This window comes from Rattus rattus, chromosome 2, assembly GCF_011064425.1.
Source record: "Rattus rattus isolate New Zealand chromosome 2, Rrattus_CSIRO_v1, whole genome shotgun sequence".
Classification (NCBI taxonomy): Eukaryota; Metazoa; Chordata; class Mammalia; order Rodentia; family Muridae; genus Rattus; species Rattus rattus.
Genome location: NC_046155.1, coordinates 59,290,168 through 59,361,045, shown reverse-complemented (window position 1 = coordinate 59,361,045; position 70,878 = coordinate 59,290,168). Strand labels below are relative to the sequence as shown.

General features: G+C 45.4%; 2 protein-coding genes across 2 annotated transcripts in view; one reads left to right on the top strand and one right to left on the bottom strand.

Annotated features, from left to right (window-relative positions):
• The window catches only part of Ccdc186 (coiled-coil domain containing 186), a 30,410-nt gene extending 11,530 nt beyond the window's left edge, over nt 1-18,880 (bottom strand). Inside the window, exons 1-8 of the mRNA XM_032892259.1 lie at nt 18,772-18,880; nt 11,504-12,213; nt 8,659-8,785; nt 7,604-7,732; nt 6,453-6,665; nt 5,457-5,576; nt 901-1,005; nt 18-116 (exon numbers count right to left, since the gene is read on the bottom strand). Coding sequence (XP_032748150.1) covers nt 18-116; nt 901-1,005; nt 5,457-5,576; nt 6,453-6,665; nt 7,604-7,732; nt 8,659-8,785; nt 11,504-12,207 — 1,497 coding nt within the window. The 5' untranslated portion in view covers nt 12,208-12,213; nt 18,772-18,880. The remainder of the gene's footprint in view (nt 1-17; nt 117-900; nt 1,006-5,456; nt 5,577-6,452; nt 6,666-7,603; nt 7,733-8,658; nt 8,786-11,503; nt 12,214-18,771) is intronic.
• A 13,236-nt stretch (nt 18,881-32,116) lies between these two features.
• Nucleotides 32,117-66,293, top strand: Tdrd1 (tudor domain containing 1). Its single transcript, XM_032895561.1, has 24 exons — nt 32,117-32,169; nt 35,522-35,666; nt 36,964-37,069; nt 39,419-39,482; nt 40,353-40,457; nt 40,675-40,857; nt 41,292-41,435; nt 41,854-42,025; nt 42,955-43,041; nt 45,886-46,053; nt 46,168-46,275; nt 47,052-47,222; nt 48,429-48,671; nt 48,991-49,128; nt 51,833-51,943; nt 52,521-52,691; nt 55,509-55,781; nt 57,463-57,582; nt 58,850-58,966; nt 61,443-61,610; nt 62,825-63,052; nt 63,565-63,611; nt 63,688-63,780; nt 65,905-66,293. The coding sequence occupies exons 5-23, from the start codon at nt 40,383-40,385 to the stop codon at nt 63,778-63,780; spliced, it is 2,817 nt and encodes a 938-aa protein (XP_032751452.1). The 5' UTR covers nt 32,117-32,169; nt 35,522-35,666; nt 36,964-37,069; nt 39,419-39,482; nt 40,353-40,382; the 3' UTR covers nt 65,905-66,293.
• The last annotated feature ends 4,585 nt before the right edge of the window (nt 66,294-70,878 follow it).

Sequence of the window (70,878 nt, the reverse complement as noted above, 5' to 3'; positions counted from 1 at the left end):
GGAACTAAAGGCCTCACCTCCAGCTGGTCGGATTTCTCTTGCATTTGTTTTTCAAGTTCTCCTTTTGTGACTCTGAGCTTTGCATCAAGCTCATTGGACTTAATTTCTTCGGATTCCTAATGGAAAACAATGAAAAGTTTACTTTGAAACCAAACAAAGCTTTGCCCTCAAGTTTACTAAAAACTGAAACTGGGGAAAGCACTGAAGGACTTTAACTGTTAACTGGTCAGAAACAGAACAGTGAACTCTGAGCGTACAACGTAGTCCAGTGTTTTCTACTGCTTTTTGATGGGAAAGTCTCTGATACGTGTGCATACGTGTGTATGTGTGATGCGTGCTGCTGACCATCAGGCTTTATTGTCAGGACTAAGAGTGGTATAGGTCCCGGGCCAGGGTTATATTATCTTGGTGTTTAGAGGTAAATACTCAGTTTTGGTATCTGATATTTGAAAATGTACAAAATATAAAGGTCCATGTCTCTTAAAAAACAACAACAAAAAAGTCATGTGGTGTGCATGATGTGCACACCTGTGTGCCATGGAGGCCAGAGGTAACACCAAGCCTCTTCGCTCTCCACTTTATTTTTGAGACAGGAGATCATATAACCTGAACTGATTGACGCTGGCCAGTGAGCTGCATGGAGCCCCTGCCACACCTCTCTTCACCCTGACAATGCTGAGGTTAGGGTTCACATGGCCACACTCAGCTTTGTCTGAGGTGCTCAGGTCCTCAAGCTTGCTCCGCCACCTCCCCACCTTGAATTGCCAGTGCTTTAACCCAGGAACTAACCTGCATTTTAACTAACTGCTTAAGAAATGCATGTTCACTTCCAACTTGGCAGATCTGGAAGGCGTATGGAAACAGAGTTCTGATAGCTGATCTATGTCACAGGATGCATACCTGATATGTCTTTATCATATCCTGACAGTTCTGCCGGATCTGCTCAGCTTCTTCCTTTGCCTGGGTTAGTTTTGTTGTAGTTTCTTTGAGTTTATCCTTGGTCTCCTGCAGTGACGGGACAGACACAACATCGGCCACAGTAAGATGGAGGACAGTGAGAACAAAGAAGTTCCTCGCTTGTGGGGGCTCAGTAACACTCATGGGGAGGTGAATCCTTGTGGGCAGGCTTTGAGGTTTCAAAGCTCACCCTTCCTGATACCCAAGGACACAAGTGTACTCTCAGTCCTTTCCAGCACATGTCTGTCTGCACTCTGCCAGGCTTCCCACCATGACAACTGTGGACTAAACCTCTGATGCAGTCCCCGATTAAACGTTCTCCTTTGTGAGAACTGCTGTGGTCGTAGTGTCTCTTCACAGCAATGGAGACCTAACTAAGATACTGCTGTAGCACTAGACTGGGGACTGAGCAGAAGCCTAACAGTCTGCTTGTTTCTGACAGGGAAAATGGCTAACAGTGAGACTGACCAACTTTAAGTTAATCAACAGTCTTCCCCAGAGTCCTCTAAATGACTACAGCGATAAGAAAAGCAGAGTCTTCCAATGGTTCTTTGCACACCCCAGAGAATCTCTGGTAGTGGCTGATATCCATTTGTAGCTCCCTTCTGATTGAACGATGCTATTAACATGACCTCTGTTTGGAGACTGCTGAAATGGCAATTCTTCATACAGGACTTTTAGGAATTACCCTCATCGAAACCCGCTGCTTTTTTCTTTCATTCTAATTTTTTCTCACCTGTTCTAGTCCTGACTGCCCAGCTCTTCAAATGTCCCTTGGCCCCGAATCCCACTGAAAACATCCACACTTTCTTTTGTATATTCTATCTTCCTTACTCCTTGCTTGCTTCCTGCTCTCCCCCAGATCTCTCCCCCCAGCTTCTTGACTGCAGATACAATATGATCAAGGCCCTCAAACTGGTGGTCCTGCCTTTCCTGCTATAATGCAGGGCCATGGGTCAAAAAGACCCTCCTTCCTTTTTGGCACAGCAATGCGAAAAGTAATGACTGACTCCTGCTGCCACGTGGAGACCCAGGCGCCAGCCTCTGCTCTGCTGCCCGGTAGAGGTCTCTGCTCTGGGTAGCTCAGTGTCCCACTCCCTCTACGTCTCTCTTTGTTCTTAGACTTGCACAGCTTAGCCTTTCTCTCTTCAACACCTGCCCTGCACTAGGCTTCACACACTACTTCATATGCCATTTTAACAATGAACATCACATAATTAAGCACCTATCTACCTTGAGGTACTGGTCTTTGATAGTCAGTGGCCAGTATCACTTAAAATATAATAACGCAATAACCTGAATCTTCGACTAGGTAATCTTAGACAACTGTGGTTCTGCATCCTCACGACTGTAGCTAAGACACAAATGACATGGTTCTAGTCTGCTCCAACGCCCTAAATCCAGCAAGCGAGATTCCTGTGTGCCAGATAACACTGAACTCTGAATAAATGAAAACACAATCCCACTGTGTCAGGTTAAGGATGCTTACTGCATAGCTTCTGCCTACCAGCTGAGCACTTGCAGACACTGCTCCTTTCTATGAAGTCTTGAATGCCAGTGTGCACATGTGCTGAGCTCACAGGGTGACCTCAGCCGTCAGTCCACACCTTCTACCTTGTTGCAGATGCAAGCACCAGACTGGCCAGCCTACAAGCTTCTGGAGATTCTCCTGTATAAGCCCCCATCTCAACACACACACATAACACACACGCACACATGCACGTACGTAAGACACACACAAGTGCCCCTGTTTGGACATGGATTTTGGAAGTTTGCCCTCAGGTTCTCATTTGCACAACAAGCACCCTGACCCACTGAAGCATCTCTGCAGCCTTTCTAGGCACTGTTCTACCCTCGAAGGAAAGAGCGGTGGAAGCAAACACAAATCTCTACTCTCGAGAAGCTGACAGCGCTGCTCGAGGTAAACAAACAAACCAAGCACACAAGTAAAGGCATGGACGCGTATGACGTTAGGGACAGATGCTGAGGAACAGAAATGAAGCGACAACCAAGCATGGGAGAGCAGGCAGAAAGGGCTAAGCAGCTTCAGTGTGCACAGGCTTGAAAAGTGCAAGATGAGAGAGAGCTGGATATGCTGAGCGAGAGACAAGGTTGAACCCAAGCCTTTTGTCCTGAAAGTAAGACTGGGTTGTCATTTATCCAGATAGGGAGGTGGTGGAGGAAGAACACTTTATTAGCTTATCTTAAGCTGCTGTAAATTATTGAAGACGTCAGGTATAGAGTTGAACACAGGCGTCTCATGTTACACTAGGTGTCAGGTATAAAGGACATCAGTATCTCATGGTCTACTAAGTTATCTATTTGGGAATTACTTGCATGAAGTTTGTTACTGCTAATTTGTTGTTGTTTGTTTTGAGAAAGAGCTTTATGCAGCCTAGGCTAGCCTCAAACTTGCTATGAGGCTCAGGTAACCTTGAACACTATCTAAGTGCTGGGGTCATATGGAAATCGAATCCAGGCTTCATGCATTCTCAACTCTTATCAACTGAGATATAATTCCAGTCTGTCTCCAACTATTTAACTCAATAATTTTGTCTTCTGCAGTATTTCATCTTCTGTTAATTCTGCACAATACCTTTTGCAATAAGAACACTGTATCCTTATTAATTTTAGATACATTCCATGTCTCCTCTATCTGAGTCAAACCTGTCTTTATGTCTGTAGAGATTCTATACTGAGTCACTCCTTTGTTTTATAAACTGCATTTTCCTACTTCTTTGCACACTGGTAATTTTTCATTGGATGCTAAACACGATGAAATGCATTCTTAAGCAAAGTTTTCAAAATCATTTAAATATTTATATAATTCATTTAGCACATAATTTACTGCACTCTGGCCGGTATTAACAGTGAGTCCTGTGTGAGCTCCAGAGGTTGGGCTCTATTCCTTTTGTACTTCTGGAATGCTGCCCTCCTCTTCTCCGTACTTTGAACTGTACATCCTCAATCCAGGAAGACTGCTAGGTTTAGTGTTGTTCCTCATCGAGTGCTGCAGCCAGAACCCAGCACTGATCTGTTTTGTTTCGCTTCACTTAGAGATCACTATTCTACACTGTCTTTGTCTCAAGTCTGAAAACCTTCACGTATTTTTACTGTTTTTCCCCTTTGTGTGTACATGCGGTTTTGTTTTATTTTCAATTTCTGTATTTTTGAGGGGGTGCTAGTCTAGGGTGGAAGGATATGACTGGATCAGACAGACAGCAGCTTACTAAGTGGCTGAAGTGGCAGCGCTGCCATCAGGTCGGCTCTAAATCCTAGCTAAGGAAGCTGACGAGCCATGTGTGACCGAGGGCTGCAAACTGCGGGTGGCACTAGCAGGAGCCACCGTGACTGTAGGACGCACAGGCCCAGGCTTCAGGCAACTGAGCAGAACAACACATGCAACACGGATCACACTCAGGCTCTAGTGCTCTAGTGTGTGCCAGGCAGCAGAAACGACTGAGTGCTCTGCTCCGAATTTAAAGCAATTCAGGCCGTTAGAAATTATTCTTTATGGGTTTCAATTTTTATTTCCTCACTGTGTAACTCTGAGTATAGAGAACTCTGAGAAGCTGAGGTGGGATGCCCCACTGCTTTCTGGGAGTTCTTTGTAGTTCCTCACCCAGTGATGGATCTTGAGTACCGGAAGCAGACCATGCTGCTGACCTACCTTTGACCACTCAACACAGACTACCTACAGTTCCCTGACACCAACATACAAACATCCAAAGGCAACTGACAACAACCTAACTGACTCGGGAACCACTCTCTCAGAAGGCATCCTGGAACTATGTTTCACACTGTATCATTAAGCCCATTTTAGAAACCCTAGAAAGTGACACACTAGTCCATAGCACCACCCTTCTATTTGGGTCACATTCAAGTTGATTTTTACCATCCATCTCTCATCTGCTAACTTATTTCTCCAAAACCAGCTCTATCCCGGTTTAAATTATGCTATCTGTTATCAAACGTCATCATTTTTGGTGGTGACTAGCATTTAAAGGCTGAGCCGTCTCCCCAGCCTTGGACATCGCAAGTGCACTTCATGATATTAATTAAGAGAAGACGGCATCTGCAGCAAGCAGTCCAGCAGGTGATTGCGGTGACTGACCAGCATGCCAGAGAGCCCTGGTTCAACATCTAACACGGGTATCATGTACATACACAATTTTTGTTAGCATAGTAGCAAGTTTATAAAAACAGATAAGTTATTAATATTAATTACATTTAAATATGAACAAGCATTTTCTAATTATGGGAATCAACATAATTGACACTTTAATTTTTTCACTTTAATTCCAATAGCACATATTAAATATTTTTCCTTCCCTTGAATTTTAAGTATTCCACAATAAGCTGTGGATTATAAACTTAACATTCTAAGCCGCACCAGAAGTCTTTCTGATGCTGATGCAGACTACGCTGCAGGAGCCCGCCTCACTGGCAGCCGACTTGCTCTTATCCTCACCGCTACCCGACAGCACAGCCACACTCACCTTGTGTGAGTCCACTTCAGCTTTTAACTTGTTTTGCGCCCACTTTACTTTAATGATGTGAGAGTTCATCTCCTCCTTTAATTTCTCAGTTTCTCTGGCGAGTCTGGTTGTTTCGCCTTCCTAAAAAGATATCGTCATTTTTCACTTAAATAATCAACTGTGCACCTTGTCTGTCCCCTGTGCAGTAACACAACCATTCCAGAGCAGGTCTACAACGTCCCAGAGACCATAAAGCTGACTTAAGGCTCAAGTAATAAGAGAGTAATAAAGTCCCAAATCAAATCAATAGGCAGGAAGATAATTATTACTTAGACTAGCCAGTGGGTACAGTGCAAGACAAACACACCCTGATTCTGCATAACTGAGGGCAGTAAGGTGCTGAACTGGTCTGCTACAATCCCTGAGGACAGTAACAGCATTTCTACACAGGTAACAGCAAGTGCTCTCAAGAGCTCCCGCTTCAGTCAGCCAGCCTTCCAGGGCCACTCTAGAAGAAATGTTTTTCATAAGACAAATACCAACTGTACTTTCTGGTGAACTGTGCTGCACTATGGCCTGGAATCCCGCTCAGGAGAGGAGACGCTACCCAGCCTGTACAAAGCCCTACATCCAATCTCTCATATTGCAGGGGGAATATGTATTACATAAAAAACCAAAATAGGCTCTAGCCAAATTATACTTCTGATGTAAAGCTACTCACAACTGACACCGATGAGGATCTATCTTAGCAAAACATAATTTTTACACACACAAACTAATTTTTCCAGTAGACTCTAAAAGAAAGTTTTAAAAAAGGATTAAGACAATGTAACTAATAACACTTGCCAATACTTCCCTTTCCCCCAGCAAACCTCTCTAGCCGCAGGGAGGACTGACACACCCAAAGCCACCTGAGTAAGCTAGTGAGAGCTCATCCTGTCTGAATGCTTAAGTTCTACACCACTGTGGGACTAAGGAAAAGCAAAGGCGTGACCTTCAAATCAGGCACAGTTATACCTTCGATTCATAGAGTTGCTGCAGCCGCCCTTTCTCCTGAGACAGCTGCTTAATTTTGTTAGTGTTTTTCTCCAATTCCTTACTTGCATCTCTAAGTTTCCTCTCAAGGGTTTCTTTTTCCTTTCGAAGGTCTAGAGCCTCCTTCTCGCCTCTCACATACTTCATTACCATCGCCTCCTTTTCCTGGCGGGCCTCGTCACATTTCTTATTGGCCTTGGAAAGAAAACATTACCTAGCATTAATGAAAACATATTTTCAAATGCAAACACAAACAAACGAATACTACTCCCTGGGTGTTAGGATTTATCTTGTGCTGTACTCCAGCCCTTCCTTACTCTTTACTTCGCTTGCTGTGGTTTCTATGAAACACCCTCCCTTCTCTATATCTGCTTTCTTGCAGGTTTCTGTGCCATTCTAGGCCCCAGGAAGAGGATCATGGTCCATGTTGACAAACTCCTTTAACCTCACACTTGTAAGGGTCAGCTGTCAGAATCAGTAGGCAGAAGCTTGGAAGAGTGAATCCTGGCTTCCGGGTCACCAGGGGTCTCTCTCTAGCAGAGAGTCCTACTCTTGGACTTCTAGAACTATCATAGATGTTTCTTTTTTGTAACAGTATCTAGACTCAAGTATTTTGTTGTAGCAACACAAAAGGGGCTGGTAAAAACTCGTACACATTCATGAGTCACTAGTACATGTATATGTGATGTCACAAAATGTCAGCTATGAAATAAGATATAAAGAAACTGGAGACACAGGTGAAGAGATGACTCATTTCTTAATTATTCCTTAATTTAACTTTTTTTTTTTTTTGTAGAATTAGGATATACTTAAACTTATGTACTGCTGCCTTAGCATTGTTTTTATAGAGATTTCTTTTTAGTTTATGTGTATGTGTCTGTCGGGAGCACATGCAATGCCAATGCTCTTAAAGCCACAAGAGGGCATCAGAGCCCTGGCACTGGAGTGACAGGTGGTTGGGAGTCTTGTGAACTTCTGGGAGATCAATGAGCATCTTCACAGTTGAGTCATTCTTCCAGCCCTCAACTTCCTTTAAAAGCTTTTATATAAATGCCAGCGATGCCATCACCCAACTGTTAGAGTCTAATAAACAAGAAGCACCAAGTTATCAAATTAATAGTGACAGGAAATACCTGGTCCATCCGCTGGGCCATCTCTTTATGGATTTGCTGAATGGCATTTTTAGCTGTGACATCCTGTGCTACCAGCTGATCTTTGGAAGCTTTAACTTCTTTATTCAGCTCCTCTATTCTTAATTCTAACTGTAAAAAGAATGATTCCCAGGTTATATTTTATAGCTGCCCCAGAAAGACCAATGATACTTTGATTAATACACACAATGCAAGACTGTAAGATACAGACAATTCTCCTCAGGTTCCTCACAAGCTTTTTACCCTTTTAAGTTTCGCTTACGTGTGCTAGACCTAAAGCACACAAAAATCACAGTCATCTACTGCATATGACAGCTCGGTCTTTTTCCAAATATGTAAAAGAGCAATAAATACATAGGGAAACACAAGAAAATGAAAACTTGGTTTAACCTATTCTCCTCCACAGCTGTTTGATGTTTTCATTAGCAGCTTTCTAGATGGGCTGCCGGCCCAAGACTGCGTCCCTACTGTCTCACAGCACACAAAGGAGGAAAGGCCCAAGATACACTTCTCAGAACACATCAGTGCTGAGCTCTGCCACATAAGGACAGGACACGTATGCCCTGTCCACAGAAGGAAAGCAGCTCAGAAAAAGCAAGAGCAGTTTTTGCTTTGTTACCAACCTAAGCACTTACCTGTGCCTCCATGCAGAAAAGACACCATTAGAAAGTAAGTGCAGATGCCCTGACATGACCTTCACAGTGAACTCACCAAACCCTGGGAAGAAGCCATGCTAAAACCACAAGTGAGAAAGTGTCCCAAAGCCAGACAGAAAGTTGAGGTGTTTCTATTAACTACTTCTTCCCTTAATTAGTTAAAAACTTAAATCAAGCCTTTTCATTATTTGGGCAGAAAATGTGCTATATTTGGGACAGTTAAGCAGATCATAATTTATATGACATAATTTAGAATCATTCCAACAATTTAAACATGAAGCGGAGTCCTGCAGTTGAAATCTTTTCTTTACTACATGCTTTGGGTTTTTCAGGAGTTTATAAATTTAAGTATGGTTTTGGAAGCCTTTTGTAATTTTTTACCTGTTTAATTGTGTTCATATGCTGCTTCTCTGTTTCTGTCCTTTTTTTCAGTTCTTCTCTTAAATTGTCTTTTTCTGAACAAATGTTTAAGATAAGTTCCTGATGATTCTTATTTTCTTTAATTAACCTAAATATAAAAGGGAAATAAGATACGAAATATTATCTATCTACAGATTAGATGTAGACACCTGTGATCAATACTCTCAAGTAATCTTAGAATAAAGTACCAGACTGGATAAGAACCTCCCACACCTAACGATGCCTTCTCTGAGCATGTCCTCACCCTCGAGTAACTGAGTGTGTTTGAGGGTAAACTGCCTCTAAGCCTGTCGGTCACTAGAACAGAAGCAAGTAGATGAGAGGGAGGGTAAGAGTAGCCAGATTCGTTACAAGCCTAGGTACTTACACTCTGTTGATTTATACACCAGATTAAAAATTCTCTGGTCAATTAGTCGCATTAGGCAGGTACCTTATCACTGTGCCACACCTATAGCTTTAACTTGTTTCTTTGGTATTCTTTGGTATTGTTATTCTCAGAAGGTTTGTACACATTCCACACAGACAACTGTTCTTAAGAGTTTAGTGTAAGTTGGGCCACTAAACGATACTTCTGATATATGAGATAACAGAATAAAGAGTGGAGTGATCCAGAAAGTAGACAGAGGAGATTGGATCAAAAGGATACAAACTTCTAAGTTTGGACAAATTTGGGGGAATTTAATGCACAGCACAGTGGTGATCGGGCTATGAACAGGCTGGGGTGTAGCAGCGTACATACCTAGCATGTTTAAGCTCCTCTAGACAAAACAAGGATAAAAGAAAGGAAGAGGATAAAAAAAAAGAAGAAAGGGGGGGTGAGGCAAAGAATGAAGGAAAGGGAAGAAGGGGAGAGCGGGGTATAGAGCAAAACAGACGCAGAGGAGGGAGGGGAGAGATGGTATTTTGAACAGGAAACTTGCAGGGCGTATCTTAAGGGTTATGACTAACTATATGAGAGGATAAATACTGGCTTGATTGTAGAATCATTTCACAATGACAATATATACAACTGTGCCAGGAAAAAAGCAAACAAAACTCAGCAAATGGGAATGAATATAAAACCAGACATCTGGGAAAAGATGCATTTATAAAATTTTCAATAAAAGGAACTGAAACTTAGTGTTCTTCAGAAAAAATTAAATGGAAGTAAAAGTTAAGAAAAACATCTAGTTGCTTACCTGAATCAACAAGTGTTTTATTTGAAATTAAAAGTACTATATATAAAACAAAAGATCAATGCAGGTTACAATAAACACTTATATGACACCTTCATATCCACAAGAGTAGTGCCAAGCATTGAGTCAATGACAGCACTGACTCAGAGCTGACTCCGCAAGTTCCAGGCTGCTGCTGACTCCCTCCTACTCTACGGCCTGCTGCTCCCTCTGCCGAGTGGACAAAGAGCTGGCTTGTTTTCACTCCGAATACTTTTTAGTTAAATCCAACAACTTGCAGCCAGATGATTTCCGGTAACAACTGATAAAACTTTTGAAGTCAAAGTCAGAAGCTCAGCTTTGTAGCTATTTGCATCTGACCTGGAACAAGTTTCTTAGTGTGCCTCAGGTACCTCACATACTTCAGGATCAGTGAGAGAAGTAAATGTTGCAATAAGATCCCATGAGTTAACATGTGCCAGTCACATAATTAATAGCATATGGGATTATTAAATGCATGCATCTTAAAGTGCTGTATAAACTGTTAGGATCTAAGGAAAGTAGATAAGGGCTTCAGAAATAATCACTGTGTGTGGGTGGGTGGGGGTGATCAGAGTAAGTCCGGACTGCAGGGGAGTGAAGAAGTCACCCCAAGCCTAGAAGGGCCGGAAGCACAGACGTCTGAGAGCTGAAGGCAGTGTACTAGGGAGTCAGCAGGATTCATTCCCAGTTAGGATCGAAGGGAGCAGAGGTGCTCTTGAGAAGGCACTGGACTTTCACAGGCGTGTGATCCCCAGAACCCATACAAAGGTAGACAGGGGAACTGTCTCTCCAAAGCTCCCTCTGACTTGTACATGTGCATACCCCCTCATATCATAGCAGTCTTTTTTTTTTCCTAGAAAATTTAAATTTAAAAAAGCTTAAATTTAAAGTAAAAAATAGAAAATGAATACCAACAGACTGAAGTTCACTGGGGAAAGCAACAAAGACTGAGCCACTTTGGGGCATCCGTGCAGTTAACAGACTAGGGAGGAGAACAAGTGAGGAAAGGCGGCTGCCTATCACACAGCACGTGGAGGTGGTCTGATCCTATCACCCTCTCCTGGCCCTGGGCCTCCCTTTTCTACTCTCACACTTCATTAATTAAAATGAAAAGAGAAGGAACAACATAGTTTAAAAGTGTGTAACTTAGTGAGAGATACTGTGTATTATCTTAACAGATTGTAACAGGGGACCCAAACTTATGTATCACTTTACAATAAAAATATTAGAACCAATCCTATTAGAAACAGGTGGAAGGAACTCAAACTCATCGGAACACTCTACAAATAGATGTTTAAAAGCAGAATGTGCTCTACTAACCCCTCTGTTCTCTAAATTGTAAGCTGTTGAACTTAAATTTCATGACTTCTAATTTTCCTTTGAATTTACTTTGACATACCTTGTTTCAAAAATGAAAAACATGAATGGCTCCCTAATGAACCTACACTAGTTACTACTGTTTTACGATGGTAAGCCACAGCACGGAAGCTGCTCAGTTATCTGGAGAAGCAGACCAACTCTGAATGGCTGCATTCTGAAACCATGGCAGACAGCAGAGTCCTCCTGGGAGCTGGCCCGCAGAGGGGGACGGCGCCCACAGCTGTACTTACTGTTGAATAGTGAGTTCCTGCTGCAGGTACCTGCTGTGCACGCACTTCTCGAACAGGGCTAAGGCGTGCTCGCCCTTGTTCACTCCATTGGGTACTTGGTGCTCCTCTGCCAACTCAGCAGATAAGAGCTCAGATTCTATTTCTCCCAACAAATCGTCCGATGCTGAAACAGTCTTTATCTTTGAAATGAGTTTCCTGGTGCAGTCTGTATCATAGAGGCTTGCTGAGGAGGTCTTTGGATTACCAGCTTCTGTGGGTGTGGATGACTTTAGCTCTGCCAGTCTCTGTGTTACCATGTGTCCTGGCTCACTGGTGTGGGACACTGGTTTTGCAAAGTTTCCGCCAGGACAGTCATCCATTTGTTCAGAATGTTCTGGGCATGTGTCTGTTTCAGCACAAGAATTCTCACCACTACCACCGTCTGGAATATGGCCTTCCTGCACATCATCTTCCTGTACTTCATTCTGACTACACTGTTCATTAGTCTGACATAAAATTCTGTCAGGGTTCAATGACAGTAGTTCAGATCCCGTTTCTAATCTGCTGCTTTCATCACCAGAAACTGAGATGCATGAGTCGTCCTTCAACTCGGATGTTGTCCCAGTGGTTGCATCAGAAGAAATGGAGGCTATGTGTTCTGTCTCTGACATGCTGACTGCTACCAATTCACTTTGCATTTCTTCAAATCTGCTCCTGACCTTCATTTACATCTAAGAAATCAAATTTAAAAAAAATTACACTACGACCCTTCACACTTTTGCACACACTCTATGACATGCCCATGAAGCGTCCCATGCATAATTCCTCTACTAAGGGCCTCCCGTACAGAAGATAGAGAACAGCCTACCCAGAGTAGACACAACCAGTGGGGCCACCACAGTCTCCCTCTTTGCTGTCAGGGCCAGCTGGCCTCACAGTTAAGGGCAGAACATGTGATGGGAAATCAGAAAGGAGAATGGCCCCTGTTCTGAGGGTGCGCTCTACTGAAGCCCTTTAAGGAGATGGGCAAAAGGACAGCAGAGAAAGCATAAGGTAGCAGTCTCAGAGCAAGAGGACACGTCAGTGAGTGATGACAAAGCCCACCGAGAAATAAACTTAGAAAAGAGACCTGCTTGAGCGTAGACCGAGTTGGGGCTGACCTGTGACAGGAGCAGCTTTCCCCTGACAGGGACCTGGGAAGTTCCCCAACGTATTTCTAAGTAAGCATTCTCTTCAGTGTAATCAAACAGAGCCTTAGCTACTGTCGAGGTCAGTAAGAACAACATTTTATGTGACTAGGTAAGAATACCTTTTTATATTAATTACAAAGGTTCTTCCTCTATCTTCTTTATGGAAAATTAGTCAACTTCAAATTATTCCCTGACATACAGAATACAAAATCTCCTACCAGGAGCTGGAGAGATGGTACAGCAGTTAAGAGTACATACTGTTCTAATGAAAGACTCAAGTTCAGCTCCCAGCACCCTTGTTGGGTGGTTCACAGTAGCCTGTGCTTATAGTTCCAGAGGAACCAATGCCCTCTTTTGGCCTCCTCTGGAACTGGTCTCATACGCACAACCCTAACTCTGACATACACACAGAATTAAAAATAAAATTTAATAAAAAAAAAAAAAATTCTAGTCAGGCAGTGGTAGTCCACACCTTTGATGGCAATACTCAGGAGGCAGAGGCAGAGGCAGGTGGATCTCTGAGTTCAAGGCCAGCTTGATCTACAGAGAGAGTTCCAGGATGGTCAGAGCTGCACAGAGAAACCCTGTCTTGAAAACAAAAAGCAGAGTGGTTTCATGAAAGAGCACCTGTGGCTCTGGCCAAGCTTCAGGGGTGCAGGCAGATGAGTTCTCAGAGATGGGGTGAGACTGCAACTGGGCAGATGAGCGGCATCAATGAAAGAATTGTTATGACGTATATGCACGGGAAAAAAGATTACATTTTACAACTGGAAAACACAAGCTCACTTCAAGCTTTGAGGAAGGTGACGGTCAGGGTATACTGAAACAGAAGAGACGACTGGCTGCATGGAAGAGACGACTAGCTGCATGGACCCCTCAGCACTGAGGAGGAGGGAGTTTGTCAAGGTGAATTACAGTAAGTCTAGGGCTTGTAAAACATTTTACAGTATGAATCCCAGTGCCTACTGAGTTCTCAAATACTTGCTGACCTAAAATCTGCATAAGATAAATAAGGCTAGTGCTTAAAGAACGTTATTATAGGACGGTAGAAAGGAGTCAACTTTAAGGAAAAAAAAGGTCATCTTGTCTGTCATACATGCTGTTCCTTTGGACCACCTGTGGAGACAATGGTTACTACAGACACAGAACTCAGGCTCCAATCACTTAATTATGTATTACCTACCTCCAAGTGACACAAATCAACACCACCATGCTGTATATGCTTCATAAGCAAGCTGGTATTGATATTAAAGACTTTAGACCAGACAAATAAATGCATCAAACACTTGAAAATCTGAGTAATTTATTCCAAAATCTTGGAATAAAAAGATGAATCTCAGACAGGTACACTAGCCTCAAAGCAACCTACAAACTAGCTCAAAGTAATTTTCTTTAAAAATATAACATGTGATATGATATACAAAAAACAGCTCACTCAAACTGACTCTTTTTAAAGATACCACACGTAATATGATATACAGTAAACACAGATATACTATGCTGCTGTTAAGGTTAAAATCTTACAAGTGGAAACCTGCAGTGGCTTTAAACATCATGGCTAGCTGATGCTCTACCAAATGAAGCTGAACTCACAGCAGACGAATACACACTGGTACAGATAAGGAATGCCTTCAGAAGAGAACAGAAGACAAAGGCATTGTGACTCTCCAGCATTCCGTTAAGTAAAAAGAAATTTAATCAACAACTTTAAGAGTCTTATTTGTGTGCCATGACTTGTCAACAGAAAAACACGTCCTTTCACTCAGCTTCCTCGGACCCCAGGGCTCACTCTCACCTCTTTCTCCCTTCACAGCAGTTGCCCAGTTAGCTGAGCTGAGCAGTAACTCAGAGCTGATGCCTGGATGAGAGTTTCCAGCCCTGCACCCTGAGTTACAGACATGGAACTATAATACACCTGTGCTATATTGTGGTCTGCCTGAAAATAGCTGATCTCAGTGGAGCTTTCTCCAAAGTCTTCAACTCATGCTGGCTAACCCTCAACCCTGCCTCTAATGATGTGCCTGAGTGCCCCATTCACAGCTTAGTCCCTTTGCTTTCGTAACCTCTTAAACAACTGTTCTCTTGCTTTCCGACACTATCCCTCCCTGTCACCCAGCCTTGGCCTCATCTCACACCTGGAATAAATACTTAGCTTCTTGATCTCACGCAATTCTCTTTTGGTAATCTCAAATCAAAGGGCAAAGTAGTTAACAGAAGGGCAGATTGTTTGTTACAGTCCTAGGGGTGGGGACAGGGTTGTAAGGCAAGTGACAAATCACTGGATTCAGAAGTGATGAAGTATATAGGACCAGGAACTCCCTGTAAAGTAAGCCTTCCACCGTAAGAGGGCAAGTGTGCAGGGTAGGACGCTTCGACACTGTTGCTATGCATTCCACACACTTAGCTCCCCTTCAGTCATCAAACGGCCAGCTGAAGTCCTGCACCCAGACTGGCCTCTCCCTTCTTTAAAGTTTCAGGTAATGAAATCCTGTCTTCACGCTACAGAGGCTAGCCAGAGAAAAAGAGACAAGGCTGTCTCTCTTGGGAGGAAGAGTAGGCAGACACTGTTACATCAAGCAGCTAAGGGCTAAGAGCTTCAAGTTTTCTTCAGGGAGATCTAGGCTCTCCCTCCCTCCTACACACGCACACAGAGAGAGAGAGGATTTTTGCTGTTATTTAATGAAATCCCTGGGATTCCTGAGTGAGACAGTTATGTAAGTCTCCACATTCATAGAACACTGCTGCTCTCCTGCAATGTCTTGCTCCACCAAGTACACTCACTGTACAGGGGCCAAGTGCACAGACTTAACCCTGTTTTTCCAGTCTACTGGAAGGAAAGGAAGAGTATGGGTGAGGACTTCATTTTACTGCCACACTTTCTCCAAACCATCCCTATTACAAGCATGAGGGCAGTCTGTCACTGGAAAGCACTCCTAACCTCACTGAGCAGACCCAGCCTTTCCCCACCCTTCTGAGGAGGCAAGTCACCTGTTCTTAACAAGGAAATTTACTCAGAACTGAAACTTCTTTAACATCAGACAATAACGGCAATAACCAGATAGACCTAACTATGAAATGATCTGGGGTGGACAGCATTTAGTGGGCAGGCTGTAAGGAGACAGTTAGTGTACAGACAGCACAGAACAGCAAATGTATTGTACATTCTACAGCACCTTCAGCAAGGTAACAAAGAAACCAAACAAAACAAGCTCTTTACCCAAGCTTAGAGTTTGTTTTGTGTATCTAATCAATTAAAGAAGATACTTAAAAGCCAAATAATTTACAGAGTGTCTCTCGCTATGCCCTGACCTGTGGAAAGGTCAGTGTACAAACTGGCATCTGAGAACCAGTAAGGCTGCACAGTTGTTTGTTGGTGCCCCAGTGAATACTGACTGGAGACCAGAGGAAGAATGTCACGGAGGAACTGTGCTGCATATGTAGCAAGGGCAACACCCAGGAGTATGTAAGAACTGCAGACAGAAACCAACCGACCTCATGAGAAGCTCATCCGTTCACCATTAACTAGGGACGAGAGTCAGCTGAGTCCCCTCCAGGCATCCCCGGTTAGCGGCGCTGATGCACAGCAATTTGGATACTGTCCAAGTATTGGGTTTTTTTTAAAGAAGGAATGCTATTATGAAATTTATGGAGGATTAGACAGCCTACTACAAGTAGGCTACAAAAGGGGAAAACAGTAACCTAGGGAAGGGCTGCAAGTCCGTTTTGAGTGCTGGTACAGGCCAACTTCACAGTCACAGAGACACACTGAAGTATGCTTATTGATTACTACATGCACTGCTACTCTGATTTTGCAATAACTTATTTATGAGGAAAAGATTTACTAACACGGAATTCCTCTCAATCACTTTCTGTCCCTGTATAGCAAGCCCTTCCTTCTGTCTCTAACACAGTAGCACAGGCCTGACTCACACACACATCAGGCCTGCAGCACAACAGCTATAGGTAATCAGCAAAAAGGCGTCATGCCAACATTATTCCAATGCCTCTTTCATTCCGTAGTGAACGCTCCTATTGCTACAAAGTTATTCCACACAGAACTACTTAACTGAAAACACAACAGCTTTCAGTACTATTTCCAGTTTCCCATAATTAGACTATAAGAACAAAACCCATAATTAGACTATAAGAACAACACTATAAATAGAAATAAATTCAATCTACAGACAATTGGTGACAGGTCATCAAATAAGCAGCATGCAAAGGAACCAGCTCAAAAGTAAAGTCCAAAGTGTTCACTGCCAGATATCCATGGGGCAGCTCTTCCGCACCGACACTGTTGTAGGTGTTGGGAACATGGTGCGAAATAAAACAGGCACCCTTAGGGGCAGACCTAGTAATACTGAGCCTGTTAAATCTTTGCTGCTGTGAAATGCTGAGACTACAAGTGAGAATCCTTCCCAATGCAGCATTAGAAAGCAACAGCATTTCAAGATAACAGCTTGCTTTAAATCCAGTTGAATAATCTTAGTTCCGATACTTTTTATAATTTTTAAATTATGCAACACTCCATCCCCCGATAATTCTAGCTGTATACTTACTTCTCAAGTTAATATGCATTAACATACGCAACCTAGACCTGGGAGATCATTTCTTCAATAAAATGGCTTCCTGTCCTTTGTAAGAAAATATAAATACTTTAAGACAGTTTTGCATATTTCCCCAAAACAGTTTGAAAGTTAACACAACTAAAATAACTTACTTTTCCTATTAGTCTAGCAAAATTCTGGTATGGCATTTCAAGTCAAAAGTAAAAAATTAAAAAGCATCTAATCATCTTCTCATAATCCCTAAATAGTAAATTTTGACACACTTTGCTAGACTAAGCTTTTAAATTAAAATAACGAAGTAGTGAAAGCCAAGAGCACCTGTGTAAGGTGCATCAGTCCTGTTTCCCTGATGCAAAGAACTGACCCTGCAGTTTCCTAGAAGGTGAATTTACGTGGATCAATTTTACTTTTAGGAAATGGTTGTTTCAAAGATTTCTAGAATTCGTTCTCCAAGAAGGAAGACTGGAGCTTCAGCAGGCAAACACCTGAGTTTCCTCAGCTCTCTATTCCTTACACAGAGCCAACAACAGGCTGGCTTCTGTCTTCTGGGGCCTTTCCTACTTAACTTCAACGAGGTGCTGGACAGCTGACGCATCTTGCAGCAGTAACACTCTCACCTTTGTAAAGGGCAAACAGGCAACCATAGTTTGGGTACTTTGACTCTAAAATGGTCTTTAAAATATTAAGGCATAAAATTAATATAGAAATCTAACTTGAAGCTACTTGTACATTAGCTGCAATGAAGTCTAAGAAAGTGTAAGTATTTTTAACTGTTCTTAAGGGAAAAAAAAAAATCTGAAAACTGGGGTGGAGAGATGGCTCAGCGGTTAAGAACACTGACTGATCTTCCACAAGTCCTGAGTTCAATTCCCATATGTAATGGGATCTGATGCCCTCTTCTGATGAGTCTGAAGAGAGTGACAGTCTATTGACATATAAAATAAATCTTAAAACAAAAATCTGAAAACCAAATATAAGAAAAATGGTCTCAATTAAATAGAATTTCTTTATTTACTTAAAGATTTAGACTTCTGCCTGAATTTGGTTAATTTGGTAAGATTTGGTGTATTAAAAACAACAATTATTTAGCACTTACTACCTTACCCTACAATGGATCAGCTTAAGCTTTGAGAAGTACACTCATGATTGTAGCATTAGCCTAGGGCTTGTTTGGGCTCTTGGTGTCCACTGCCCCTTTACCCAATAGTTTACTCTTAGGGCAAACAAACTCTCTGTTAAGCAAGATCAAATAAGTTTGAAATGGTGTAAGATTACAGTAGCATCTAAACTGTAGGTCTAAATTATCTATCCTATTGCTGCTTCTAAAATAAATAATAAAAACTGAATATTATAAGTGAAGTGAAATTCATGAGCAAAATCAAAATTTGACCTTAGATGTTTAAAGACAAAAATTATAAGAAAAACCTTAGTTTTATTAATGAAAAAAACCAACCAATCAGAATTTGAAGTTAACTATTCTTTCTTTACCTGAGTTGAACAACTTTTGTATGCCAGAGTAGAATGCTAATACCTTTCAAATGGAGAAGAGCTTTCTCAGTAGGGCTGCTTGTGCTTCCAACCATCACTGGTTGAGTGTTCTGTTTATTACAGTCACCACATAGCTATAAACGGGCTTTCAGGGTTGGGGATTTAGCTCAGTGGTAGAGCGCTTGCCTAGGAAGCGCAAGGCCCTGGGTTCGGTCCCCAGCTCCGAAAAAAAAAAAAAAAACGGGCTTTCAGAACTGAACGTGCTAAGCCAGCAGCATGCCGCACTGCACAGCATCAATGGAGAACTCTTTGGATCCCATGTGAAGGAACTAAAGGTTTATGAGTGGTTCCTCTTCTACCACACAGCCTTTCAGTCTGCAAAAAAATCAGACTCAGAAATGTCAACCCTACCCCATGGAACCTGTTCTTAAAACAAACAAACACCTTAAGTTTTTATTATTTTGAATTAGAAAAAGCCTTTAAAAAATTAAACACAGTCCATGCATCTTCCAGTAGTCTTCCAAAATTGTATTTACTTATATGTTACGAAGGAGAAGGCATGGGTGTAACAGAACAAGATTACGGCCTTCCCAAAATCTTCCCTGAACAAGTAAAGACCAAAAAGGAACAATAAAAGAAGTAGGCCAACCATTTCTGTTGTTTCATTTGTGTAACCATTAATTAACAAAAGGCTGAAAAGTGTCTGTACTCGGTGTACTTCATACATACGATAGCAGTTTCAATATCACTTGTTTCCGGGTCCTTAATCTCCCTCACAATATCTACACCACAAATACAAAGGTGTAGTTATAGTTGGAAAGACCACATCCACACTAATAAACCTGACACTTAACAGACTGATTTTCCTTTGGGTAGCTACACGTGCACCTCTGAAACGCTGCCATACTGATTTGTTTCACATTTTCCTCAGACAAGCATCCTGTGTATCACTTCAGAAGAAAAGTCTGAGCATCAAAGGAATATGACACAGGGTCTGATAAATCTGGTTCGATGTCATATTTTTACTATACTCTTTTTCTGACTCTAACAAACGGAAGCCACAGGACTCAAGCTCAGGTGTTTTGGGAACAAACCCGAGTCTCTTCTCTAAATAAAAATCAAGATGTGGATATTTAACAAGTTACAAATTGTTAGCAGCTGAGCCATCCGTACCTCGGCTGTTTCCCTGGGATTGCTACTTTGAGAATACGTAGAAGGGGAGAAATAAATCCGAATTGACTGCCCTACCAAGATTCAAGAAATACATTGGTATCTTTGGAAAAGCCAGACGCTGCTAACCGCATCCCCGGAGATCCCGCGCAGGTGCAGCGGGGGAGCGGCCGCGCTCCAGGCACAGCCCCCGAGGGCTCCGCCAGCACCGTCACGTCCACGCGTGGAGTCGCATACCTCTCGGAGCTAGCACCCCGTCACGTCCACGCGCGCAGACCGGCGCCCGCCGAGCCCCCGGCGCCCGTCCCGGACGCCCCTCGGCTACTCACCGTCCGTCGCTCCGTCCCGGGCCGCACCCTAGCGAGGCCGATGGGGCTCCGGCTCCGGAGCCGGCGAATCCATGGCGGCGTCTAGCCGACGCGGAGTGGGTGAGGAAGTCACTCGCGGAGACCACAGCCGATTCCTGGCTCTCAGCCGAGGTTTACCCCTAAAACCCCCGCGGAGCTGACACATCAACAAAGATGGCGGCGACGCCGAAGCCGGCGCGGCTACAGCTGAGAGGGCGGGGCTCCTTGAGGGAGCCAATCAGTGCGACGCAGACCGCGTGACGCTAAGTACCTGGAGGTGGGCTTGGTTTCGAGGCACCGCCTCCGGCCCGGGCGGTTTCTAGAGGCCCCGCCCAGGATCTCGGCGCCACCTCTACTCCCAAGGAGGCTGTAGCAGGCTGACTTACTGGCCCTTGTCCAGTTGGGTCGCTCTTTCCCTTTCCCGCCCCAAGCCTGTGCTTTCTGTCGGTAGGAAGTTGCTATATCTTTCTTCCTCACCCTTTGGCCGGTCATCTAATGAGTCAGTCAGTGGCATAAAGTAATAAAAGAAAACTTGAGATTATGGCTTCCCCGTTCTGATGGTGCAAACTTTGCACTGGCCATGGGGTGAGCCAAGTCCAGAGGAGCGGCTGATGTGAGCATTCAAGCATTCATCCCTGGTAGAGCTCTGCAGGGTTTCCGTAATATCCTTGCCCTGAAGTCTGCAAGTGGCACCCGTTTACTAGTAAGCTGTTGATGCGCTCATGAAGAGGTTCTAAGCCCCACCCCTCCCTCCCCGGGGGCTGAGTATCCCATCTGGTTGTAAGAAGGGTGTATATTATAGTGACTAAACCCACTTAGGGGAGGTAGGGAAGGTGAGCAGTTTTAGTTTGGAGATTTTGCAAACCACTTCTGTTCAGAAAAAAAAAAAAGATGTTTTGACGTTTTGAACGGTATAGACATAAAGGGATAAAAGACTCATCTTTAATGGCAAGTTTGTAAATCAAAAAATATATTACTGTTAAAACTACTTTCATAATCACTGAGGAGGAAAAACTTCAACGTGGTATATTACTTACCCTCCGTCTTTTTTTAAATCAGAAAACATGGCCTCCCTCGTCAAATTATGGTAATGTAATTACAGCACATTTTACAATTAAGGTGCCGTGGTGCTTTGAATAGGCTCCTGTGTTTGAATGCTTGGCCCATAGGAAGTGGCACTATTAGGAGGTGTGGCCTTATTGGATGAGATATGTCATTGTGCAGGCAGGCTTTGAGGGCTCATAGAAAAGCTTTAGCCACGCCCACTGTGAAACAGGCGGTCTCCTCCTTGCTGCCTTGGAATCAAGGTGTAGAACTCTCTGCTCTTTCTCTCAACCCCATGTCTGCCTGCACACTGCTGTGCTCCCCAGCATGATGGTAATGACTAAACCTCTGAACCTGTAAACCAGGCTCGACTAAATGTTTGCTTTATAAGAGTTGCCTTAGTCACAGGCTCTGAGGCCCTAATTATGGGTTGAGCCAGGAGTAGTGGCTTACACACCTGTTATCCAGACATTTGGGAGGTGCAAATAGGAACCACTTAGAGCTTAACCTCCAGGAGACCCTTTTTATAAATGCATGCATACATACATACATACATACATACATACATGGGCTTTCTTGTTTTGGGGAAAAGAATGGTTTGACTTTAATTAAACATTACCAGTAAGATATGTTGTTACAAAAGGACTGGAAGGACAGAAACACTGAGTCGTTTATAGGCTCCTATTGTTAGAAGTAACCCTAGCATTATTCCTGAATAGTCTTTCAGAACTTATAACTGGTAATAAAATGTATTAAGTATGTCTGGGAAACTAATTTTTTAATCATAAGAGAGAAGAAATACTGGTCTAAAACCAAAGAGATGAGATTGAAATGTTGCAATCTAAAGTGGAAACTCTAAGGGTTCTTTGGAAAGTCAGTTTTGTCGGATGATGTTTTGCTGGGGTGAACACGTGAAGGAGTGTTTCTTTAAAGTAGACACAGACGTGAAAGGCTAAGGCAGACTCATGAAGGGATGTTTCACTGAAGCAGACACAGGAGAGAGGATGTTCTGCTTGAAGCCAAGGCTGAGTGAGGCCTGGCTATCTCTGCTAGGTAGCGCCCCTGCTGCTGATTCCTGTTTGCTATCCCAACTACAGAACTGGATTGCTGGTGTATCCATGAAGTGTTTGCGGGTAGATCTAGCTGCCGCTGCTGACCTGTGAACTGAACTTTGGATTTCCATACAACCTAGTTGGGATTCGCTCCAAAGAGCCTTTTTAAACAGGTCCAATTCCCCATATCTTTTCTCTTCCATTCCTCTGGTGGGTGGTGGGCTACAAAGAAGGTTAGTGTTTAAGAACCATCATTAAAAATAGGTTTTGAAAAATTAAAGTTAGAGCAATCTTACATTTGGATTTAGAAATATCAAAATAAATTGGAGATTTTTTTTTTTCTGAAGAAGTCAGTGAGGCAACGTTTGCCTTAGCATGGGCAGGGCCAGGAATTCAGTCCTTGGGTTGAGGGGGAAACTTTACAGGGCAGAAATGTAATCAACGTCAGTCACGTGATGAAACCTGTTATTCGTTATCCTAAATCATGTCTGTAAAACGTATCAGACCATAGCATGCAATAAAAATGTGACTTTGCCTCTGTAGTCTTCGGAACAACTCATACTCCATTCTTATCAGGAGAAGTGCATCAGACAAACTTCACGATCACCGGGTACGCTCCCAATGACCTACCAGTGCTCCTGGAAGCTGCCAATCAGGATAAACTGCCACAGCCATGGAGAGACAACCAAACGCAAGGCTGGATTGAGGCTCAGAAAATGCATAGAAGCAGGGCAGGAGTTCGAATAAATCGTGGGCTTCAGTTAATAATAGTGGTCTTGGACATGTTCGTTAAGGAGAAACTGATTATGACTTCATCATGAGAGCTCTCTTTATTCTATAAAGGTAAAAAGTATTCTAAAAGTTGTTAAGAATGTAAAAGGCAATGCCAGGCATGGTAGCTGAATGAAAAAAAGAAAAAAAGGAAGTACATGACTGTTCCTAGGCATGGTGTCGTAGAAGGTTTATTACAGATACGAGAGCAGAGACAGAGACATGTAGGAGAGTCCAGAGTGAACATAACCCTGACTGGGCCATCTGAGGAGACCAGGAGGGGGAGAGCTGGGAGACAAAAGGGTAGACAAAAGACTGAATAACCAACGTGGCGGGATTACAAAGGGAAAGGCAGCTGGGGGGAAGGGCAGCTCAGCTCTTGGGCCGGAGTTTAGGAATTGGGGGCGGGGCATGCCAGCCATACCCTGTAACAGGTAGGGACCGGGGGATACAAGGAAAAGCTCAGGTCTGCTTTGATCCATCAGTGAGCACCTCAGTAAGCCATTTGTCCCAGGTTTGAGACATAACAGTAGGCCATGGCTTTAACCCCGGCATCCCAGAGAAGACGACAGGTGGTAGGTTATCACAGCCAGCCTGGTCAACAAAGCAAATGACAGAGGTATCTCAGGTGTGTTCAGGGATATCCGGGTCAACATCCAAATAACAGGCCTGCCAGGGATTACATAACGAGATGCAATCTCAAAACAAGGGAACTGATTCCCAAAAGTTGTCCCCTGACTTCCACATATGTGCCATGGCACGAAATAAGTGAAAATGTAAAAAGAATAAAGACACGAATCTGGACATTGCTTCTAAACATTCAAGAAGTGACTGGTGGGGCCCTGGCTCTGGTGCGCTTAGTTTCCATAGGAGGAGGCGCAGAGGAGTACACTGGAAAACCAGAAGTCCCTCCCATAGCTAACTAAAATAGCAACTCCAGTGACTCTCAGCTTGGCCTTTCCTCTGGGAATCTGCCCCCGGGTACTCCCGGAACACTTTTCTAGAGAAAGCTAGAAAGTCTGTAAAGCGTTGATGAGCCTGGGCCACCACCGGCCCCAATCGGCTCAGCGCCACTGCACCTGCCCGCACTGGGCGCGTGGGCGGAGCTGAGCGCACGTGGGAGCAGACTGCGCAGGCGCGGGATCAGCAGCACGCGGCAGCCTTGAGCGTCCGAGGCGAGGTGAGCACGGGTTTAGCTCTTGGACTTCGGGGCTGCGGGGTATGGCAAACACCAGTGTGAGTGATCAGCCTTAGAGACCGGTCAAGGCCATAGCCCTTTCGCCTTTTTCTGGGTCAGGCGGCCTGGTCGCCAAGGCGCGGGAGCTCCGTGTCAAGATCGCCTCGGGCGTGGATCGTTGGGAGCCGGAAGTCCAGAGCTGGACGTTGAGGTCGGGCGTTAAGTCGGGCGTTGGGCGGTCACAGGAGTTGCACGTGGGGACAGGCTGAAAGGACAGAGACCCTGGGACCGTCCTAGATCCGTGGGTGTGGGTGTGGGTGGATTGTGCCTGGGAGCTGAGCCCTGGAACTGGGGCGTGAGCAAGCAGAGGCCCTGTGCACGGTTTGGAAACAGCACTTTTAAAGTGTCAAAGTATATGTGTGAATTAAGTGCTTTGGTTGAAGTCACAGATGGAGTGACAACTGTTACTGGCCACTAGATCCTTTCCATAAACTCTCTTGCCTCCTTTAGAATCGGGGGGTCACCAGGTTTATAAAGTGAGGTGCCTTACATCTGCTGGGTCACTCACTCTTGGCCCTTGGCTTTCCTAGGCCCCAGGTGTAAGTAAGTATAGGCCTCCGGAGTTAGGCAGGCTGGGAATAGACTAATTAAGTACCTCAAGTGGGTGCTGGCACCGAGTCGGGTATGGTGGATGGAAGGTGGCAAGTTTTCCTATTAACTGGTCACAACATTTAAAAATGAAGATATGTACGTTAACCATGGGACCACATCTGTCTTAAAAATGCAACCCCTCCTGGGCCTGGTGGTTTACCACCAAGCAGCATCAGGGTCGAGGTGCAAGGGTGACAGATTCACGGCCAGCAAATAAAATCTTGCAAACTTGTTCCTCATGACACAAAGGTTGGGAGGTTGGGGAGTGTGTATTGTGATAGAGTGATTTTTTTCCGTGTGTGTGTGTGTGTGTGTGTGTGTGTGTCCGTCCGTCCGTCCCTGTCCCTGTCTGTGTTCCCAACCGTCTGTCCATCCTTGTCCCCCCAAATGAGTTGTTTTGCAGGGAGGAGGATGATAGAAAGTGGCTTCCATTTCCCTGGGTGGTTTAAATCCTATCCCTTGTCTAATCCTCATAGTAGTATCAAGGAGGAAGTTACTGCTTCTGCATTTTATAGTCAGTGAATCCTAGAAAAAAATGAAGCAGTTTTAAGGAAAATGTAGCTAAGTGAGGAAGGTGGGGCTTGGGCTTGATTTCTGGCCAGGCTTGTGGCCTACTGAACCATTCATTGACTTGTACAGCTCTAAGACGCCCTTTCCTTTTGGGTAAAATGGCCCTCCTGGAGTGCACAAAGTCACCAGAAAGAAAGGCATTGCCCCTGCCTTGAGTTTCTGAGTAAACACTAATCCTTACCAGGAAAACCTCTCTATGAGGCCTAGGCTCTGAACTCCTGGAGGGAAAAGACCTCCAGCCTGGTAAAAAGGCACAAAGATGGAAATATTCCCTGTGTGAATAAAAAGTCAGGGTCTACTTTGGGAAGCTTTACTTCTCACTGCACTCAAAGCACAAGAGGAATACACGCAAAATGAAAGTGTCTCTCTCTTTCTCTCTTTGGGTCAAAAAAACTATTTCATTAAATTCACCTTTTTCTTTTGACTGACAGTTCTATACATTTCAACACAAGCCACTGTACATTGATTCTCAATTCTGTTTAAGAAATTTGAGGGCCTTCAGATCTCCTCTGTTAGCTAAACCAGCAGATAATTTCTATGAATTCTGGGATTGTTACATTTTAATTCATCACCAGTGTCTGATAAGAATAGTGTGTTCTGGGCTGGAGAAACAGCCCAGAGATGAAGAGCCCTTCACTGGCAGCTCTTCCAGCACCCTCACAGCACACACCTGTCTGTGATTCCCATTCCAGGACTTCTGACACCCTCACACAGATGTGCATGCGTGCACGGAAAACACCTGTGTGCATAAAAATAAATGATAGCTTTTAAAATAGGTGCCACGGGAGGTCATTGATGTGGTTAGACCAGGAGATGCCATGACCTTCAGAACTGTTTGTCTACTCTCCGTACTCATGTATGCAGGCGTCTATAAGCTGTAAGTCACAGAACTACACTACACAAACCCACTGAGTTGGTGGCCGACATGAGATAAATGTAAGTGGCATAAATTGTCTTGCAGCTGCTGTTCGTTTTCCTGTGTGCCCATGCCAGCCCTGTGACATGTGGAGGCCAGAAGACAGCTTGCACGACTTAGTTCTCTCCTACCATAAAGGTCCTGGGGATCAAACCAGGCCATCGGGTTTGGCAGCAAGTTCTTCTAACCTGCTGAGCCATTTCCAGCACCTATGGTGTCTTTCTGTTCACTGGTGGCCTTTAATGTTAGATACAGCTTTAAAAGGCGATGGTGTCCTGATAGTATAAGTGCATGTATGTGTTAATATGTATAGAAACAAAGTGTAATGACTCAGGAGCTACGCCTCATAGAAAGTCGCATGGGTGGCCGTTTCCTTTGAACTCTCATGGCTGCCCTGGCGTAAACACTTAAGCATACATGTCGCTGCAGTGACCTAGTCAGGGAGTCCTGGCTCCCGCTTACGTCGGAATGTATCTGCAGTCATATTCGGTTGTAGGTCACGATGTATGTGGCTCTCTGATAATAAAAGGTGGAGTCACGAGGAACTGGGCATTTCACCTGCAGGTGAAGGCAGCACTGGATGTCTGAGCGTTTGCAGGTCAACACATGAGTAAGAGTTGCAAAAAGGACAGTTTTATTTTTTAAATACAGTCCCCAAATAAAAGTATGAAATTATATAAATCCACATTTGTATTGCAGTGGGAATTTCTGAGTGGGATGGAGTAGTGGAGTGAGTCAAACTGAAGTAGGCTACCTTGGACGGAGGACCTTCCTCTAAGCTTAAATCTTCTCTGTCTGTTGCTTAAACTTTATAGTGATTAAATATTAAAGGAAATTCGCATGCTAATAAGATGGATTTGCTTGTGTAATTTACTTAAGGAGCTAAGTCATACCTAAATACTTAGACTTCACACAGACTATCCTGACTTTCAGGAGGTGATTGATACTTTGGCTTTATGGTAGCCAATGCTAATTAAGCCACACATAAGAAAAAGGCAAAAGCATATTTAGAACCATTCAGAAACTGCTGAGAAATCCCTAAAACTCCAGCCAAAATTTAAGATATTTTATGAAATTCAAGTTTGTAGCTTAAAAAGCAATTTTCAAAATCAAGTATTCTAACACAGTATAGCTCAAAGATTTACCAGTGTCATCTAGAGACATAAAGATAGGAAAAGACTAGAAATCTGTTTTAACTAAGTCATTTATGAATCTGTAAAGGCAGAAAAGATCAGAAATTCTGAAAGGTACCAACAGCCTTGGGTCTGGGCTGAGGTGTCCCGGGCAGTGTTTGTGGCATTGCCAGGCCGAGGTGTTGACAGTATGGACCATGTGCCTTCAGGATGGAGACTGCTTCATCCTAATGGTGCCGGGCACCTGGAAATGCTTCACATCTGCATGTCTGAACCTGAATTAGTGTCTTGGATGCTTTGTGTTCAGAAAACATTCTGTTGACAGATTTTTTTTTAATCCAAATTCATTAATGTCAGGGTTGTACTGTAGCATTATCTAATTTAAAACAAGTAATAAAATAGGTGTTTTAGATACAAAAGGGGAGCATTTTTCTGCTGTTTGTTCAAAACCATCTTAAGTGACATTTAGTTTTCGGCTTCTCCCTTGGAAGGTTTTGAGGGCATAGGTGGTCTCAGCTGCGTGTTACACGTCACTCTGCTAAAAGGCGTTGTTGCTGGCGCCTCCCCAGGGGCTTTGGACAGTGAGAGCACTCTTGCAGAGTGACAGGTAAACCTCAAGCCAGCAGCATCCTGACGAGTGTGCCTCCCCGGGACTGCAGCTGCTGTAACACGGAAGGCTTGCTGAAGTCAGATTCCCTTTCAGAGGAAGCTACGTGCATAGGGCCTCGCAAGAAATATGTTTTTCCAGTTTATGAAGTTCAGCTGGAGACTGTCAGAGCAGAATGCTTGAGCAGACCAGACAGAATCGGCGTCAGCTGAGAGGATTGAGCAGGGTGGTTTGGACATCAGGCAAGGGAGGAGCCAGGGCCTCTGGGCAAGCGGGTAGTTCTGATGGGGGAAGAGTTGCCATGGCGTAAGATAGAAGGCAGAATGACATTCTGATGTAAGCAGTAGACTGTGTCATACCCACCAGGAAGAGGCTGGCTACCTGAGAAGCCGCGCTTTGAGTTGTGAGAGGTCTTTTCTCCCAGCACCTCAAGAACGCATGCTCCTGAGTTGCTGTAGATGAAGCTGCCAAACTTGGGATTTACGCTTATGAGTAAAGAAATATTTGTATATTGTAGGCCAGGTTTTGATAGCAGGGTTAAGTCTGCGTGGAATCGTTGCTAGGAATGATCTGATATGTAATGTTTGAACGGGATCACCTGTGCTTACAGTTCGTCTGCTTTCACAGTTAAATTCACCTCTTAAATGTATTTCTCTTCTCAGACGTCGGTGAATGTTAAATTACATCTAATATGATGCCACGAAATAATTTGGAAGCCTCTACTTGTAAAATGGCAGAACCATTTAATTTTGAGAAAAAGGAAAGCAAACTTCCACCCCACGATTCTCTAAGAAGTCCTGTAGCACAGCATAACCATCCCAATTTCAGACTGAAAAGCCCAGAGAACGGAAATAAAAAGAACAATTTTTTGCTTTGTGAACAAAACAAACAGTACTTGGCTAGTCAGGAAGACAGTCCGGTGGTCTCTTCAAACCCTGCTGGTATCAACGGAGAAGTAGGTGGGTCCAAAGGAGACAGGAAGACATTACCAACAGGTGAGTGGAAACCGCTCTCTTCCCACTTGATTCTCATGGACTCTGACTTCGCTTAACACAATCCAGTGGGGTAGCGAACAGCCGTGACTGCAGGAGAGTTCTCCCACCCAGTCATTACTGAGACAGAAAACCAAGTAACGGCCTTGGCTTCGTTAATCACAGGAAAGATTCCACAGGGGGAACGACCACAGATGAACCTCCCCTGGGATGTAGAAAGGACAGGGTGTGGTGGTTGTAATGGCATTCCTGAAGTTGACTTACAATTAATTGTACATAGCAGCCCACATAGTTACGATGTTAATAATTTCATGTGATTTGCTTTTAAATAATTTTTTCCCCTGATTCTTTAAAGAGAAGAGGGTCGGTGTAGGACTTACCTTCTGGGTGTATGAGATGTGATATTTTAATGTTGTGTTAACCCAGTCCTCAATGTGACCCTTGAATGCTAGAAGGCCCTTAAGAAGTCAAAACTAAGGATATGTGAACTTACCTCACAGCTCAGGTCACACACCAGCCTAGGCTAGTGGTTGTTGAATTTTTCCATTGCCATAAACTAATAAACAAAACCCAGATATGCCTGTTTTATTAAAAAATTACCTTCAATGGAACAGTATATTTCCATGTTAAACCTTAGTGTTTGTATAGAAGTAGCTTTTTGTAATTTTTGCAAGGAAGAAAGGATTCTCCCAATTTCCCTTGAGGTATTGGAAAGCACAGGCTCTGGCCTAAACGGGGGCCAGGCCTCCTCTGACTTAGCTTTTGCCTGGTGTTTTCTCACAACCTAACAGTGAGTCTGTCACTGCTTGGGCAACAGGAAATATTTTGCCCTCAGTGAAAAAAAAGTTTAGATAAATTAGAGTCGGAGGAACAAGAGCCTGCCACTCCAAGCTCAGGTGTTTCGTGCACGGTGCAGCTGACCCCATGGCAGCTGTTGTCCAGATGGGCAGCAGGCCACTCGCATGTGAACCCAAATGGTGGTTCTAATGTAGCTGTGCAAGTTATTGTTATGGTCTGGGGCTCTACACTGTATTAGCATTAATACTTTTGAAATATATACAATTTATTAAAAATAAATTATTTTCATCTACTGCATTCTGAACATAGGTTTCCCCTCTCCAACTCCTTCCAGATCCGCCCCACAAACCCACTCATCCTTTCTTCTATCTATTCTGAACACAAACAGGCAAACAACTCAGAATTTAAAAAAGAAAAAGCACAAAAAGAAAATTTAAAACACAAATCCAAAACTATAATATACAAGCAAAAGATTAGTAAGACCAAAAGAACAAAATAAAACAAAACCCAAAGCCACACTGGAGAATTCGCTTGGTGTTGGCCTGGACTCCCTGGCTTGGGGCTGCTCTTACGTGTCAGTCGGACTCTACTGGAGAAAAGTAGTATTTCCTTTGTAAGGGGTGTCAGTTGCGGAGATCGAGTCTTGGTTAGGGAGGGAAGATCCTGTTCACTTCCCTGTCAGTGCTGGGACCGAGTCTGGCTTGGACTTTGGCAGGCTCTGTGCCTCCTGCCCCAGTCTCTGAGTGCCCATGTGTGCCAGTCCTGCTGTGACAGACTCTGAGAATCTTCCCACCTCCTCTTCCTTACGGCTGTCTGAGCCCTGAGGGGAGGGGTTTGATGGAGACACCTCATTTAGGACCAAATGTTTCCAAGTCTCTCCCTCTTGCAGGTTGTCCACAGTGTGGTTCGTATTAGTCCCCACCTCCTACAGGAGGCATCTCTGATGGTGGCTGGTGAGGCACTAACCTATGAGCAGAGCAGAGTGTCACTAAGTCATTTTACTGCCATGCTCCTTTAGCAGAACCGCAGTATTGATTTCCCCAAAGTCCATGACCTTTTACCTTCTCGGCCACCTAAGCAGTGTCAGCCATTGGTCCTAGCTCAGGGAGTAGGCCTTGATCCACTCCCGAGAGTTGGTGGGTTATTCCCACAATACATCTGTGCTACTCGAATCAGTACAGGGCAGGTCAGCTAGTGTAGCGGTCAGGTTTGTGGCTGGGCTGTTGGTTACCATTGCCCTCTGGTAATGTGCAGTGTCTTCTGGTACCATGAACACTGACTAGTCAGTAGGGGTGAGTGCTGCAGTGTGGCACCACCTCAAGTTCTCTGTGTTCAAGAATATGTAAGTGTTGTCTTAAGCAACGGGGCCAAGCGTCAGTCAGTCAGTCAGTAGCCTTGGCAGTGCCCTGAGGTGTTTGGAGGTTCCCATGGGGTCTCTGGCAATGACTCAGCCAGATGTAGCTGCTTCTCCAGCGGAGGTTTCACGTGGGGGTGAACGTTGGGGCATTGCCTCGTTATTTTTGGTGACTCCATTTAGATTTCTTTCACTATATGTATATATTTTAAGAAGCCTCTACAGTAACAGGGTCCTATACAACTCCTCAAATGGCCCTGAATGTTAGCTGTCCCTTTTCTTGCCCCGTCCTCCCCTCTCCTGCCCTCTCTTTCCCTCTTTTCCCCTCTCCTCTCCTCCCCTCCCCTCTCTTCCTCCTCTTCCTTTCCTTTCCCTGTTTAATTCTTCTGTGTATTAGCACTAACTCTTAATGTGCTCTTAATCTGTGAAGAACATTTGATGCTCCTTTTCCTGTCTGTGAGGCCGGAGTCTCTTAGATACTTTAAAGTCACCTCATGGGAATCTAACTTAGTAGGCCATTCATTTAACAACTGCACAATAGAGTCAAAAGGAATGAACTTGTCCACTTTGTGACTGGAGAAAAGTTTGCAGTGAAGTTTTCTGTTCAAGAAATGGCCCGCATGGACCACCTGTGACCCTAGCAAATCCTTACTCTCAACCAGAAAGAGGAGCACCACTCACTCACTCACAGTGTGGCTGGGATAGCATTCTGTTTGGGCATCACCGAGGGATGCTATTTTATGTTTTCCGAAGTAAAAAGCAGTAATTGGCATTTAATAGGAATTGTGTTTTCTCTCTCCCAGGAAACCCAGTGTCATTAAGTCTTGGAAACAATTCACCACCTAACCAAGTAAAAACTGTAAGTTTCTTTTCTGCATTCTGATACTGTCAGTACTACTAAAGGGGCATCTGTTCTGTTAGGGTCAGTCAAGGTCAAGTTTGTCCTCTCTCTAACCTAGAACTTTTCTTAGGACAATGTAGATTCCCATTCAAGCAGTTGTCATGTGACCTAGAACATTGCCATCCTCACAGGGCCTTCCTTTCTGTGACCACCTCTGTCGGTTCTGCCCCTCCTTGAGCACTGGCAGTGGGTAACATGTGCTGAGTTGTACAGTTGGTCGCTTTGAGAGCATTTTCTAAGGGGAATTCTAGTGCAGGCTTCTCTCTCTTAGCAATTCCTTGTTGACTGGGCTGGCTCGATTGTTAAATATGAATGCTTTGTCATGAGATGAAGAGGCAGTGATACGCAGTATTAGTTGGAGAAATACTTGTCTTTTGTCCATTTTCTAGGTGGGCCATTTAATTTTTTTATGTTTTGGTTTGTTTTTCGGAGACACGGGGCTTCTCTGTAGCCCTGGGAGTCCTGGAACCCACTCTATAGACCAGGCTAGCCTTGAACTCAGAGTTTTGCTTGCCTCTGCCTTCAGTTCTGGGATTAAAGGCAGGCATCACTGCCAGCTGACTTCATTTAGGTTTTTTGTTTGTTTTTTAAGTAATATACTTACTTTACTTCATGTGTCTGGTTTTGCCTCCATTTGTGTCTGTGTGAGGGTGTCAGATCACCTAAGACTTGAATTACAGTTGTGAGTTGCTGCCATGTGGGTGCTGAGAATTAAACCTGGGACCTCTGGAAGAACAGCCAGTCTTAGCCCTCACTCAGGTTTTAACTGTTAAGGTTTGAAAGTTCTTTGTAAGCTTCAGAATCCAGGTCCTGCTTGTTCATTTGTTTGGTGAAGCCTCGTTTGCCTGGCCTTGCTCCTGCCTGCACCTAGACCTCCCAGCTCTGAAGGCAGCATTTTGCAGAACAGAAGGCTTCATTTAGGAGCTGGCTGGCTGGCCAGAATCTTCATATGAGTGCACATTGGACTTGGGAATTAAGACTGCAAACTCTTTGCTACTCTAGATCACTCAGATGTGTCTTTTTGAGAAAAATTTCAGAGTTTTTTATAATTTGATCTGTTTGAGTTTATTTTGTCAAAGGAGCTTGAGTTGAGGTCTCTTGGTCAGGTGGTCTGCTACCCTGGCTGCTGTTTGTGGGAGGTCAGCTTGTCTAGGTTGTCTGGGAATTAGTCAAGTCAGTTGAGGATACATAAAAAGTTGTAGATGTCACAGATGTGTTCTCTTCTTCATGGCTTTCCACGCATTGTCTGTCCTTCACCAGCACCATAGTCACAATCAGTGCCCAGGAGGTCCTGAAACCTTCATGGGTTCCTTCCACTTTATTTTGATTTTCAAGATTGATCATTCTAGCCATTGTAGTTTGCCTGCCTTAAGATAGACTGACGAGAACAATCTTGTCTGTATCTGCATGGAGACATTGCTCTGATGTCAGCATGGATTGCACTAAATCTGTCATCTGATGTTGGAGTCAGGCACCTTCTGTGTCATCTTCTGACCACAGACACCGTGTCTCCGTGTGTTGTCTCTGATCTCATCACTTTGCAGCTTTCAGCCTCTGTGTTAAGTCATTTGTTAGATTTATGCTTAAGAATTATTTTTTGAGTGACTCCTTACATTTGTGAGTCCTTGAATTCATTGCTAAGAAGCAAAAATGGTAGCACTTTCTAAACTTAGCGTGCGTTCTGTTGAAGTCCTTTGTTCTAGGAATCAAATGCATTTGCTATACTGATTGATACAGTGACAGATATGGTAGTCTGTTTGGTGGGTTTATCTAATATGCTAATTAGCTCAGCAGCCTTGCATCTCTGAAGTAAACACCATGTGTCAGGGGATAAGTGTTCTCTTCTGTTTCCTCAAAAGGAGACTCCATTATTGTATTGTTGAGACATTTGATAAGAATTCTTTGGTGAAAACATCCTGGCCTTTGACATTTCTTTTTGCGGGGTGGGGGGGGGGCTCTAAAGCTGGGATTTGTTTTAAACTTTAAGAACTGGTGTGTGTTGCTTCTGTAGTCAGACTTTACGTATGCAGAGCTGAGTCTGTTCTTGCCTGGTTTGTGAAGTTTGTAGGTTGCGTAGTTCAGGTGTACTCCATTTATTTATTTCACTTGAAGAAGGAAGACGAGAGAGAAGTCATTGACCTGGGCACTTGTCTCCTGTGCTCCCGGGCAACTCTTTCTCTTACCAGAACTTTAAGTTCCCATAAGCTGTGATAATGTGTAGGCGTTTTGTTTATTTTTGTTCAGTATGCCTTAACTCACCCTCTGAGACCCACATGTTATTCAGAAGAGTGTTTTTGAGTTTCCAAGTGTTCGGTGTGACGAGCTTACTGCCTTCTGCTGTCTACTCCCGCTGGAACTCACCGTGGTCAGCGAGCCATCTGATCAGTTCCAGCTCTCCTTTCTAAGCTCCCGGCTCCTATGGATGCTAAACAGAGGACACATGCCTCTGGGTTGTGCCACAGCCCTCAACTCCTTAAAGTTGTGGTTTGATTTACAGCTCCGTGCTCTGTTTAGCTCTTGAACACAGTGTGTGTCCTGGTGCACTGGCCATACTGGCCATTGCGTGTTCCTGCTGAGCCTGTGGCTGCACAGTGCTGCTGAGTTGTGACACTTGTGACACTGCCTCTTCTCTGTCAGGTCATGTCAGTTGTTGAGGGAACAGGACTCTCCCGTCTGTGCTCACTGGTCGCCTTTCTCCTCTTCACATGTGGACCTCTGCTGTTGTCTGCAAACATGCCTATGGCTGTGAGGTCTTCTTGTTAGATTGACTGGCCACGTACTGTGCTCTGCTGAAATTATCTTTCCTCTGTAATCTTTTATCTGATAGCAATATGCTGCCCCCTGGTCTCTGTTCATTAACATTTATGACCTAATGTTCTGTCTTTCTGCTGCTTGAGTTTCTCATCTAAGACACATCTCAGTGGTGTCTCATCAGCCTGTTTAACTGTACTGAAAGCTTATCTCTGCCATCTATGCCTCCCACTCGCCCTCCCTCAATTCTCGTGAGTTACTTGAGCACCTCACAACTTCAGTTTGATCGGTACGTATCTCTGAATGACTTTCCTAGGGTTCCTGTGAATTTTATGTGACGTGCACACCACTGGGGGTGGCATCGTTTTACCAGCCTGAGTAGAGTTGGTGCCTTCTTTGCTTCCTTTCAGAGCTGCCTTAGGCCTGCTTTGTATGCTAGGTTTAGGGCTGGGACTGTCTGCGAGAGGAGTAAGGAAAGTCTCGCCTGCCCTGTCTCACAGTGCGGCGGCCCCCATGGAGCATCAGAAGGCGTTTAATATTGCTGTTCTTTGTCTCATAGAAGCCCAGCAATGCTGTGACTCCTGAAAAATCAAAAAAATCTCACAAGCTGTTTGAGAATGCCTTGTCCGTAAATAACCCAGCTCTCTTCAACTCGTTAGGACCGCCCCTGCGGTCCACAACCTGCCATCGCTGTGGCCTGTTCGGTAAGCAGGTTTGCCTTCAACGTCCACAGGGCGATCTTTCTGAGCATCTGAGGGGTATTTTATTGGAGTGAGCATGAACCATGTCATGTTTCAGGGACTGCGAATGGCTTAGGTGGTGTCACCACCCTGTTAATTCACCCGAGTGGTGGCACGGCAGTGGCTGCTTCTGTCGTTCCTGCTGTCTCACCCACTATTACATTTACGGTTTTCAAACAAAGAGCATGTCCTGAAAGGCACAGACACACATCTTACCAAGACAGAGAAGGTTTCTGTCCCCTCAGAAGGTCCCCATCATTCTAGCCCTGAGGTAGTCATGTCACCAAGGGATTACAGAGCCATAGGCCCACTCGTTTGCATTTTGCTTCATTACGAGTGGTTATCAGATTAATCTGTCAGTGATGTTCCAATTATTTGTGTTGGTTGAGAAATAGTAGCCATTGTGTAACTGTATCAGATTTTCACAATTTACTTTCATAAATGAACAGAAGGCTGTATGCCTTTGCCATATAGAATGTCGTGTTTTGCCTGTCCCTGGTAAGAGGTGTGTAGCTTTTGGTTCTGACAGTCAGAGCTGCCAAAACCTTTGCCCAATCTGCATATAGTGTCCGAGCCAAAGGTCTGAGGAACCCTCAGTCCTCTAGAAAAGCAGTCAGTGCTGTAACCACTAAGGTATCTCTTCAGCCCCCTCCGTAGCTGGATTTTGCTATTTTGTGGGTTCTTCTTCCTTCCACCCTTCCCCATTCTTTCCACCCTTCCAACCCCTAGCGCTAGCTAGAAGGAAGGACAGAGGGGAAGGGGCACCATTATGATTAGATGACTTCCTGCTGATTAGGGGCATCAAGGTCCTTGGAAGGTTTGATCTTCACTGTCAGGTTATCTAAGGCCCTAGCACTTACTATATACCTTCTAAAAAGTCCCCAGGATCCAAACGCCACATAATCGCAACTATCCGCTGCTGGCAAAATCGTGCCGCTGCCAGAGCATGAGGGAGAATCATAGCTGTTGCTGTGGACAGTCTGAAGCAGCCCATGTCCCACACCTGGAATTAAAAAGAAAAGATGTAATATTTCTGTGGTTTTTTTTTTTTTTTTTTTTTTTTTTTTTTTATTTATTTTTTTTTTTTTTTTTTTTTTTTTTTCGAGCTGGGGACCAACCCAGGGCCTTGCGCTTCCTAGGCAAGCGCTCTACCACTGAGCTAAATCCCCAACCCCTTTCTGTGGTTTTTAAAGAAACCAAAATGCCCAAATTACTACGCCCTTCTGTAATGCCTCAGACTGAGACAGCCTGTGCTCTGCAGGGTCGCTGAGGTGTTCCCAGTGCAAGCAGACATATTACTGCTCCACAGCATGCCAGAGGAGAGACTGGTCTTCCCATAGCACCATCTGTAGACCTGTGCAGCAAAGGTTAGCTCCGATGATTTCACTCTTTGGGGACGGTGGACGTGGGTAGCTCTGATGAATGAGATCTAGTGACTTAAGCAGGCCCAAGTTATATACACGGTATTGCAACCCCCGCTATGCCTGCTTGCACGTCAGAAGCACTAGTCGTGTATAGCAAGATTTAGGACTACAAGTAATTTTACATTTTAGATTTCTGAGCACCACATGTGTATCTGGTACCAAAAGGAAGTGGTGAGCCTCCATGCGGGTGCTGGGAATCGAACCCAGGTCCTTTGCAAGGACAAGAAGTACTCTTAACTCTTAGCCAGCTCTTTATCCCCTCAAGTACATTTTTAATAACTGGCATCTTACAGCGCTCTGCCCGTTGCCCGGGGTGTGGTCCTGGACGTTAAATGATGTAGCTCTCCTAGTGCCTCAGCAAGTGTAGCTTTGAAATAAAAATGTCGCAACTTGATGGCATTTTCTAGTTTACACTCAGTTGTCTATGGGATGTAAGGACTGTATTTTACAGACAAGGATCCTTGCCGGGAGCCTGCCCAGCCTGGCATGGCCTTGAAGTGGGACACAGAGTCTGACATGGCTTTAAAGACTGATGGTCTCTGGCCTTCTAGCTCTCTAGCTATACTGAGTGCTTGCTGATAACTTCCAACAGATTCTAAAGACTTTCTTGATTATTCTATGGTTAAAAAAACACTGGCTTCTTTTCTCTCTAATGCTGTGTTTTATTAAACATTGGAACTCTGCATTTTATTTTACTCTTTATGTTTAAATAAGCACTAGGGGAACTTAACTCCTTACTGCTCTGTGCTGAGAACTTAACTCCTTACTGCTCTGTGCTAGGGAAACTTGACTCCTCCTTACTGTTCTGTGCTAAGAACTTAACTCCTTACTGTTCTGAGCTTCATTAAGTGCTAAAAACTTAACTCTTTATTACTTGTACTTTAAAGAGTGCTAACATCTGGTGAATGACATGTGCTGTTTAACAGCAGGGAATTGAGTAAAAGGATGGACTGCCAGGGCTCCTTTCCCTGGTGAACCAGAGAGGAAGGAAAGGAAAAGAATTAAGATGCTTTATATAGACAAATATGCACAAACGCATGCACATTCATATACCTACACTCTGGCTGGGCCCAACTGTCTGTCACAATCAACTCCACCAGTATTCATGCATGCTTGCATACCTACATAAATACCTACACACAAACATAGAGACAAACAGACACATATGGATGGATGGATGGAGGATGGATGGATGGATGGATGGATGGATGATGGATGGATGGAGGATGGATGGATGGAGGATGGATGGATGGATGGATGGAGGATGGATGGAGGATGGATGGATGGATGGAGGATGGATGGATGGAGGATGGATGGATGGGATGGATGGAGGATGGATGGATGGATGGATGGATGGATAGATAGGACAGAACTCTCCAAGCCAAACCATTCAACTGACAACTTTCTTTTCTCTGGTCTTTTATACATTCTTAGACAAAAAGTTCTTTAGAAAATTACCTCATAGATAAAATGTTACACAAAAGGGGAGTTGCAGAAGGATGCTGATATTAAGTTCAAAGCAGTGTTTCATTCTATAAGTTCATCATAAGGTCAAAGCAACAGTCTCACATGGCCTGGCTCTATCACAGTGCACACCCGTGTCTTCATCCTTAGACCTGAATGTTTTTCCTGGATCACAAAATTGTCCCAAGTCTAGTTCTCTTGCTAGTGTGATTATGAAAGCATTTTGTATTTCTTCTTATGCAGCATTTGCTTACTATTATGAAGAGTGAACACATTCTATTCTTGATTCTAACTTTATTACATCTTTCTAGCAACTAAGACTATTTCTAAAAACTTTCTTCCTAAAATTATTTGAAACAAATCAGGAATTCTATAGAACTATTACCTATTTGTCTGTATAGCATCACTACAAGATAGTACATTTTCTTAGATCTACAGAAATCTACTAAAAAGGGTGGGTCAATACCTAGTAATTATTATGTATTTAATAATAACAGGAAAAGCATATTAATAGTAGCAATCTTTCCTCAGATTTAATCTTCTCAGCCTTGCCTCAAGAAGCAAATCCATTGTAGACTTTAGTTGATGGCAGAGCCATGTCAGGAAGACTACCTGCTAGTTCTTATCATCTCCTAGGTCGCTCTGGGAAGCTATGAGACCTGGGCTTTTTAGACCTTCATAATGGGAGCCAGGACAAGTCAGGGCTACTGATCTCCACATTTTTTCCCTTCTAAATTTTGTTGATTAAGAATTTAAAGAAATTGAGATGTGTGACCCCCCTTCAGTTTCTTTGTACTGTGTGCATCATAATCACTTGTTTCATTACAGTCTGCATAAGCTTGAAGATAATAAATCACCATTTGAAACAAAGACCATTGACGTGAAGAATGAGGTAGGATATTCTTTGGCATTTAAGTAAATTTTAAATGTCCTGTATAAAGATATTTTGAACTAATACATCATGTCTGTGTAAAGTAAGCAAAACCCCATTAATTCCATAGTGGTGGGATGGGATGCCATAGAGTGCCTGCTTGGGGCTTTGGGGAATTATTTCTTTCCAGTCTTTCCCCAAAATGTCCTGGAGCCAGCTATGTTTCTGTATAAGTAATGTGGACTACTCCCTAGCCCTGGCCTGGTAGCCCCTCTAGCCCAGGCTCTCCCTCTGTGGGTCTCCGCCCCAGGCCTGTCTCTCCGGTGTTGCTTCTGTTCGCTCTCCTCCATCTAAGTAACCATTTGGGCAAAGCATTCATAATACCACTGCGTCCAACTTGCATTCACAGAGAATTCTTCTCTTTCTGTAGCTGATAGTGCCTCCTACTGAAAAATATCTCTACAGTATCTATTCTTACAAAACACTAGCAGGTAAACATTTAAATTTAGCCAGGTAGAGTGACTCGTGCCTGCAAACCCAGCATTTGAGAGGCTGAGCCAGGTAGATAGTGTTGAGTTCTAGGCTAGCTGAGGCTACATAGCTTCAGGCTAGCCTCCATTGCAGAGTGAGAGAATATCTCAAAAGCTAAACCAAAAATTCTTGAAAGTTGAATGGATTCATCTGTGTAACTACCAGGAGGTTATGTTCCTGCTGCCCACGTTCCTGACTTGGACCCCGTGTTGTGTCCCCTGCCTGCAGAGAGTTGCTCTCAGGAGTCTCAGAGCCTCCCAGCTTCTGTGGTTCGTGACTCGTGTGTAAGAGTGAGACCTTGTGGCCACTAAGCCAGTGGGAGTAGGCTATGTCAGAGCTGTGTGTGCTTGTTCCAAGCAGGTTGCCTGTCCCCTGGGAGTTACTAAAGAAATGACAGCTGGTGCAGAGAGAGTAATGTTTTCTGATCTGAGGAGTCTCCAACTGAGGAAATCCATGGAAATAAAGGTACTGGGTTTGCTTTCCATGGAGAGAGATCAAGAGAACCACTGGGTTTTACTCTTGGTTTGTTGTACTTGATTGAGTTCACAGTGTGACTAGGCCTGACTAAGTCAATAAAGACTATAAAATTACACACTGCTTTTCTCTATCTTAGGTGTAAAATTTAAGGAACTTATGCTTTTTCTCTTTTTCTTTCTTTCTCTCTTTTTCTCATCTTTGAAAGGGCACAGTTACTGAATTCAAGCACCCGGGTCATTTTTATGTCCAGTTGTATTCCTCAGAGGTTTTAGAGTACATGAACCAACTCTCTGCAAGTTTGAAAGAGACATATGCAAATATGGTGCCTGAAGACGGATATCTTCCTGTTAAGGGGGAAGTCTGTGTTGCCAAGTACACGGTTGATCAGGTAACCAGTCACTGAATTGTTTAATAGGATGCTCATGACGACGGAGCTATTAACGCTGCAGCGGCTGTCGTGGGGCAGACTCAGGTCATCCCTGCATGCTCCTCCCTGCCCTGGCCCACCAGGCTCTTCGGCCTCACTCCTAAGCAGGCGGCTGTGTCACACCCCTTGCTGGCCTTCAGAGCTGCTCTTCAGTGTGCAGCCGAGGCAGGGTACGGTTGTTATCCGGGCTGGGGTAACCTCAGAGTACTATCCCTCTGAAGATGTCCAGACTGGGACATCTTAGGGATCTCTCATCAGAACGGCGGTGGCTTTTTGGGTGCCTCTGGAGGAAGCAGGAACCTTTGTTTGCCTGCCACCTAGGCTGGCTGATGGCTTCTTAGACCAGGGTTGTGAAAGTTGTGTTCAAAGCAGAGTGCCGCCTATCTGCCTTGCAGACCTGGAACCGAGCCGTAGTAGAAGGCGTGGACGTGCTGCAGAAGAAGGCACGTGTCTTGTACATCGACTACGGAAATGAAGAGATCATCCCAATCGACAGAATCCACCAGCTAAGCAGAAGTATCAGCCTGTTTCCTCCTTCCGTGAGTCCCTTCCTTGTGAACTCCTGTCGCATCCCTGCTCCCCTCCTGGGTCACTGTGGATGAACACCCCGGAGCTGCCTCTCCTGTTCTCTAATTAAGTAGCATCTCCTGTGAGTAAGTAGCTTTTCAGCATGTCATACTTGGCTCTATAAAACCAGTCACTTCTTTATTTGTATAATATTGGAAAGAAGCCAGAATTGATGCACAGTAAAGGTAAAGTTTTTATCTATTATCTATTCTGAGGCTTCGGTTACCAAGAGTTAGCCTTGCCAGCAGAAGCATCAGAGGTCAATGTGAGCACACTTCAGATGCAGTACCTGGTTCACACTCACAGCTTTTGATGGTTGTTTTCAGCATGAAATACATTCTTTTAAAAACTCTTTAAATCATTAACATTTTCATTTTTCATTCTTTTCAGGCCATAAAGTGCTATGTGTCAGGAGTCGTCCCCGCTGCGGGTGAGTGGACTGAAGACTGTGTTGTAGCTGTCAAGGCCCTGCTGTTCGAGCAGTACTGCTCCATCAAGGTCGTGGACATCTCAGAGGAGGAGGGGCTCACCTGTGCTGTCGACGTCGTGCTGCAGAGTTCAGGTAAGATGTGAGTCGTCGTCTTCACGCTCCTTAGTTCCCATCTGTTTCTCAGAGGAGCAACAGAACCATGGAATAGAACCAAGTACTCTGTGTAGTGTCATTCCCATTGTGATGAAATGGGGCCTTGAATTAGCTATTCATCCACACTGTGGGATCAGATGGTTTAGAAGGCCAGACGTGGGACAGTAAGAGGCTACTGTGCTATTATCCTTATACTGTTCTCATAATGGCTCCTGTGAGTTCTGCAGCTTTACAGAGGAAGCTAGCGGCTGTCTGTGATCTGTTGACCCATGCATTTCCAGCAGCAGCCGTCACAGATGTGCATAGCATTGGCATTGGTGTTCAGTTGAGGAGCAGATGCAGTCAGGGATCCTGTCCTTTTGTAGTTTACTGTCTTATACGGCATTACTCACTGCCTCAGTTTCCAAGATGCTATGCCTTCCTCTCACAGAAGGGCTATCCTGGGCACTTGGTAGAAGAGGAGCTGGTCTGTTGGAGTTTAGTGTGAATCTGTTTTTCTTTTGTTGACATGCGAATCTCATGTTTCGACTGCAGCCTTGGGATGTGAGTTTCTGTCAGCGATGGCTGCTCTGTGTAGGCCTGTGGTCCTGTGCCTTTAACAGAGTTCTTTGGATAAACTGGTTAATTCAAGTGTGCTTTGGAGATAACCGACTTTTCTATTCTTTGGAATTTTGAAGATGACTTTTTTAGTGAACTTTCTGGTCCAGTGACTGGTAATTCTGGTTGAATTTTAGAAACTGTGCTTTTGTGGGTGTTATTTTGCCCATAACAATTGACCTGCTAAGCAAAGTCTGTGCAAGGATTTATAATGTCTGACACTCATGGATGACTCATTTCTTTCTTTCTCTTTGCCTGTGATGCTTTACGTAGTGTCTCAATGGAGATGTGTTTTCTGAATCACCTTTTAGGAAAACAGCTGGACCATGTGCTTGTGGAAATGGGATATGGTGTGAAACCTGATGAGCAGAGCTCCAAGAAGCAAAGTATGGACCCAAGTGAGTATACGGGCTCATGCTGGGCAGGGGCTGCAGTTAGACAGCAGCGTGCTCCTCATCCCCACGAGGATTGGTGGCAGCATTGTCAGGCCCACTGCAGAAAACAGGGTAGAGTTCCTTTAGTAACACAGTATGTGACCTCAGACTTCCTCCTCTCCTCTGTGTTTTGCAGATAAATCCTAATCCAACTGAGTAGCAGGACTCTTTAGCTTGAGGGCTTTCCAGGGCAAACGGCCTTTGCATGGTTGATTCTCAGCCTGGGTGTTTACTCCAGCAAGTTCTTCTCTGGAATTCGGTTGGAGTGGGACAGTGTTTAAGTGTAGGTTTTGACTTGTTAGCTGGTGTGAATGATGTATGCATGCACATTTACACCAAGTCTAACAGGGAATTAGATCCACCGCTAGCATTTTTCATTCCATTGCTTTATGGTGTGTTCCTCTCTTACACTGATCTTTGGATGTAGACCTGACTCCCAGTCTTTTGTCCATGGTACAGGGGTGACACCAGGTTGATGAATATTCTTCCCAAAGACAGGCTGGACAGCCCCGAATCTACCATCTCCTCCTGCCCCGTCCTCTGCCTGTTTACTTGGTCGCCTGGTTGCCAAGTCATTTTTCGCTTTCCCCCAAAATACACTTGGTTCTATCTTCTTCTTCCCTCCTTCTTCCATCCATGTTTCCTTACCGCCATGTCTTTAGGAACATTTATGACAATGGGAACAACCTTCTGTGGTTATCTTTTATCTCCAGCCTGGGTCCTATTGTGCTTGTCCCCATGGTGTCCCTAACACTGAAATCCTTGTGGAAACGTTGAGTGTTTCTTTACCACCTACAGAAGAATCAAATAATAGTCTAGTAGTTGTCATGCTTAGGACCATAAATGCTGATGGTGCAGAGTAAGGAAAAATAATGAGGTAAACCTGGGCCCATGACAGAGTAAAAGTTGTGACAAGAAAGCTAAGAAGATCAGCAGAGACTAAGTGCTTCTGGGTAAGGCAGTCACTCTTGAGTAACACAGATGCATTGTAGCACTGCACAGCAAGCAGCAGGAGGGCCCAGAGAGCTCTGTCCACTCTGCTAAGGCTCCCTGGAGGTGTAAAGACTGTGTGGAATGGAGTTCTGGGGTCCACACAGAAAGATTATGCAAGGGTTGAGTAGAGAAAACCCCCCCTGCAAAGGTCGCTGCTGAGACGTGGGATAAAGGGGTCTTGAAGGGACCTAAGAGATAAGAACACATTTGCCAAGCATCAGTTTAAAAGGACATGGCTGGGTCTGAAAGCTGAAACTGAGGTATAACTGGAGGTGACCATGAGGAAGGGTGCAGGAGGGGAGTGACTGTGGGTATGGAACGGGGCAGGTCTCAGGAGCCTCGGAGCTTTGCTGAGTGGGCCACATCCAATTCCAAAGCCAGCAGTGACTGGGAATGCGGAGTGACACCCTGTGAAAGACAGAGAAGAGACAGGAATGGATGACTGATAAGTGTCCTGCACAGTCTGGCTGTCCTTGACCTGGCTGAGACACCTTTGACCCCTGCCTGTGGGGGGGGGTGAAATGAGAAAGGCCCCAGAGGCTCAGCTATGTGAGTGCTTAACACCAGGGAGCAGCTCTATTGGAAAGGAGTAGAAGGATAAGGAGATGTGGCCTTGTTGGAGAAAGTGTCTGACTGGAGGCTTCAAAACTTGTGCCAGGACCAGGCCTCTCTTTCTGCCTGTAGGTCAGGATGTAGCTCTCTGCTTCCCCAGCATCTCAAGGGCCACCATTTTCCCATGATGGTGATAAGGGGCTGACCCTGTGAAATTAATTAAATCCTTTATAAGGGAGAGTTGCTCTGGCCATGGTGTACTCTTCACAGCAGTAGAAACCCTAATGGAGATACCGTCTCTCACTGATATCAGGCGCTACTGTGGCAGGCACCTCTGTTCTCCCTGTAGAAGACCTCCAGTGCCTATCACACTTCCCCGTCTCTTGACATCATCTGCTGACAGGACTTGAGACTTCTCAGGAGCCGATTGCATAATCAGCTCCTTCTCGCCTGCTTTCACTTCAGATTCCATCCAGTAGGTTTTCTGCATGTCGGCCTAGAGTGAGAGAACACTCCAGTCTGTGGTGAGATCAATTCTGTAACTCTTATCTGCTGCTCTGTGTGTCTGAGTTAAAACAGTGAAACTGACCTTGGGCTTTATCTAACAGTGCCTTTGAGGGAACTGTCTGTCTTGCAGAATCCTGAGAGTTGATGGCATGAGGTCTTGTCTCCTCCTGAAACTCCCACACTTGAGGACACAGAAGGTGGCTCATTTTGCTTTCATTCCTCGGAGCTATCTTGTGTTCTGAGTTCTATTTTTTGTGGTGTTCAAAGCCCCTGCTCCTTCAGATTCTACCAGCTCTGAGCTGCGTGGTACTTATGTTAGCGTTTTCCTCATTTGAACTAACAAATGCATTTTAAGTGTAATTTTAATTAAATTTAGTATGTTGTTGTAGCAAATGACATTCTGTAGGGTTCCATTTCACTGTAAAGTGGGCTCTGCTCCATGTCTCTTTGATAGGATCAACTCTAAATTGTATTTTCCTAAGCTCCTTAGAGGCTGAATATTTTATGAGAGGGCACTGTAGTTGGATCTGATTTTGTTTATGCTATGGTTTTCCTTCTGTGATGATGCAGACCGTCTCTTTCTGAAGGTCCGGCCCTCGAGTCTCTGCTGCTACAACGGCTATCGTCCACTTGGTCTTTCTCACCTTCAAACAATTGAGGCTCCCTGGTTTCCTTGTTACTGTGGTACTGTCGTGTCCGTCCATGCCCCCCTCCACCTTCCCCCATGCTGCCAAGGTCTTTTTATTTTCTGACAAGGCACTTCGGAGGACACTGGAAGACTGACAGCTGAGAACAGGATCGGGACGGAGAGAAATGCCCTGGTCCCCACAGTGCTGACTTTGAATGTGGGTGACGAGTTCTGTGGTGTAGTTGCCCACATCCAGACACCAGAGGACTTCTTTTGTCAGCAGCTGCAGAGTGGCCGTAAGTCAGTTTTCTGAGTTTGTTGTGTCACCACAAAGTGTTCCATGAGACTCCCGTGTCACCCGAAAACAAGAAACCATATTTCTGTGTCTAAGCTGTGCTTTGTGTCCACAGACAAGCTTGCCGAGCTTCAGGAGTCCCTCAGTGAGTACTGTAGCCACGTGACTCCACGCTCAGACTTTTATCCAACCATTGGGGACATGTGTTGTGCTCAGTTCTCAGGTGAGGACGGTTTTTACATACAGTTGAGTAAAGCCACACATATTTGACTCACACTGAATAGCCCCACTTGGCCTTGAGGATTAACATCCACTAATTACACTAACCGTGTCCAGTCACAGCAGACCAAAGCAATGTGGTTTATGCTTCCTGTACCGGCAGAGCGCTAGCACCCAGAGCCTGCATGTATGGTTTCCGTGGGTCCCTTACTATCGTGTGGAGATGAGCACGGACACTAGTATGCACTCTATGTAGAACCTTGCACTCCTTTCTTATGAGCTTTGTTTGAATTAGCAAGGGGGCTTGGAGGCCCAGCCCAGGCATGACCTCTGTCCTCCACAAGTTTTACTTTGTAGAAGACTAGTTGTGCTACTGTTGCCTTAAGGGCAGCTCCATAGCCCACTGAAGAGCCAGCAACCCAGAACCCACCAGTGCATACACTCACTCCTTGGTTAGAGTCCATGTACGTCATGCATTGTCAGCTTGATTGGGTTTCACACCAGGGAGTGGCTGTGCCCCTGCCCCACCGTGCCCCAACCTGACACCATGAACAAAATCAGCCTCTCTTCCTTTGTGCTCTTCATCAGGTATTTAGTTGCAGGGGGTTGGGGGAGCAAAGCAAGTTGTGAGCTGAGCACAGTGGTCCTGCTCTGGGAATGTGAGGTTTCTGGTAGTGTTTGGTGAGCACGCATGCGGAGTGTGGCAGATGTGCACACGGCCCTCTCCAGTTGGGGAGCACTTGTGCTGTTTCTGAGACGTCTTTCTCCTCCTCGTTTCAGAGGATGACCAGTGGTACCGCGCCTCGGTTCTGGCCTATGCTTCAGAAGAATCTGTCCTGGTTGGATATGTCGATTATGGAAACTTTGAAATTCTTAGTTTGAAAAGACTTTGTCCCATAATTCCAAAGTTGTTGGATTTGCCGATGCAAGCTTTAAATTGTGTGCTGGCAGGTATGAATTGCTGTGGTCCTCTCATTCTCCAGATGATAAGACCTGAGAATGAAAATGAGTGTGCTTGTGGTGTAGACACCTGTGTGATGGAGCAGTGAGAGCCCCGAGGTCCAGGCTTGGGGGTCACTGTGGAGTGCCTTCCTTGTCCATAGGACCAGGGCTCCTTCCTTCCTGGGTCAAGACATTGTCTTCAGTGAGCTCTACAGGCTCACCATTACCACAGGTCTTAGCTGGTATCAGACATGTCTGAGTGCTGACCGTGGTGATCTTTAATTACGTGGGCTGCTGCATGTACGTCCTCTCCCAGATTTCCCGGGATGCATTGCACTACAGTACGCAGAACAACCTCCGTAGGGTGCACTCCCCATGGCCGAGGTGCTTTAGTACGTGTCTTGCTGTGTCTGTGGACGTCCTGTCTCCTGCTCTGGGGAAAGGGCTGAGCTCACTTGTTTGTCCTGTCGCACACACTTATCCTCAGAGACCCTGCTGTAGCACCTCCCCAGCCCCCGTGGTCTTCTCCAAATCTCACCCATTGCCTTCACTAGGAGAAGCGGGGCTTTCTCTCTTTTGGCAGTGTGTGTGTGTGTGTGGGGGGGGTCATTCAGGTTTAGTCTCTGTACTGACTCTAGCCTATGTCTTTGAATTATTGGCAACATTGATTTGTATTAAAGAAAAAAAAAACAAAACAGCCCCACAAAAGTTTACATTAATATGTAAAGCCAGTATTTCTTCTTGGATTGTTTATACCTTTATGATCAATCACTTTATTGAGCTATAATTCAGCTGTAGTAGTTCTTGTTTTAGGTGTAGAATTCAGTAGGTTTATTTTTTTTCTTTTGCTGTTTGTTTGTTTGTTTAAGTACACTTAAGTGGGTTGTGCATGCTAATCATCATCGGTCTGAGGAGATTTCCATCCTACCCTGGAGATCTCTGTATGTTTTACAGGTCAACCATTCCAGGTAATGGCTAATCTTTCTTTCTCTGTACATTTGGCTTTCTGGACATTTTCTATCAATGGAATTAAGGGTTTCTTTTGTTAATTTGGCTATTTTTTGTGTTTATATAATCTTGCTGCTCAGATGAGACATTTTGGTTCCAGTGTTTGATATAGATTTGTTTTTGAGGAAACTTTGAGGAAATGAAGTTGAATATGTAAATGCTTGTTTTAGGGACTATTTTAACATCCTTTTAACAATCCTTTGTTAGGAGTGAAGCCATCTTTAGGAATTTGGACTCCAGAAGCCATTTGTGTCATGAAGAAGACTGTGCAGAACAGGATGGTCACAGTGAGAGTGGTGGGCATGCAGGGGACCAGGGCCCTGGTGGAGCTCGTAGACAAATCGGTGGCTCCTCACCTCAGCGCTTCTAAAGCTCTGGTAGACTCAGGCTTTGCCATCGAGGAAAAGGACATAGTGGCAGATAAAGGCAGCAGTGCGCGTGCCGCAAATGGTAAGCAGGCCAACAGCACAGGCTGGACCCAAGAGTGCATGCGTAGGCGGGGTATCAGGGGAGCTGGTGTTTGGGTGCCTTTCTACCTTTCTAATTGAACTGTCACATAAATGTACCTCCAGGTGTGTGTGTCGAAAGTTTGATCAGTGAGGAATGGGACACTCAGATGATAAGGTTAACTGCAGTCCTGATTTTTCTCACCTTCCTATAAAGACACCAGAGTATCAGTGGGAGAGAATTGAGCTGCCCCAGACTCCTCCACAGCCCTGCCCACCCAAACCACATATCTTCCTTGTGAAAACCTCTGTTGCTTTCACAGTTCCCTTGGCCTTAGAAGGAGCAGTGGAGGTGCTGGAGTGGACGTGGGTCGAGTTCACCGTTGACGAGACCGTGGACGTGATGGTCTGCATGATGCACAACCCTGGGGAGTTCTACTGCCACTGTCTCAAAGACGACGGTAAGCTGGCTCTGCGTCATGAATTCTGGAGAGTGTATGGCTGCCTTGTGGCACAAGTGCTCTTTGTAAGCCGCCAGGCACGGAAGGACTCGATGGCACGTAGTTTGTGTTATTCTGTCTTGTGGCCATTTTGGATTTCATGGCATGTTGCTAACATAACTGTTGAAAATTAAGTCTGTCTGTTGATCTGATGGATGATGGACTGTTAAATTCATAGAGACCAAATGTTGTAATGAGCGCAGTGTAGGGGTGACAGGGAGGGGACAGTGAGTGGGATGTAAAGTGAATAAGTTAAACAATAAAAACAGTGCAGTGTAATGGTTGTCACATATCAGCCCTGGTAGACAGCTCACCAGGAAGGAGAGAAAATGCTGGCTGGCATCCCGGAAGCTCCGGTGCTTCTCCTCTCCTTACCATGCCTTCTCCTTGAGAAGGAAGCGCAGTCCTGCTGCACTGGATGTCCCTGGTTTGTGAACCTCAGATAAAACACAACTATACAATATTTATTTTAGCTTTGCTTTGGTTACTGTTTCTTCACATCATTACAGGGCCTTGGAGCTTGTGTTGTTGTTGCATAATATTCCATGGTGTAAGTGCACAGCAGTGTCTACTTCTCTACATTGTCTCAGCCATGTGTTTCTGCTGAGTCATTGTGTTTCTGCTGAGTCGCCATGTGTTTCTGTAGTCATCAGTGCTAGTCAACATTTTCTCTTGAGTCATTTCCCACAATTGTGACAACTGTCACTTTGAGATTTCTAGTTGTCTCACATTCTCATACTTTGTGTTTTCTGTTTCATTTGAGCTGTAAAAGTGAATGAGAACCATTGAGTTTAACTTTTCTAGATCCATTTTTCTGCCAAATTAATACGTCCGACTAGATATCTAAGTCCTTGTCTGACTCTCAAGTTCTGAGATGCATGATGTCTTCATTTAGAGTCACCAGGGAGATGGACTATTATGTCATGTAGAACAAAACTCAAGGTGCTGGGGCGATGGCTTGGTATTTTAGACACTTGCTGCTTCTGCAGAGGACTCAGGCTGGTTCTTAGTATCCACACTGTAGCTCACAGCCATCTGAAACTCCAGGTCCAGGGAATTGGAGTTTGATGTCCTCTCCTGACTTCCATTGGCACCAGGCATTCGTGTGGTATATGTACATGCAGGCAGAACACTCATACACATAACTGAAAAATAAATAAAAACCGAAGAAGCAAGACTTTACATTTTACTTATTTGTGTAGGTGACTGCCAGGCATCCAGTGCAGAATTTAAGGGTAACAGCTCAGTGGGAACCAAGGCCCCACCCATCCTCATGGTCTGCAGTTCTTTTTCAGAAGCAGCAGCAGCCTGAGGCGTTCATTCTGTGTGCATAGCTTTCACACTTTGGAGCTTCCTAAACGTCATGGATACCAGTTCACATATTTTCCTTAATTCCCTTCTTGATATGCTTTTAATTTATCCACTTTGTAATTGCATAGATGGTGTGGAGAGTTCTGTGTGTCCCTTTCTGAGCTCCGGTGTGGATAACTTGGAGGACCAGCACTGGGTGGTGTTAATTTCTAGTTGGTTCCCATCCTAAAATACAGTGCAGGGTAACTGGCTGTCCCAGGGCTATTATTTTTTGTATCTACATTGCTGTCATCTCTGTGGTTTTATCTTAGTTTAACAGGTGTTGGTAGAGATTATAGTCCTTAATCTGAGTTTACTCTACTATTCCGTTTTAAAACTTGTGTGGCCATTTGCCTGTATGCTGTGCACCACATACATGTAGTGCCTATGTGGACCACAAGAGGGGGCCAGATTCACAGAACGGGAGTTAAGAGATGGTTGTGAGCTACAGTGTGGGTGCGGGGAACTCACTCTGGGTCCTGTGCTAGGGCAGCTGGTATTCTTAACCACTGAGCCACGTCTCCAGCCCTGAAAGCACATCTTGGGACAGACTACAATGACAGTGATAGGTCAGCAGGTGAGTGCCTTGGAGAGTCCATTCGTCCTCCGAGATGCTAACCAAGAGACTTGCAGAGCTCTGTGTGCTTACTCCGTCCATCTCCTGCAGCGTGCCCTTGCTCATCTGAAAGCTGAAGGTGTTCCCAAATTAGAATGTTATTTCTGTGACAGCCTTTGCCATAGTCCAGAGGTATTCGCTTGCCTCTGGCTTAGATAGCTGCTCGGGTCCCTTTTCTGTAGATGCCGAAGCCGTTTGTGTCTTTGTTGTTTGTCCTCAGTGGCTTGCTGTCCTGGTTCCGTGAATTGCCATCTGTTCCCCGCTAGGTGATTGCTGCTGGCTGCCGGCAGCTGTAGAAGGTCTTCCGTTCAAGACTGCCTCCCTTCCTCTACTGTGCTGTGCTGCAGATTTGCCCACAGAACTTCATCCGAACATTAACTAAACTTTGCGTTTAGTAATTATATTTACTTTTGAGGACAGGACTAACTTCATGGGTATACAAGGTTTATGCTCAGACCGGGTGGTGGTATACTGATGGTACTGCCAAGCCCAAGAAGTCATTGGTTTTCCATATCTAAGAATTGAACTGAATATTTTGTGCTGCCTTAGTAATTCTTGAGAAAGGAGCAGCAGGTGTTGTACTTGGCAGCTGTTGGGGGCATAGCTGAGATTTTCATGGTGAGATGTTCTCTGACACTAAAGGGGACGTGTGACTAATGTTCATCTTAACAGTCTATGTTCTGTGTGCTGTGTTTTCAGCCTTAAAGAAGCTCGATGACTTGAACAAGTCCTTAGCGGACTACTGTGCACAAAAACCGCCCAATGGCTTCAAGGCAGAGGTAGGGCGGCCTTGCTGTGCCTGTTTTGCAGGTGAGTTAGACGTGGAGTCAGTCCCTGTGTCACACTTAGACCTTGTTCTGGTTCGCGTCTGTCTTCTTCCTGTATTTAAGCACGTTTTCATGACCAAGATTAGAGGAACTGCTCTGATGCCTTCTTCATGAGCAGCCTTCCAGTGATGAAAGCTGGTGTCGGGGCTCCGGTGTCGGGGCTCCGTCCTCCCACACCGCGGACAGGGCATTTCTGACAGCTTTGGGCTGCTTGTCACCTGACAAGACTTTCACCATTCGCCATTTGACCAAATCACAGCAAAGCCTCTGGCCCCTGAGCAGTGAGAGTGTCACGGCCGCTTCCCACTTCCATGTTATTTATTGCATAGATTATGAATGAAATTTTTATCAGATGTCAGGGTGCAATGCTGTAAGAAGTTTGGGGACTTTTCTGAAAATGAATCTTGGGAATTCTCAGTCTAGGAATTTTTGAAGAAAAACTAAAAGCTGTAATCTATAGAAGAGAAAAAAAATCACCACTCTTAATGTAGAAAGTGTCTATTCTAAGGAAACATTGTGTGTGAAGGAAAGAGAAATATCAGAGGCTCTGCTGCTTCTAGGTGACGGCAACTGGTACCGGGCTCTGGTCAAGGAGATCCTACCAAGTGGGAACGTCAAAGTACACTTTGTGGACTACGGCAATGTTGAAGAGGTTACCACAGACCAACTGCACGCAATAGCCCCACAGTTCTTACTACTTCCGTTCCAAGGGATGCAGTGCTGGCTAGTAGGTAAGTGTTGGCAGCAGGCTCTCCACCCTGGGAAGCCACCATTGTGAGCCCTTCAGTTACTAATGCACTTGTTTTAACCTTCAACTGAGCTAGGGTAGGAACTTACCAAGTATTTTGACCAGAATACTTAGCATGATGTGAAGGAGCTGCTCTTCTGTAGTTCTGGGAATGAAAACTCACAGGCTGTTTGGAAAGGTTTTTGCAGGACTCTGAGACCCCCAGATACTCGTGCATTCTGGCATTTACTTCTAGTTACTTAGTCTAAAGCAACCTGGAAATGGCACAAGGCCCAGCGGCAGGGACTCATCCCTGGGCTGTTACTGACAGCCCGTCACCTGTAGGGCCTACAGGAGTGGATGGCTGGTCACATGACCATGTCAGGATGGTGAGTAGCCCTCTAAAGAGTGCCAGAGCATGACAAATAAAGAGGCAAATGGGGCTTGGGGATTTAGCTCAGTGGTAGAGCGCTTGCCTAGGAAGCGCAAGGCCCTGGTTCGGTCCCCAGCTCCGAAAAAAAAAAAAAAAAAATAAATAAAGAGGCAAATGCTCACAGCCAACCATTGAACTGAGAACGGGGTCCCCATTGGAGGAGTTAGAGAAAGGATTGACGCAATAAGAACAACAGTGCCAATCAACCAGAGCTCCCAGGGACTAAACCACCATCCAAAGACTATACATGGACTGACCCAGGGCTCCAACTGCATATGTATCAGAGGATGGCCTTGTTGGGCACCAATGGGAAGAGACACCCTGGGTCCTGCCAAGACTGGACCCCCAGTGTAGGGGAATGTCAGAGCAGGGAGGCGGGAAGGGGTGGGTGGTTGGGTGGGAGAACACCCTCATAGAAGAAGGGGGAGGGTGGATGGGATAGGGGGTTTATGGACAGGAAACTGGGAAAGGGGATAACATTTGAAATGTAAATAAAAAAATCCAATAAAAAATAAGCAGACACCTAAAAAAATGTTTTAACAATTTTTAAATTTTTAAATTTAATTTTTAAATTATTTTTTGATGTTTTATCACATTAAAAATAAATTTTTATTTTACTGATTTTTTTTTAAAGGAGTGGCTCTGAGGGTCAGCACTAGGCCAGGCTGGGACTGGAGTCATGCCCAAAGCTTTGCTGTCACCCTGCTGCTGTTAGGTGTGTTACGCATACCCCAGTGCCTGTGATGTAAGGGAGGACAGCATCACTGCACGGTGCTGCTGGGAGAGCTAGCAAGTTCTCTAATGCGTGCTGCTGTTTCCCCATGTGGAGAAGAGAGAAGGAAGGTCAGAGGAACACAGGACCAGCAGGGCTTGGCGGTGTGCCTAGAGTGTGACATGACCCTCCCTTTGAGCACGCCCTTGCTGCTTTGTGTTGCTGAGACCCAATCTCTGTAGTCAGACCTGGAACCTTACGACCTTCTTGCTGGGATTACAAGCACGTGTCCCCACGCATGCACACATTTAAGAGTGTGTGAGTTGTATACAGGTTAGTTTTCCATTTGCCTTCATAGTCATGGCAGCAGCCTGGCCCAGAGCCACGCACAGTAGCGTCTGTTGCTGCTCAGCACTCCGCAGGAGAACTTCTTCAGCCCAGGAGTCCTAAGGCAACCTGGTCCATATGAGACCCTAAGCTTTAAGACCCCCTATTTCTGTGGAAAGTGATCCCAGGTTCTTAGCAGTGCCCATGTTGGGGAGCATAGGTATTCCTAGGTCTTGTTTCTGTCTATCTTCATGACAGTTCTGTGAGGAGACACATGACATCACATCGCCTCTTAATAATGTGCAATGGGTATGCTTCAGGCCTCTGTTCTTGTTAAAAACTATCTTGTGTTCATACATGTATGTGCACATACTTGTGCATGTGCATATATATGATGCATTCATGCAGGCACATGCATGGCATGTTCGTGGTAAGAGGACAGCAGGGACAGCTTTTGGGATTCATTTCTCTCCTTCCACGTTGAGAACTAAAGATCAAATTCAACCACTCAGACTTTGGTGGCAAGCAGGTTCACCTGTGGAGCCAGCTTATCCCAGATTATTCTAGTCACCATGCCAGTGTGCTTCTAAGATGTGGCCCTCAGACCAGCAGCTTCAAAGTTCCAGACAAGCAGAAACTTGTCTTAAAAGTTCTATTCGTGCCTTCAATCCTAGCATTCGGAAGGCAGAGGCAGCAGATCTCCATATGAGTTCAAGGCTAGCCTGGTCTATACAGAGAGTTCCAGGCTAGCCAGAGATACACAGAGAAACCCTGTCTCAAAACAAAACCAAACCAAAAGTTGAGATTTACAGTCCCCACTGCAGTCTTCAATGAGAAACTCTGGAGTAAGCCTCCGCCTCTGTTAGCAGGTGCTGTGGGGAGTCTCAGGGGCACTTTCATGGTTGGAAATCCCTGAAAGAAAGGATGCAAAGGGAAAGCCAGAGGTACCATCCCCAACCCACAGGCTAGACTGCTCAGGGGCTTAACCCAGGAGTTCAAGATGCGCCTGGGCAAGTGAGGCCCAAGTCCAAGTAGCCTCAAAGCACAGGACACTGCAAAGGTCCTTTGAGCCATTGGTGGCTGCTTATTACTCACATGACTGCAGAAGCAAAAGCTCCTCGAAGACGGCAAAGGCATACAGATCTGTCCCTGGGACAGTGCTGGCTTGAGCCCCTGAAAGTGTACATTGTGTGTTAGCGGGCACAGTGTCTTGGTTTTGCAAGATGTAAGGTTTTCTTGAGCACATCGTGTGCACCTTGAGAATATCTAAGCTAAGGGTAAGGCCCACCATCGGCATAAGCTCCTCCCACACACAGGCTCTTCTCTAATGTTCTTTTCTTACTTCTCAGATATACAGCCCAAAAACAAGCATTGGACAAAAGAAGCCACAGCAAGATTTCAAGCATGTGTCGTGGGGCTTAAACTTCAAGCCAGAGTTGTGGAAATCACGGAGAATGGGGTGGGCGTTGAACTCACCGATCTTTCCACTCCCTACCCCAAAATCATTAGTGACGTCCTCATCACAGAACACCTGGTCTTAAGGTGTAGTTCACCACAGAAGGACGAGTTGATGGGCAGACCTGCTAATAAACATAACCAGATCGACGCCCAGAGCGCGCAAGGTGATGCCTTTAAACCGTCTGCAGTTCAAGTTCACGCCAGGGTTTGCTCTGCTTGTTAACGCTTTAGTTACAGCACACAAGTGGGTTTCATAGAGATTTCCACACACCATTGCCTACAGCTGCCATCCCTCATCCCTCCTGACGGCCTCTGGTCTCCTTCCAGAGTCACTTCTCCTCTGCCTGCCTGCCTGCCTGCCTGCCTTCTTACATTCTTTCCTTCCTGCCTTCTGTAAAATATATGATTTATTTTTATGTTCATTAATATTTTTCCTGAATGTATGTCTGAGGTGTCAGAAGCCCTGGAACTGGGGTATAGTTAAGAGCTCTAGGCAGGCTCTCAGTGTGCAGCCCTGGCTGTTCCAGAATTTACTATGTAGACCAGGCTGCCTTTAAACTCAGAGATCTGCTTCCCTCTGCCTCCAAGTGCTGGGATTAAAGGCGTGCACTACCGTACCTGGCCTCTCCTGATTGTGTGTGTGTGTGTGCTGCATGTGAGAGGCTGCTGGTGCTAGTCTTTCCTCTGCTGGCTGGTGACCTTTCTGTGCAGAGAGGACTGCTGGTTTTATGTAATGGCATTTTTCAGTCAGTACTTAGGACTGCCCTTGTGCCACTGAGCTCTTGCCTAGGGGGGGAAAGGTGTGTCCTATTTTCCTCTAGCTGTTTCAGACTTTCAGATCTCAAGATCCATGTTTGCTCTTGAGTTGAGGTCAGCAGGGTGAAGGGATCTCACTTTGTCTCTTTGTCTCTCCAGCTTTCTCTGCTGTCTGTCTGTCTGTGTCCACTCTGTGCTTTAACACTTTTGTCAGATTGGTTCCATGCTCTGCAGTTTGGTTTGGGCTCCTCTGTCCCATTGGTCTGCACGTCTGTTTGTACTGGTGCTGTGCTGGGCTGTAAGCATGGGGTTTGACACCAGGCATGGCAATAATTAAAGCATGTCCAGCATTGCGCTCTACTTAGAACTGCTGTGGTTATTGGAGTCTTTTGTGTATCCATCTATGTTTTAGGATTGTTTTCTAGTTCTATGAATTATGAGGAAGATTTTGTTGAAAGTGTAGAATGCGGTGACTAGTGAAGTCTCTTCACAGCACTCGCTCTGCTGATTAACAGGCATGTGAGGTCTGAGCGGTGTACTTTTCACATCTTGATAGAAAGCTCATAGTTTGAGGGGCTGCATTGTTACCATGCTGGGGAAGGCACAGAGGCAGGAGTGTGAGGTGACTGCCACTGTTTCCATAGTCAGGAAGCAGACAGGTGAAGACTGGGGTCCCTCTCGGTTTCTTGAGTAGCTTTTTGTCGAGTTCATTGAATGGAACCACCTCCACTCCAGCTGGCCTTCTCCCCTCAGGTAAACCTCTCCAGAACAGGAGGATTGTTTTGAACAAACATTCATTTTAGATTTAGTTGTTAGATAAGTATGCCTCATACAGATATGTATCATTTAAAGTTTTAATAATTTGAAGGATTATTAGAAATATTCTGCAGGAGTGCATTATTGAATGACTATAACGTGTACTCTTTCTGAGTGGAGTAAGTTGATTGGTGAGACAGACACCTCAGATACTTATTGATGAGCAAACTTATTGAATGCATACAGTACTGAGGAGAAGAGTAAGCTGTGTGTATTTAATGTGCACTTAATTTAATGTATATTTAATGAACCCCATGCCTTCTGTGTTTTCAGCCAGCCCTCCAGCAGAGCAGTGGAAGACCATAGAGTTGCCAGTTAACAAGACTGTACCAGCAAATGTACTAGAAATCATAAGCCCAACCTTGTTTTATGCCATCCCCAGTGAAATGCCAGGTGAGGAGCCGCTGACACATGCCTCTGCTTCTGAACAGTGCAGAGCAGGTCCTCAGGGGAACTCTGGAGGCAGTGAGGGTGCAGAAAGGAGGGGGTGTCCTTAAGAACTGGAACCCCGAAGACACAGAGGGTATGTATGCCCTGTGTCCAGCACCTTCTCAGCAGCCTAGGTTTAGTGTAATCTATAATGTCCTGGAGCAAAAAAAATGCCCTTAAGTTTTACATAACTTCTTTATTTAATATATTATCTATATTGAATTGTATTTATTAAGCTAGCCTCCAACTACATAAGTACCAACCAGAATTATTTCCAGTATAGTCTTAGTAATCAGTTATGAACATAGTTTTATCAGCTCTTCATCTCCATAGGTTATGTTTAGGTGAGGTATGGGTTGGCTTGTGACAGTTCTCGATCTCAGTACTCAGCAGCACTTTATAGTGACTATCCGTGTGCTCTTACGTGCTGGACGTCAGAAGGTGAGCTGAAGGCTCTCTCTCACTCCAGCTGCAGTGCAGAGGGTCAGCTTTTCACTCACAGACCAAAGGTAATCTTCATCTGATTTCAGGAAGAAAGTCTAAGAGTGGAAATTTACTGTAATTCCTGAGCTGATAGTTTGAAGGACATGTTATTCTTTCATTGTTAAAATACCCCAAAGTAGATGTGAACAGACACTGCCAGTGTACCCAGCTGACCCTCCAGTGCTACAAGGATGGCTTCATAGATACTTAAGAGATTGCTTGATTGTAAACTTCCATTAAACGAGAGAAACTACCAAAGCAAACTTAAATGCTACTTTTCTTTATAACTGGGCTCCAGTATGAAACATTTCCCTTTCTAAACAATACAACTACTTAAGGCTGATGAGGGGCCCAGCTCCTGGTAGCAGGCCTCCTCACCCGAGTTCCCTCCCCAGAGCCCACATGCAGGAAGAAGAGAGGACACTCCCGGAGTATCTCACCTCCACAGGGTGACATGGCATTCCCTGTTATAAATAAATGTAAAATGAAAGCAAATAAAATATAGTAACTTTTATAGAGGGAGCACACTAGCAAAATCACGTCATAAGAAATGCCCCTGCCCCCCACCCCCAGCTCCTCATACCCCTTAGCTCAAATCTTGCAGCATAAGACAACCAGTAGTTTATCTGTTGTTAAAACACAATGTGTATTTTAACATGGACAGCTCTTGGCATGATTGGGACTTGGGATTCCTTGTATACTGTCACTATTGGGAATTTTCTCACACCAAAAATTGCTTGTATTTCAGAAAATCAAGAAAAACTGTGTGTGTTGACAGCTGAATTGTTAGAACACTGTAACGCTCAGAAAGGCCAGCCACCCTACAGACCACGGACGGGAGAAGCCTGCTGTGCTAAATACACAAGTAATGTTCCGTTTAAGTGAAACACTGCAGGGAAATGTTGTTGTCTTTATGGAGATGATGTAGAGTTTGGTATCCTCAGTTTGGTTAGACAAACTGAGAAAGACAAACTGTGATTTAATTTCCATTCTCAGTGGGCTGTTGTTAGGTGAGGCTGTAGTCTAGAAACACTCCGATAACCAGCTTCATGCACCGGTGCTCCCTCTGATGGGGCCCTGGTGCACAGCCCTTCATACTGAAGGAGCTGCATGTGAGCGGCCCAGAGGAGAGTTAGATTGTCTCGAGACAGGCTTGCTTAACATTTCATGTCAACACATCGCAGTGCTGATATAAGTAGCACTTGCTGAGAATGTTTGCTGAAAACGAATGTCCTGGTTCGTTTCTGAGCTGGAGGAAGGTCACAGAAGCACTGTGGGGTGTGGGTGGTTCTTGCTGTCCCCGGGGCTGGTGGAGTCATCGTCAGAATGGCAGCCAAGCAGGTCGAGAACAGAGTGCCCAGGTCGCTTCTTGTTACAGCCAAGATTAAAGTAGGGGAATCTTTCGTAGGCTCTCCAACTCTAAAAACCACCCACCTACATCTTGGAAGCCTCATAAAGACAGTTTGTCCACAGATGCCTGGCAGGCTGTTAATAGGGCAGAAGAAGGATGTCATATTCAGAGACCTTCTCTACCAGCTTAGTGACGTCATTCTATCTTGTCTTACTGTTGTGTGACATCTGGATGTGTCTTTATCACAGTGGAAGTTAAGGCATGACTTGGGGTGTAAGACCCCTTTGTCACTGTGAGGCCTCATAGACACTGCAGACACTCTCCTGTGGTGTGCTGCAGCTCCCAGTTCTGTTGCTGTTGGGCTTCTTTGTTGAGAGTGTTGCTCTGTGTGTTCTCACTGTCCCCAGTCCTCCACATCAGCATTCCAAGGGTGGTGAGAACTGTGAGGAAGGACACCATCGTGTTCCCATGTTAGTTAGCTGATTGCCTAGACCGCTTGTCTTCCAAACCTGGGTTGCCCTCGGTGTGCCCTTCACCCTCATGCTGAGTTCTGTTTGAACAGTCCCCAGATCCCTGCCTCAGTGTCAGCTGACTTCCTTCCACTCTATTTAGGTAGCTGACCTCCGTTCCTCCTTTCTTTTTGCTGACCTTGCTGCTCTTTGGATCTCCTCCAACATCTGACTGCATGTGTCCCTTAGAAGCCAAGGAAAGGCACTGCATGTGAGGGTAAAAGCCTAGGCAGGGAGTTTACAGCTTTCCAGGATACAGAGCAGGGTTGAAAGTCATTCTGAAAGCATGGATTGTCTGTTAGCTGTTGGTATTTCCCATCAAAAGATGGACAGGTTCTCCAAAACTTGAATGTAACCCTTTGCTGTGTGGAACCTTGGTGTCCTCTTCATCCTGTTTTGCTGATTGGAATTGACACAGTGGCTGGCTTTCCACATCCTGCTGGACCCAACCCATGAATAGGCTGTAGTCTGGGAGTGCTTCAGGTTGTGGGGTAGGGGAGGGTTCCCCTAAACTCATGGTGTGTTTTCTTCACTCTGTGGTGAGGAGCTGCTGGGTCTCCCGTGCTTGATCAGGCTCTGCAGAATGTGTTTGCGGTCATCTCTGTTTTCCCAGCTTTCCGCAGGGAGTTCTGCTGTCTTCTTTTATCTTTGCTAGCTCTTTCATTTCTTGGGTGTATTTGTGTTTGAATGTTGTCCCCCTTCGTGTTTTTGAGGACAGAAATATCCTGTCTCCACATCTGTGCCATCCTTTAGATGTGATTATCTTCTCCCTGCAGGTCCTGTTTTGTTTGCTTTGCCATCCCTGTCATGTGAGAGGCTCTCTTGAACCATCTCTCCACATTACTGCAATGGGGTACCCAAGAGTTGTTTGGAAGTTTATGTACACCAGAGCTTACCCACTTGTGGCCTTCAGTGCAGGCTTGATCTGGCTTTGTTGGTGGCTGGACAACATCTACAAGTGCTCTCCTATGTGGTATCTGTCTCCTGCCTGGAATAATACATTTGGCTTAACTGTCCTCCGCCTCATAGTCAGTCCCCCGTCCATAGCATTTGGAGAAGGAACTTCTGAAAGTTCACCGTTCTCTTTGGTGAATTTAAAACTAGGTGTGGTGTGTAAAAGCGGAGCAACTGCTTCCTTTGCCCTGCCCTATTCCTCTCCCTGTCAGGGGCCTCCGAGGCCCCGGTGATCCTGTCTGCCTTCCTCACCTTCAGCTTCTCCTAGCTCCCTTGGCTGTCAGCTGTTTCCTTTTGTGCCTCTGTCTTCCAGCCCTCCAGAGTTGCATGATCTCTCAGCTCCCTTGTTTTTGTAGTTAAAAAACAAAGTCAGGACCCTCGGTGTCTCCAGAGGGATTTAGAAGAACTATAGGAAACTCTGGACTCTTACCTGGAAACCTCTGTGGATTTAAGTGCAGTAGACAGCGCCATCTCCAGTAGGGAGGGCTCTGACTGTACCTGCTGCACTAAGGTTCCTTTGTTTTCAGATGATGACTTCTGGTACCGGGCCATTGTTCTGGAAGCGTCAGACTCTGATGTGAAAGTTCTCTATGCAGATTATGGAAACGTGGAAAGACTGCCTTTTTCCAGAGTGCAGCCCATCACTGCCAGCCACCTGCAGCTGCCCTTCCGCATCATCAGATGCTCACTTGAGGGTACACAGTTCTGTTGCCTCTAGGTTGTGTCTGCCACATGTTTTACTTTATACTGCACAGCTCTAAGTCTGAATCAAATGGTTTCTATCAGAGTGTTCCCAGTGTTCTGGGTCTGGGCTGGGTGTTTCCAGGCTCTGGCCCTCTGGCCTTTTCACAGAACTGGGAAGCCACAGCTCACATAGATCTGCAGGAGTCTCAGGGGAGATTTAACAGTGGGCCACATGGCTGCGACCCCTCAGGGACTCTGGTACTGTGTGGGGCGTCCTTCTAAGTGGCCAAGAGAAGGAAGAATTGGCTACTGAGAGGGAGGATGAGCGCGTAGCACTTGCAGGTAAAGGGAGAGGCCGCCAAGTGCAATACTTGAAGTGGGGGTTATGGGTAGCCGTGTGGGGCCCTGAGGGTTATCTATAGTCAGGTGGGGCCCCACTAAATTATGCTTAAGCTCGTCTTCCTCTAAGTAGCTTCCCAGCAAGAGTGTTCAGAGAAAATTTGTTTCCTTTATACTTTAATTCTTGTGAAAACTGCATTCCATCTGTCTTCAGAGGGTCAGGGTTTGGAGACTGTTCTGTCCCCTCTGGTGCAGCTCTAGTGGCAAGCCTTGGGATCACCAGTGAGTTCACTGCTCCTGCAGAAGCCAGGCTGCGTTCCCAGGATCATTCCTGCTTCCTCACTGGGCGCACCTGTTCAGTTGGAATATTCGAAGAACACATAAATTAGCATGTTTGACGTGACCCTGTCCAGCTTTTCTCAGAGGTGCTGACTTGTAGCATGCTTGGCCTCTGTACTGTCCTTTCCCACCAGAGCACAGAGGCAAGATTGTGTCTGTTCCGTGCCCTAAACCTCGGTGAGTGCTTGGTGCCTTACAGCCTGTCTGATGCCAGCCAAGCCAACAGATTAGCATGGGGCTCATTCATCTCAGTAGACGGCTCACTTAAACGTGGTCTTCTACGAGAGACACGCAACTGAAGAGATGACGCATGGTTAAGAGCACTGGTGGTTCTTACAGGACCTGGGTTAATTCCTTGCAGCACCACATGGTGGCTGGCAACCACCTGTATGTAACTCAGTTCCAGGGAAGCCAAACCTGACTTCCATGGGCATGTGTCACACATACATATGTGCAGGCTATACACTCCTATACACAAAAGTAAATAAGGTCAAGAAATCTTAAAGAGAAAGCCTTGTGAGCAAAGCTCAGTGTGTAACCTCTGCAGGGCTGACGGAGCTGAACGGAAGCAGTTCGCAGCCAGTGATGGAGCTGCTGAGGAACGCCATGCTGAACCAGAGTGTGGCTCTCTCTGTGAAAGCAGTCTCGAAGAATGTCCACGCAGTGTCAGTTGAAAAGTGCTCTGAGAATGGAATGATCAATATAGCTGAGAATCTGGTGATGTGTGGCCTGGCAGAAAACCTCTCATCTAAAAGGGAAAGTGCTCCAACTAAAGGTACCTTCTTAAGAGGAATGCCCAGCAGAGGCCACTGCTTGAGTTCTGATTGTCTCTCCTCAAGTCTTCAGCCCCACCCCCACTCCTCCTCCTCCTCCTCCGCACTCCTGTGGCAATTCAGCCTGACCCAAGGTCAGGGACAGAGGTGCTGTGGGAGTCAAGGCCGAGAGCTTTGGAACAGTTGCAAATTGTGCCCGTGCCTAGTTCTCTTTGATCCTGAGCAAAGTGAGAAGACTTTGTGCTTTTTTGAGATTGAGTCTTCCCGGTACCCCAAGAGAGTGTATTTGACAGACCCATCCTCACCCAAAAGGGGCCCATACATCACAGATCTAATCTTTAGATGGGAGTGCTGGTCTGTGAAAGTGCAGTCACAGCTAATGTCTGGGCGGGTGCTGTCCTGTGGAGCGGACACTCAGACACCGGCAACAGGTGCAAGCTGGCTCGGGTGTGAGGCCTCTGGTTTCCTCACTGACATGACCTAACGCCTGTCTTGTTTGTTTTCATGCTTTTAGAAACACCGCACAGCACCGATTGCTGCTGCACAGAGTTACAGAAACAGGTGGGTGCAGCTCCCCACGGGAAGCCACATTCCTCACGCCGAGAGAGTGATCATACTGTCTCCTTTTCATCCACAGATTGAGAAACACGAGCAGATTCTCCTCTTCCTCTTAAACAATCCAACCAACCAAAATAAATTTATAGAGATGAAAAAGCTGCTGCAAAGCTAAGTAAGTTTTCTGTTTCCCCTCCTGCGATTGCTTGCAGAAGCCTGCAGCCGCGCTGTCAGGACAGATCTGGGGCCTCGTGGGGCTGTGCTTTGGGGATGTCCTGCCATTGTCTGCTGTGATGATTTTTCTCCACATTTCTGATGCACCTGACTCGGGCTGCACACGTGAAGGAAGAAGCACTTCCTTATTATTTAATTTGAAGTTGCTCGCATTATCGGTGTGTGGATGGTCATGAGCTGAAACGTAGCCTCAAACTGCACAGACTTGAAGCCTTGTCGGGCCTCACTGACTGCAGTAGGTTTAGCACTGAGTCTAGGCAAGGACAGAAGAGCGTGGAAGGCAGGCGCACTGTCACCCAGGACACTGGTCAGAGGGTATGTGCTGGGCCCTGTCCCAGTAGTTCCCTACTGTATCTTACTGTCGGGGACGCCTGTAAGAGCAGGGCCATCAGAAAATAGTCTATACCCAGCAGCCAACTGGACTTCCTGGTCAAGGTCAAGATGAGATTGCCCTGCTTACTCACCCCTCGGGGTTGATGCAGCCTTGGCCCACAGCAAAGCCGGCTCTTTGATGCCAACCACAGAAGCTCCCTGGGATTCCCTGGGGTTCCCTGGGGTTCCTCTAGAGCAGACTCTCGACCCCACTCCATGGTGTTTGTTCCTAAGGAAGCCCTAAGCTGACACCATGAGCAGAGCAATAGTTCTCACTGTCATGATCTAACATCTTCACAACTGATTTCTGTTTTGTGGGTTTGAGCTTAAGATCTTGAATGTAATGATGATTTTAACCAGATAGACTGAAGAGCCTGCAGTTACACAGGCTTCTGGAATTAGCCCAGCTAATTAATTAATCATTGTTAAACGTCTCTGTACAATGTCTATTGATCTGTGCAGTGAACTTTCCTCAGAGATACTGAGAGTGCTCATACAACTTAAGATAAAACTGGTATTTCAGTTGTTTCTAGAAAATTAGAGAGCTGAGACCCTTAGAAGTTTGATTTAAAACATAACACACACTGGTTTCACCCCGTCTGAGTACACAGCACAGCACTTTATACTGGGCTGGGCCTCACATCACACACAGTCTTCACAGCATCCTGGAAGCAGAAGTGCAGTGAAAGGTGCATGCTGCTGCAGTCCCAGCGCTGGGGAAGCAGAGACTGCATCTCAGTAGCTGCTGGCCTAACCTGTGCTGTCAGTTCCAGGCCACTGAGAGACTCGTGGTCCAAAGTAAACAACAGATGGAAAGAGTTCAAGGGGTGGCATGGAAGGCTGTCCACTGACTCATACACCTGTGGGCACAACACTCGTGCACCTTGCCCCTCCCCATAGACTACACACACTTGTATCCCCCGCCCCCACAGCGGTAGAACAGTCTTTCCTTAGATGAGGAAGCAGAGGCTCACGATGTGCATGCGAGCTCTCAAAAATGCACCCCCACACACACCACACCCCTGTTGCAAACTGGAGCTTACAGCCTCCAGGTAAGGAGCTGTCCTAGCTGCTGTGTGTGCCTGGGCTGCAGGGCGTGGGCTGAGGAGGTAGCAGGTGCTCAGGCGTTCTCCTCTCATGTGGGAGGAAAATAAAGCTGGCTATTTCTTGTCACATTAGTTAGTCTTCCTACGGATACATGTGTTCAAAATTAGAAGGCTTCATAACTTGTGGGTCGTTTGGTGTTAGTTAATAGTTACCAGTCAGGGATGCCTGCAGTGCCAGTCTGGGGGTTTGAGGCAGCTGAGCTTTGGTGTTAGGATAGCTTGGTCTAATAAGATCCTATCTAAAATATATATAACAAAGGTGTTACTGCACTATAAATTTCCTAAATAGAGATGCTAACATGGTTCTTCAAGGGGTAATTAAGTTAATATAAAATTTGTTTTTATATTTGGAAAGAGCTCCAGTAGCTGCATTTTATATTTGTGGAGAATAAAATTCACTCTGATAATGTCAGTATCAATGAAAATTAAACACCCTTATGGTACTATTTAATTTTTATCTGACAGATATAATCTAAATTTATGTAATTTTAGTTAATCTGTCTGGTTTTGCTTGTACTTAAAACTGAAATTGGGAACCATAGTGATTTATATGGAAACCATAATGATGGTTGATTTTTCTCTTTCAGAAACATCATCCCTGGGGAAAAACACTCGGGAAGAAGGAGACCACAAAAGCCAGACTAGAGAAAGAATTGTATCTTGTGTTTGTTCGATGGAACTGTTGCTTCCTTTCCTTTCCTTAGTGACCTTTGACCTCACCACCCCTACTTACTTACCTTGTTCTGTTGGGTTTGTTGCCCTCTCCCCGATTCTTTCCACAAAATACATGAATCTTGCATAAGAGGTTCATGTACTAGCTAGGCGTGGTGGTGCACACCTGTAATCCCAGCCATGAGCAGAATGAGGCAAGAAGACCTCAAGTTCAAGGCCAGCATGGGCTACATAGATAGTTTCTCATTACAAACAAAACCAAACATCAAGATTCAAAAAAATGTATGAGACGACTAGGAAGGAACATGAGGTATCTTCTACTAAGAGTGCGTGCGTGTGTGCATGCGTGTGCGTGTGTGTGTATGTGTGTATTTGCTCTACTGAGTATAGAAGCTAGAGCCTCTCGTGTGTTAGGCAAGCTCTCCCTCTGAGCTACAGTCCCAGCTCTAGCATCTCGCTGTCCTTGAAAGGCTGGGTGGCTGCCCTGGGTGGGCGGGCTTCAGCATGGTCTGAACATCACAGGCCTCTGCTAATGAGATGCTCCTGGTCATCTGCCGCCTCGTCCCCTGCTAGGATCTGATGGGTTCTTTGCTTCTGGGTGCCATGCTTCCTTTGTGACTTGTGGCCAAGGATGTGCGCTGCTCCTCTCATCTGTGCTGAGACAGCTTGGCTTTTCATCTTGGATCACAGCTTCAGCCTTGGCACTAGGAGGACACTTTCTGCCCCTGCCCTCAGAGGCCCTCCTGGGATTGTCTCACTAGTCTGTAGTCATTCAGACTTAAGCTCTGGAAATAATTCACTATTTTCTCAAACACAAACTCCAGATATCGATTTAAAAATGGAGAGCACATTTGTCATAGTTCATGATCACAGATTGTCCCAACCTTAGCCATGGGCAGCAGTGTGTGCCTTCCTGACAGTCCCATAGTCTCTCTGGCAATTGTCCCACGGTTTCAGTGCTGTGCGGCACTGTGACAACTTAATACAACATCCCCAGCACTGATAGACATTGATGTGGGTGGGTTTGTTCCATTTCCTTTTACTGGCAATGTGTGTCAGCTCTTCTGTTATTAGGACTTCTCACGTAAACAGTTGCTTGAATGTTGATGTGCCTCAAACAGCTAAGTTTGTCCTGATTCATCCAGTAAACTCACTTGTCTTCACCTTGCTCTTCTGTGTTTACTGCTGGCCTTTTGGGGACCCTCTTGTCCTTCCACAGATGCTATAACACTTACATGACTGCAGGTGGCCGCCGTGGTGTGGTAAGGGTGGCCCTTGCACCATGAGAAACCAGACAGCTCTTGGAAGAGTCCAGAATCCTGAGTCCTATTACATTGCTTCCGATTCCACATGGCCCTGGGAAGTTGAATGGAAGCTAACTGGAATTTCATCCTTGGAGGATTGTCACCTGACCCAGTCCCCTGCAGGCAGCGTACAGAGCAGAGGTCTCCCACTTGGCTCAGTGTCACAGCATTGAGTTTTATTTCTCACCCATTGAGTATGTCAGCTGTGTGTTCTGATCCATCGAGTATGTCAGCTGTATGCTCTGATCCATCGAGTATGTCAGCTGTGTGCTCTGATCCATCGAGTATGTCAGCTGTGTGCCTGATCCATGAGTATGTCAGCTGTGTGCTCTGATCCATTGAGTATGTCAGCTGTGTGCTCTGATCCATTGAGTATGTCAGCTGTGTGCTCTGATCCATTGAGTATGTCAGCTGTGTGTTCTGATCTGAGTCAGCTGTGTGCTCTGATCCATTGTATGTCAGCTGTGTGTTCTGATCCATTGAGTATGTCAGCTGTGTGCTCTGATCCATTGAGTATGTCAGCTGTGTGCTCTGATCCATTGAGTATGTCAGCTGTGTGCTCTGATCCATTGAGTATGTCAGCTGTGTGCTCTGATCCATTGAGTATGTCAGCTGTGTGTTCTGATCCATTGAGTATGTCAGCTGTGTGTTCTGATCCATTGAGTATGTCAGCTGTATGCTCTGATCCATTGAGTATGTCAGCTGTGTGTTCTGATCCATTGAGTATGTCAGCTGTGTGTTCTGATCCATTGAGTATGTCAGCTGTATGCTCTGATCCATTGAGTATGTCAGCTGTGTGTTCTGATATGTCAGCTGTATGTGAGAGTATGTCAGCTGTGTGTTCTGATCCATTGAGTATGTCAGCTGTGTGTTCTGATCCATCGAGTATGTCAGCTGTATGCTCTGATCCATCGAGTATGTCAGCTGTGTGTTCTGATCCATCGAGTATGTCAGCTGTGTGTTCTGATCCATCGAGTATGTCAGCTGTATGCTCTGATCCATTGAGTATGTCAGCTGTATGCTCTGATCCATTGAGTATGTCAGCTGTGTGTTCTGATCCATTGAGTATGTCAGCTGTGTGTTCTGACCCATTGAGTATGTCAGCTGTATGTTCTGATCCATTGAGTATGTCAGCTGTGTGTTCTGATCCATTGAGTATGTCTGCTGTATGCTCTGATCCATTGAGTATGTCAGCTGTATGTTCTGATCCATTGAGTATGTCAGCTGTGTGTTCTGATCCACAGATATTCCTAAACTCCAGCTGGGTGCCTGACATGATCCATATAAACTCGATTGTTTTACCAGGCCAAGGGAACCAGTTCTATCTGGGGCTTTAGGTCCCCTTAGCTGAGTGCACTAAAACCCAAGGTGATGTGTCAACAGGTGACTTCCTGGACAGAGGTTTATAAGTGTCAAGATTTCAGGGAACGTCCTCTTGAACCAAAGGAAGCTAATCTGCTGTGTGACTTGGGGCTTCAGGTCAACCCAGTGAGGTGGGACTAAGAAACAGTAATAATGAAGTTGTGGTGGGGACTTTAGGGGCAGAAACAGAGAACTGCTGTATGCACGCACACAGGTGTCTTCAGGAGTGTGGCTTTGAGCTCAGTCGGGAGTTTCTGTGAAGGCAGAAGTCTGAGCCTGCCATCCTCAGCACTGGCAGTGGCTGCTCCAGTGTGGCCGTCTCCATTATCTGGATCATCTCACATGGGTATGTGTCTCAAGTAGAGACAGCCATACACCTTAGACAGGCTGGGGGGCCTCCCTGGAAAGGTCTCACCAGAGGGGTGAGGACTATCTTCAAGTTTCTAAATCCCAGGTGTCGGCACCAATGTTGTGTTTTATAAAAAGATAAGGAAGATGTCAGGGATATGTTGGGTGGGGGTGCGGTATGGTGTTGGGGAAGGTGGAAGGGGGTGCCTCTGTGGGCCCATGCTGAGGCATCCCTTCCCCCTAAAATAGCAGCCACAATACAAATATAGTATGGAATAGAGTTTATTTAGGACATGGAGACAGGAGTTGAGGTGGGAAGTAGAGACAAGGAGAGAGAGAGAGAGAGAGAGAGAGAGAGAGAGAGAGAGAGAGAGAGAGAGTGAGTGTGTGTGTGTGGAGGTGTAGAGACCAGCCATGACTACATGGAGGGAGGAGGGAAAGGGGAGGGGAACAGAGTAAGGGAGCAAGAGCAAGAAGAGAAGGGAGCAAGAGAGAGGAGGGGACAAGCAGCCCCTTTTACAGTGAGTCAGATGCACCTGGCTGTTGCCAGGTAACTGTGGGGCGGAGCCTATACTAAATGTCAACAACTGTTACCACCACAAAGTTTTAAAACTTCACTTGAAGATGAGGCAGGCGGCAGAGCGGCTCACTGTGGAACTGGGGGATGATGCCTAAGCCTTTCTTCACTGTCACACGACCCTGTGTCACTGGTGGCTGCTCAGTGGCATGAGGAAGCTCATCTTTGCTGGTCTGCAGTGTGCCTGACTTTGCCTCCCCAAGTATGTTTTCATTATGGAGGTGAAGCATTGGAGTGGTCAGTAATCATGACACCACAATGCCAACTCCAGAGCTCTGGTCATTCCACCATATTCACGTCTCAAGAGGGTTGAAGCTCTCATCTCAACTTAGAACACACACACACACACACACACACACACACACACACACACACAGCAGAAACACTACAGGGCAGTCTGTGAACATGCGCTTTATACTCAGTTGCACAGCGGTGGCACACACCTTTCATCTCAGCACTCAGAAGGTAGGGAGGCAAGGGGATCTGAGTTCGAGGACAGCCTGGTCTACAGACGGAATTCCAGGACATCCAGGGCTTTACAGAGAAACCTTGTGTCCGGAAAAAACAAAAACAAAAAAAAACAGTTACTCTCTATTAGTAACCAAGCATTGGGGCGGGGGGGGGGGACAAAGAACCCAAGGCAGACTCCTGGGGCAGCTGGAGCTTTGTGGAATTCCCTGTAGCATAACACAGGAATCTTTGAAGAGAGAGCACTGTCCATAGCTGCTGAGCTTCTGAGACAAAAGCTGGGTGAGTGACCTCTCCACTGTACTCCGCATACCCTCTAATTGTCCCTACTACTTTGGTGAAAGGTTCACAGCAACTGTTGTTTCTGCGCCAGATGGCACCAGCTTCCCTGGAGTGATTGGAGTGGTAGAATAGAACACAGGCAAGTGAAGTGCTACATTCCCAGCTCTGTTGAGGGTTTAGTCATGAGGTGAGTGTGAAGCCATTCCAATCAGGTAAAGAAAAGTGTTAGGTGTGCTGAGACTTTTGGTTGCCTCACACAGCACAGAACTATTATGGCAATAAGTTTTCATTTTAATCCCAGATAAAACGGACCTTTGGCTACCGTTCTTCCACCGTTCTCCCTGTTCCTTCCCCTGACTTTATTTAGGGGTTTTCTCCCCTCTATACTACCTAGTGTTAGGGGGTTGGGCGGGGGGAGGGTGGAAGGAGGATCCACAAAGGAGCCAAAGTCTGGTTAAAGTTAGGAATGCTCAGAGTTGAAACTACTTTTCCATGGCAAGCCTAATTAGGGGTGTGTGTGTGTATGTGTGTCAGAGGTGCCTTCCTAA

Coding starts and splice junctions, on each gene's coding strand:
- Tdrd1 (XM_032895561.1), top strand. CDS start 40,383: ATGACAGCTGGTGCAGAGAGAGTAATGTTTTCTGATCTGAGGAGTCTC. Junction 43,042..45,885: donor GAAGCAAAGTATGGACCCAA/GTGAGTATACGG, acceptor TTTTCTGACAAG/GCACTTCGGAGGACACTGGA. Junction 47,223..48,428: donor TTTAAATTGTGTGCTGGCAG/GTATGAATTGCT, acceptor ATCCTTTGTTAG/GAGTGAAGCCATCTTTAGGA.